The sequence below is a fragment of the Camellia sinensis genome, chromosome 2, assembly GCF_055761805.1.
Source record: "Camellia sinensis isolate YWXY chromosome 2, ASM5576180v1, whole genome shotgun sequence".
NCBI lineage: Eukaryota > Viridiplantae > Streptophyta > Magnoliopsida > Ericales > Theaceae > Camellia > Camellia sinensis.
Genome location: NC_138962.1, coordinates 228221979 through 228294067, shown reverse-complemented (window position 1 = coordinate 228294067; position 72089 = coordinate 228221979). Strand labels below are relative to the sequence as shown.

The 72089-nt window shown below is 35.1% G+C and overlaps 4 protein-coding genes and 1 pseudogene across 4 annotated transcripts; 2 read left to right on the top strand and 3 right to left on the bottom strand.

Annotated features, from left to right (window-relative positions):
• Positions 1-14989: 14989 nt before the first annotated feature.
• Positions 14990-15902, bottom strand: LOC145819469 (pentatricopeptide repeat-containing protein At1g26460, mitochondrial pseudogene; annotated as a pseudogene).
• A 376-nt stretch (positions 15903-16278) lies between these two features.
• On the bottom strand, positions 16279-18318 carry LOC145820702 (putative transcriptional regulator tpeD). The gene is made up of 2 exons (XM_082917243.1): positions 17204-18318; positions 16279-17112 (listed from the first exon to the last, which is right to left on the bottom strand). The coding sequence occupies exons 1-2, from the start codon at positions 18301-18303 to the stop codon at positions 16473-16475; spliced, it is 1740 nt and encodes a 579-aa protein (XP_082773369.1). The 5' UTR covers positions 18304-18318; the 3' UTR covers positions 16279-16472.
• Positions 18319-29285: 10967 nt separating this feature from the next.
• On the bottom strand, positions 29286-31699 carry KCS1 (3-ketoacyl-CoA synthase 1). The gene has a single exon (XM_028207355.2). It carries the CDS (start codon positions 31308-31310, stop codon positions 29718-29720), a length of 1593 nt encoding a protein of 530 aa, XP_028063156.2. The 5' UTR covers positions 31311-31699; the 3' UTR covers positions 29286-29717.
• Positions 31700-38850: 7151 nt separating this feature from the next.
• LOC114261293 (glutamate--glyoxylate aminotransferase 2-like) lies at positions 38851-56557 on the top strand. Its single transcript, XM_082913469.1, has 12 exons — positions 38851-39084; positions 39283-39354; positions 39436-39626; positions 49814-49897; positions 50953-51083; positions 51298-51512; positions 53542-53673; positions 54562-54627; positions 54807-54871; positions 55218-55309; positions 55385-55541; positions 56132-56557. Exons 1-12 carry the CDS (start codon positions 38851-38853, stop codon positions 56259-56261), a joined length of 1569 nt encoding a protein of 522 aa, XP_082769595.1. The 3' UTR covers positions 56262-56557.
• Positions 56558-57110: 553 nt separating this feature from the next.
• LOC145820701 (uncharacterized) lies at positions 57111-59273 on the top strand. The gene is made up of 5 exons (XM_082917242.1): positions 57111-57222; positions 57293-57379; positions 57454-57810; positions 57924-58016; positions 59085-59273. The coding sequence occupies exons 2-5, from the start codon at positions 57293-57295 to the stop codon at positions 59100-59102; spliced, it is 555 nt and encodes a 184-aa protein (XP_082773368.1). The 5' UTR covers positions 57111-57222; the 3' UTR covers positions 59103-59273.
• The last annotated feature ends 12816 nt before the right edge of the window (positions 59274-72089 follow it).

Genomic DNA, 72089 nt, shown 5'->3' with positions numbered 1-72089 from the left:
GTGTTAGAAGATATTTTGTGTGAAATCTATTGTCTTGGCTTACACAAACGGCTAAACAATTCAAGGCATCGCGGTCATTAGTTAGCCAGTAAGTCTGATAGGTTTTCACTAGGGAAGGTTCAAGGCCGAAAGCTACTTATCCTGATGCAAGATATTTTTGACTCATACTCTTTCAATAAAATCTGCATATTGTTGCATTTCTGTTGTAATCAAATTCCATTCATGTGGGGGATTATTGGAAATGATTATAAAATTCTAGGTAAAACCAAAATTTTTTCCTAAGTTTGGTTTATTTTTTAGGTGGGCCCCGTGCGTCAATTTTCACGAGTCAAAGTGGTAACGCGTTCTATGCCGCGTTGTGATTCACATGATATATTTGGTTGCTCAAAACCATTACCGAGTGAATGGAAAATTGAAGCCAAAGTGTGCTCCATGGAAATGGAGTTTTGGTGAAAATTCCTTAAGGTTGTAAAATGAATTACCCCACATTGATTTGGTGGGAAATTTTGAATGGGTTTATAAGGCTTGGGTTTGGTACTTGGGGTGTACCCCAAAGGGTACCCAAGTGTTTTAGAGGGAGAGGTTATGGGCAAAATGAGCTAGACCCATTGGACCCAAAAATCACCACACATGCGCGCGCGCCACCGCCGCCGTCTTTCCAGTCGGGCGGGCTGAGCTGGGCGCGGGTGCGTGGTGTGAGGTTGGGTTGGGCTTGTTCGGCCCAATACTAATCTTTTTGGGCCAAAAACATTTGAATTTAATTTTATTTTGTATAAAATAAAATCCAGTATTCAAATTAAACCGGAAATAAACTGGTTTGGTTTCACTATACATCCAAACAGGGTCCTTCCCGAAATAAACTAGTCTGATTTTTAACGTACATCCAAACAAGGCCCTTCCCGTTTTTGTATCTGTTTAAATTATGAACCCAACAGATTCAAATCTGTTTGAATTCAAAACCAACAGGTTTCATACATGTTCAATTCAAAACCAGCAGCCACCTTTACATCTATAAATAAATCAGCCTCCTATTTGGATTTTACTCCAATTTTTCGTACTCCATCATCTGCTATAAATCTCTGCATTTTTCTGCAATTAATTTCTGAAAGAAAGAATGTAAACACTTAGTGTGTTCGTAAGGCAAACAATTTGTAGTGCTGCTATTTTTTGTAGTAGATCATTTCATCTTGGGAGATAGACGTCCAAATTTTGAAAGCACCGTGGAGAGGACGAATCTGTCTTAAGGACACTGTGTCAAACACTGGACTTGATCAGATTATAATTCGAAGAAATTAAATCAAGTAAGTTATTTAATTTATTTTCAGTGTTATTATTATTTATTTAAATCAGATTTTTATTTTGTTTTTGTAACAAAATAAAATCTGTTTTTATTTATTTATTTTTATTTCGAGTTTGATTTTTGTAATCAAATATATTCTCTCATTTCTTTTATTTCTTTATATTCTGGTTGTTGTTTAGTACACAACAGAATTTAATTTATTTAAATACAGTGAAGATTGTCCAACAGGGTACACAGCCAACGTGGAAGATAATTACTCTCTATGGAGGGATGGTAGGGGTGGGCCGAATTTGTAGAGTTCCATCCTTGCTCCTAATCATATTGAGGGTAGAGCAAATCAAGGTGGTGGAGAGGGGAGGCACAAGGATTAGTTAATTTTAGGGAAATTACCAAACTCCCCTCGAAGTTTGACTAAAATACAGATTTTTTCTTGAGGTTTGAGAAATTACAAATTGTTTCCTAAGGTTTATATTTGCATAACAAATGATGGGGTAATTTGTTATGCAAATATAGACTTCATGGGGCAATTTGTTATGCAAATATAAATCTCAGAGAACATGATGTAATTTCTCAAATCTCAGGAAGAAATCTGTATTTTAGTCAAACCACGAGGGAAGTGTTGATAATTTGCCCTTAATTTTATGATATTAAGAATGACGATACTAATAAAATAAAAAATGATATGATTACTATGGATAACAATTTATAAGTAGTAAGACTTAAATTATCTAAAATCAGAAATTAAAAAAAAAAAAAGAAAAAAGAAAAAAGAAGAAGTTACAGTAAGTGTGAAGTGCACTATTTCAAGTGTAGGATTGACCTCTTAGCCTCTCATGTAGAAGTGTATTGGGGTAGGATTGATCTCCTAACCTCTCATATAAAAGAAGTGTATTGAAATAATCAACAGAACTAACTCAATTAATTTAATTATATATTTTGTTACACACTTTCAAAGAGAGTGTGAACAAATTTAAATTGATCTTTTTGTATTTCTATAATAAATTAAAATCGTCTTTTGTGTCTTTTTATCTTTTGTTTTCCAATTTATGCATGCATGTATAAATATATTACCTTTATTGTCAAAGCAATAGTAGGTGTTTTTACATCAATTTAATGATATTTTTCTACTTGGTTTTCTTTCTAGATGGAATAGATAAATTAAAGTTGTAGTAGTAGCAAAAAATTAAGGTTTAGTCTGTCTAGTAATGTTATAATCATCTTATTATTTTTGACACTATAATTTACCATCTCAGTTATTATTATATTAATTTAATAAATTTCATCATTTATCTACTATGTTTCCAATGTATCAGTGACTACTCATAGAATGGACTAAATATATTTTATAAAAGTACGAAAAATATAGAATTATTATTAATTAGTAGTGTTACATTCACACAAGCTCATTTTCCATAAATTCCCCTGAATTGCAGCAAGATTGGTTGGAAAATTTTGAAAAAAGAAGAGAAGTATAGGAGCGTGGATCATTAATTTATCCTTTTCTTGTTATACTATTAGAGAGATTTGTGAAAAAAAAATTATATAGATGAAACAATTTTTCTAAGGTAAATTACAAATAAATCCCTTGAAGTTTACTTAAAGTACTGATTGACCCCCGTGGTTTGAAAAATTACAAATATCCTATTGTTAAAAAAATTTATCTAATAGAATTAATTAAAAATAATAATTCATAATTGCTCGCCTATACGATAAAAAAACTACTTAAATTGTTCATTGAAACGTATTTCTAACATTATTAAAAATTATTAATTAAAGGGTGATTTGTTATAAAATTAAAAATCTCAAAGGTGAAATATAATTTTTAAAATTACATGCGATAATTTATATTTTAATCAAATTTTACTAAGTATATTTGTAATTTATCTTTTTTTATAGCGGCATAATGTAATAATCAAAATAATGGATGACAAGACAGTCGGCAAGTTTTGAGGGATGCATAGTACATTGTTTGTGTAAGCTTTCATCAATCAGTCTCCTCCTAATTATTTTTCAGTTGGAGGTTAGGTAACGTTGTGCATTTGCTCTTGCTTTTGCGTGTACGAAAGTTCTCAAATTTTTTTTTTGGGTCAAAACTTAAAAAAATAATCGCTATATTTGGTTTTAATTTTTAAAATGTTGAGTTTTTTTATTTTTCTTATTTTTTTATTTTTAATAAATATTTTTAAAATTTTAAATAATTTTTTTATTTTTTTACTTAGATATATCTAAAAAAAAATATTTGTAAAAAATATATTTTAAAAAATTAATAAATGCACAAAAATACAAAAAATGTACTGATTTTTTATTTTTTTTATATTTTTGGTATTTAGTGAATTTTTTTTTATAAATATTATACTTTTTAGGTGTAATTATGTTAGATGTATCTAAAAAATTTAAAAACAAATTGCTTAAAATGTTAAAAAAATTCAGCAAAACAAAAAAACGTGAAAAATAAAAAGTTTCAATTTTCTGAAAAGTGAATTCAGAAAATTCAAACCAAACAAGCTAAATAGTTCAGAAGTTTAGAAACTTTAATCCTTCAATGGAAAATTTATCCATGAATTCTATATGGGAGAATGTTCATCCATTTAGTCTTAAGAATTTTTTACTTAGTTATATCTAAAAATAAAATATTTGTAAAAAACATATTTTAAAAAATTAACAAATACACAAGAATACAAAAAATGTACCGATTTTTCATATATATATATTTTATATTTTTGGTATTTATTGAATTTTTTAAAGATTTTTTTTATAAATATTATAATTTTTAGGTGTATTTATATTAGATGCATCTAAAAATTAAAAAAAAAATTGCTTAAAATGTTAAAAAAAATTCAGTGAAACAAAAAAACGCGAAAAATAAAAAGTTTCAATTTTCTGAAAAGTGAATTAAGAAAATTCAAACTAAACAAGCTGAAATAATTTAGAAGTTTAGAAACTTTAATCCTTTAATGGAAAATTTATCCATGAATTCTATATGGGAGAATGTTCATCCATTTAGTCTTAAGAATTTTTTTTTATGAATCAATTAGTCTTTTTTATTTTGGAATGTTATATTTATTTGGTCACATTTGAGTTAAAGTGAATATCTTTTTGTTATTTATTTTTTCAATTTTTTGATTTGTTTTTTAGATGGAAATGGAAAGATGAGATGTGGAAGACTCTTTTTGGGAGGATTGGTGGCTGAAGTGATAGTTATCGAACGTGAAAATCTACATTTTTCTTAGTGTGATTTTATGGTTTTACATTTAAGTGATATATTAGAGTGTTACGTTTGGAAAAAAAAGAAGAGAAAGTACACTAAGAAGTTTTTGTGTGTTACATTAATTGGAATGTCACGTTTAAGAAACATACACTAAGAAGTTTTTTGGGAATGTTACATTAGAGTGTAATGTTTGAGAAAAGTACACTAATGAGTTTTTTAGTATGTTATATTAGAGTGTTATTTTTGAAAAAATTATACTAAAGAGTTTTTTAATGAGTTATATTGGAGTATTAGGTTTTTGAAGTGTTATATTGAAGTGTTACTATCACGACTCGAACCCGCCTCTCTAGGTTTAGGTCATGATCAGCTAGTAATCTTAGATTATCTACGATAGTAAACGGGGCTTGTGGAAGTAATATCAAATACAGAAGATAGTTCATTAAGTAGTGCATATATGAAAGACCTCTTAGGATAAATAAACCCTCATTCTTCTTACATAGATACATCACAACAAATTTAAACATCTATTACACAACATCCATCCAAAACAAGTTCCAAAGTAACAAGAACACAGTTAAACCACTACAACAAATTACATTTTTGGCGACTAAAAAATATTTAGTCGCCAAAAGTTGTGAAATTGGCGATCAAAAATTAAATTAGTCGGCAAAAATACAATATTTAGTTACTAATTTTTTTTAGTTAGTTGTGTATTGATTATTGGTGACTAAAAAAAATTTAGAAGGCTAAAAATGCCACAATTGGCGACTAAAAAATACTTTAGTTTCCAAACAGTTAGTTTTGGTTACTAAAATTATTTAGTCGCTGAATGAAAAATAAAAATTTACTTTTTATCTTTGGCGACCAAAAGTTTGATCACCAAATATTTATTTTCAGCGACAAAAAAATAATTTAGTCGCTGTATAGTTAGTTTTGGCTACTAAAATTATTTAGTTGTCAAAAATACATACAGGCTATAAACAAATTAGAATTTGCAGAGAAAGCATAACTTTTTGTTTTTGACGACTAAATAGTTAATTAGTAGTTAAAAAAAAAAATTGAAAATATTTTTGGCAACTAAAAATTTAGTAGCCAAAAAAACAAATCACACTTTCGACGACTAAAATATTTAGTAGCTACAAAATTGCAAAAAAACTACAAAAATGTTTTGTCGACTAAAGGTTTAGTAGGTTAAAACAATTCAGATTTTAGGCTACTAAAAGTTTAGTAGCAAAAAAAAATCAGACATTAGGCGACTAAATTATTTAGTAGCTAAACAAAAATAACCTGAACAACAAGTCGTTTTTGGTGACTAAAGGGTTAGTGGCCAAAAACAAATCAAACTTTTGGCGACTAAAAGTTTAGTAGCCCAAAAAAAATTCAAACTTTAGGCAACAAAAATATTTAGTAGCTATAAAACAATAACATGACATAAAAAAAATTATTTGGCAACTACTATTTTAGTCATAAAAAATAATTCTCAACTTTTGGCGACAACAAATTTTAGTCACTAAAACTGATGTAGATAATTTTCTTTTAATGCTTTTGGCGACTAAAAAAATGATCGGCAATTTATTACTTTTGGCGACTAAAATTTTTTTAATTGCCAAAAGCCTTTCCCAACAATTGGTCACCGACTAACGTGGCGACCAAAACTTTTACTCGCTAAAAACTTCGCCGACTAAAACATGACTTTCGGAGATCAAAAATTTAGTCGCCAAAAGTGCTATTTCTTGTAGTGAACAAAAGAAAGGTTTGACAAACCTTGACTCCACTTGAGACCAAGCGCGCCCCATCACGGAGGCACCTCAAAAATCGCTTCACAAGGATAGACTCCGAGGTTTTCTTGGTGAGTTGGAGTCCAGTGAGTAATATCAATATAAAGGATTTATAAGAATGAAGTTCAATTGGATTCAAAACATATCTTTCATTTTCCCAAAACAATTCATTTCAATAATCAAAACATTTGATTGACAATCATACGTCCAATTATAACAATACCATACGATAACAATAATCATTCAATCATTATACATGGTATATCCAATAGAGTAGCAATGTAACAATATGCCAAAGCCAATAGGACCGCAAGGGTCAATCCAATAGCAGCACAACTAGTCAATCAATAATCCATAATTCAACATGGACCATTAAGGTCTAATGTCAGAGATCTCTGTGTTTCAATTAATCCAATGGGTCATGGTATTGTTTCCCCTAAGCGAGGGCCTATGGTATTATTTCCCCAGGCAAGAGCCTCACTAAAAGATGTCATGATTACAATTTCAAAAAGGACATTCATTCACAGATAACAAAATAAGATTCAAAATATTAATCTTGACCATCAAACATAACTTTATAAAGGCATTGCTCATAGTGGATTGTACCGATATTAAGTCTCGGGCGTCCACCTACACAATACATATAACAAAGCACACATTGAAACACATGTTCCAAGCAAATGTTCTACTTAATCCAATCCTTTTTTAATGTGTTTCTAATACATTTTTTTTTATTAAGAATGCCTAAACAATATTCAAGGATATCTAAAAGAGCATGAGGATGAAAGCATGCATATGGAAGTGTATTTCAAGAATGCCTGAACATTGTCAAGGTCTACTCGAGCAGTGTTGTCTGTTTGCAAAAGTACTAGTTGGTGTCAAAGTGGGCTCGAGCCATCACTTGGTCGCTCGAGCCAAGTATAATACAAAATTAGGTTCGCTCGAGTGCACACTTGGTCGCTCAAGCCAACTGAAAAGCTCTGCAAAAAATATTGGCAGTATACAAAGTGCGCTCGAGTGACATATACATCACTCGAGCGAAGTGAATGAATTCTGGGTTTTTCAAAATTACATTGGAGTTCAAAAGCATGCCTCTCATGTTCAAAGCTTGCATGACTTTTGTAGAAATATGTAGAAACTCTCTATAAAACATAAATACATGGAATTTATAAAACCATACTCTCAAAACTTCTTTCAATTTCCCAAAACTCAATGATTTTTCCATGCATGCAATAAATTGAACTTCTTTCCTTTCAAAACATGATTATATGAAATGAGGAGTGTAAAAATATGACAAATCTTTCAAGTTAATAGACATAAGCTCCATGCATGTATGAATTTTTATAAATTCAAGCTTAAAGATGAAGAATTATGCATGCATGTCCAATTTCAACTCAATCCTACAAGAATTCAAGTGATTCTAACATCTTCCTCTCAATTTCATGCAAATGATCTTATAAGCCTCATGAATTCAACTTTTACATGGATTATTTACAAGGATTATCGGTATTAATCTTACTTAGAGCATGAATTTATATGTAGGTGGCATAATCTCTTCAATTCCCCTTCAAATCTTCTTTAAATCCTCACAATTCTACACACACACACACACACACACACACACACTCTCTCTCTCTCTCTCTCTCTCTCTCTCTCTCTCTCTCTCTCTCTCTCTCTCTCATTTCAACCAAATGAGTTGAAGAAAAAATGAGCTCAAACATGTTTACAACATATATATAAGGTGAATTAACTTAGGCTAATTAAGTGGGATTAAGGCTAATTAAGCGGGATTAAGGCTAATTAAGCTAGCTTAAGTCTAATTAATTATAATCAAGTCTAATTGATTTATTCTAATTATTTTGATCTTGCCACATGATTCCAAATATTCTAATTAGCTTATTAAACCAGTCAATTTTGGTTTCTGAAGCCGTTTAGGCTTTCAATTCCAAATTCAAAGTTGGTATTCTAACACATGCCATAAACAAATAGATAAACACAATTTAAACACATAATTATGCAAACATGCTCAATAGAATAATATGTACATCGGGGTTGTCATAGTTACATTTGAAAAAAGTACATTAAAGAGTTTTTTTTGAAATGTTACGTTTAGTAATTTCAATATTATGAGAAAATTCACATTTCTCTCTCTCTCTCTCGATTTCAAAGATCTCTCTGTTGATTTGATTGTTGATTTTCGTTTGTGCAGATCAAGGCATAGCATATGGGGAGATCAAGGCATTAAAAAAAGACAGAAAGGTTCGGATCTATAACCCCCTTCTCTCTTTCTATATATATATGATTATCAATTCTGCAATGCGACAATATTGCTCTGTTTCAGTGATTGATGTTTTGTTTATGTGAAATGTTTTGTTTGATTATGAATTGATGTTTTAAATTGCTGTAATGTTACGAATCTATCTCATGTTGTAGCCATGCTTTCAATGGACAATAACTTCTTGGTCCTCACTTAGAAGTGAGGTTTTGAAAATTTAACGTCTCACAGTTTTATCACTAAAATCAGTTTGTAGATGCATAATTAAATTTGAGATAGTTTACTATTTGAATAGCAAACTAACAACTTATTTTAAGGTAAACAGTTAATATCTTCATGTTCTTGATACTGCTAGTTGACTTGGTTTATCATGAATTTGCTAATATTCAATGATCCACTAATCTAGTTATAGTTGGTAGTCAATAGTGTTGAATCAGTTTTGAAATTTAGGTTATTCAAACTTGAAATCATGATTTCCAGCTTAATTATGAGTTACATGTGAACATATGGGTGATTTTGAAATAATTTTTAAAAGCTTTTAAGAAATCGTACATAAGAATAAAGCTCATAATACATTTTAAAAGCTTTTAAGAAATCCTCAATCACTACAACAAGTTGGGCCTTCAATGACGAAATTTTTTTGTCTCCAAAGAGCTAATTTCGTCACTATAGATATTTGTGAGGAAATATTTTCGTCACCGGTTTCGTCATTGAATGTTTGTCACTAAAAACCACCGTGACGAAAAATAATTTCGTCACCAATGAGATTACTTCAGTGACGAAATTTTTTGTCACCAATAAAACAACATTTTGTCGCTAAAAATTCTCATTTTCGTCACTAAATAGTTATTCAGTACCATATTTATAACTTTAGTTGACGAATAAATTTGTCACACATGTTGATCATTGATGAGGAAATAATTTCGTCACAGTAAGATGTAAAGGTGACGAAATTTTTTGTCTCCAAAAGTCATTCATGGGTGATAAAATATATTTCGTCACAAATATATATATACGTGACGAAATTTTTAGTCACCAAACAACAAAATAAACCAAATATTTCATATATAAGCTATAATAAATTTTGTCACAAAAAATATTTATTAGCGACAAATAATCACTTTGTCATAATAACAAGTACAAATGACAAAAAAAATTCGTCACTAAACTTGTTCCATATTTTATATTCCAATTTAAATTATTATTTCACAAATATCCCTGCTCATATCTCAATAGTCTTTTCAATGTATTAATAAATCCACTAGCTATTATACACCATTCCACAAAAAAATTCACTAAACAATTTATATTATAAATGAAAATATATCCATCAAACAAATGAATTTAATAATCCATTAAGTATAATAAACAAAAACCATCATAGCAAATTCCAAAATGAACTAACTTGAGTCCAAAAATAAAAATAACACTCGATCTTGATTTGCAACTAGAACTAAGTATCAGTTTAAGAAAAAAAAAATTCAACAGTTGATCTTCATTTACGAGTATGCTTCCAAATGTCATCAAAAACCAATCTGCAAAGAAAATAAATAAGGAAAACATTAATATATAATCAATTACATCTAAACTAATATATAAATAATTTTATTTTATAAACCAATTTAGTAGAAATGCATATAACAATTCAAAATTTTAAAGAGTTAAGGTGATCTTTGATGATAAAACAACACGGATAACATACGATGCCAAAAAATTGCAAGAATACCATATATTACTATCACTAATGGCAGAATATATATAATGGCTCCAAAATATAAAGTAACATTGAGGTACATTTGATTCATGACAATGGGCCAATGACTTCTTCAATGAGGTAAATTTGATAAGTGGAATTCAACACAAGAAGGGAGGCTCTATTTACACACCACTTTTCCTCTCAAGACAAATCATTAATTAGTTTATTTTCTACTACAATTTTAACCTTAGGTAAAATGACTATAAAGACAAGTTATGATACACATCATTTATATAATTAGCATAAAGGACAATAATGAATATAATACTCATCAACAAGCAAGTCAAGACCTCTCTCTCTCTCTCTCTCTCTCTCTCTAGATTCAGGAAGCGAGGGAAATCAAAGGACAGATGCAACTTCATAGAAGCAATCTCAGAGAATTGTTAAAATCGAGATTTATGTTGAATCCTATCCTTACAGGTACTCGAGAAATGTTGTTAAGACTCTGGTTTTCTACTTTAAACGTCATTGTATCTATCTATGCATATTGCATATGTATGTATTTCTATTTCTATTATAAAAATGAGTGCAAAATCTTTACTTTCATATGGGTTTCATATCTGTATGTTGATTTCACAGTTTTTGGTAGGTAAACTTTATTCTTTAATGTTCTGTCAAGTCCAAAAAAAATGTGTATGAATTTCCATTTTGAGTAGGGGAAACAACTCGTAATCTGTTTGGATTGTGGGTGATAAAAAGAAAAGAAATGATTGCAAGTGATTGTGTTTTTCACTATATGTTTGGATGGGTAAGCAAGCAAAACATGTGGGAAAGTGGGAAAGGGTTATGGGTGACATTTTTTCTGTTTGAATTTTGGGGGGCAATTACTTTTGGTGAGAAATGAAATAACCAAAATAAGAGAGTTTTTTTTTTTTTTTTGGGTCCTCACAATTTCTCATGATTTCTGACCAAACCATCCCATTCAAACAGAGTGTTATGTCTAATATCTGGTAGTTGGGTTTGATTTTTTATTTTTATTTTTTGAAATAATTGGTAATTGGAGATGTTTCATTTTGATTATTGTGTAGGTGTTGATTCTTTTGGCACTGGTTAATATTCTGAAAATCTAGACAAAGTAAAACTACCCAAAAGGGCTTTCAACAAGTGTAAATGTGCGAAGCAAAATCATTGGGTTTTTCAGGGGATTAGGTTTTCTCATTTTTGTCGAAGAAATGTGGAGCTGCAATGGAAGAACCTAGGGTTGAGAGGCGGGTTGATTGTGAAACATGTAACAAAGCCCTTTTCTGCGGACAAAGCTCTGGTTAGGTCTTTGGTTCTGTTGTGGGAAGAAGGGTTACTTTTAATCAGGTACTCTATTTTTTTTGCCGTGATATCTTGGGTGTGCTTATTGGTTTGGTATGGGAAGGCAAGAGCTAAGACTTTTGTTGAAGCGAAGCTTTTACCTTCTGTTTGTTTGGTTTTGGGCAAGTATATTCAGCGCGAGCTTGATTTTGGTAAGGTTCGGCGAATTTCACCTTTGAGCATTACCTTGGAGTCTTGTTCAATTGGGCCTCATAATGAAGAGTTCTCTTGCTGTGAGGTCCCTACTATAAAACTACAAGTTCTTCCATTTGCAAGTCCGAGGAGAGAGAAGATTGTGATTGATGCAGTTTTGTCTAATCCAAGTTTTGTTGGTTGTGCAAAAGAAGAATTATACCTGGTTAGGAATACCTTCTACTGACGGTAGTCTACAGAGGCACTTGTCAAGTGAAGAAGGAATTGATCATCGTACGAAAATTAGGAGGATTGCTAGAGAGGAAGCAGCTGCTCAGTTTGATAAAGAGAGAGATGACGCAGCTAAGGAAGCTGCAGACATGGGTTACATTCTTTCTGAGAAAGGATCTCATACATTTGAGATTGATGTGCCGAAGGACCATGCTAGTCGTCCATCAGGATTAGCAAGCTCTGAATCATTCTTCTCTATGGTTGAGCGACTGCACTGGCGAGATGATCACTGCATGGATACAGGTATTGAGTATGATTTGAAGCATGCAGATTTAGAGAAAGCATTTGGTGTAAAAATTCCTGGTTCGGCGGATAAATTTTGGTCTAGATTTATACCAGGGCCTATAAGATATAAATTCAATAGGAAAGCTAATGGGCAAGATAGATCTGTCATTGGTGTCGCAGCGAAAAGAAGAATTATTGAGCGCAGTGCATCAGCGACACGTTCTTACTTCCTGGGTCTATCACATGGGAGGTTTGACGATTCTAATCAGTCATCTGGAGATTATGATGTTTTGAATATTGAGACTCCTGTGGTGAAAAGTGAGGGTGATACTAGTGCCCGACCTTTATCAGGATGGGGCAGTTAACTTTGGAGGAGTGAAGAATCCTGAGCACGGAAAAGTTGAAGCTGCTAATGATTATTTGACTATTGGGGGAAAGTCAAGATTGGAGTACAAAACAAAAATTGGTCCTAAATATGAAGAAAAACCTGGAATCTAGCCTTTTCCAGGCGAATATCATATTAATAGTCTCAGTGTTTTACGCGATCCGTTTCTTATGACTGTAGGTAGACTGCTACAAATTAGAAATTCCAATGACGAATTTTCATCTATTCCTGGTGTCATGGGATTGGCAAAAAATGATGGTTCAGATGTACATGACAGAGATTTAGGAGCTGATGAGAAAAGAAAGTGTATTCCTTCACCGGTTTAAACAAAGAATGGAGGGGGAGATGAAATATCGTGGGTGGGTGGGGTGTGTGAGTGAGTGAGGGTAAACATGGAAGTAGATTATGGGTGGGGTGTGTGAGTAAGGGTAAACAAGATAAATCAAGTCAATGTGGGTTATTCATGATAATGGTAAGCCATGACGAAAGGGGTAAGAAAAATTGGGCATTGTATTATCGCAAGTATGCAGTACCAAAGAGGCAAGAATTGCATAAAATGAGTCTTCGTATAAAAAAAAAAAAATGGAAGTCATTTTTTATTTCACAAATCAAGTCCAATTTCTGGAGGGGTAGATGAGCATGTATGTACTCATACTGTCAATTATTTTAATCAATGATATAAAGAATACATATTAAAGCTCCCACATCAGTGTGTTATGCTCCTGTTTGCTGCTTAATCTAACAGAAGTACAGTAGTAGTTCCAATCCCCAAATCAGTTATTAAAGAGACTAATCTTTTCTTTTTTATTCCTCCCATGTTCTTGGGGTGTAAATGTAATTAAATGATGATTGATAATCAAATTCCTTTGCTATGTTTCCAGACAGACACCAAAATCAAGCTAAACAAATGGAGCGTAAATGAAAGTAAATGATGGTTGATAATAAAATTCCTTCGCTATGGTTTCCAAACAGACCAAAATAAAGCTTGAATTTGAAACCATTTTAAATGACGCATGTATTTCCTTTTGTGTATCAGAAGTTACCTATCATGCGTAAGCAGTGCTGTACTAGAGATTAAACAGCAAGTCCCGGCAATTCTCCATACCCATTTGGATTTTGTACTTTCTAGCCAGGGACTCGACCTGGTCATCACTCTTGTAGTCCATCTCTCGTATACATCACCTTCTGACCTTTTTTAGCATTTCCCTTGATGGTTCAAATCCTGAATTTACCTGCCCATGAGGTTGTCATACAATATATTAGTTTGGTTGCATGAACCAGTTGACTATGTAGAAACTAAAGCCAGCTCTCTAAAAACACGGGAAGAACACAGTTACCGTCTCATTGATAACAGAGAGAGCTGCTTTTTGGTCTCGCTTAATGAGATGAGTGTTAACAAACAGAGAGTATGTCGTCGAGTTTGGTTTCACGCCCTTACTTATTAAGTGGTCAAACACACTTGAAGCTTCAGATGTCTGCCACAGAAAAAAGACCATCACTAGTGCTAAAAAAGGTCATCATATCAAACACCTAGTTTATAAGGCATGTTTGGAAGGAGGTTTTCTTCCATTGTTTGTTGTGTGAGTGCGTGTGTGCATGTGTGTGGGCAGGGGGGAATAGGTGTCCACCATGTTGAGCTTTACAAACGCACACTTCAGAGCATTGTATGAATGGATGTTGGGGATCAACCCAAATGCGCCATCAATTGCTTCAAAAGTCTGGTAGGCCGATCAACATCCCATGTATTTGCACAACCTAAAATTATACAATTTAGTGCAGCAACAGATTTGTAAGGAGGATAAGCTTGGCTCAAATTCCCCAATTGATAGTAGACTTGAGTCACATTTCAACAGAACAAATCAATGACAAGCTAAAAAAAATTAAAATAATAGTAAAGTTGCATAACCAAGCAACACCATAAGAAAACAACAGAAACACTATCATTCCCAAGGTCTGAACCAGTCATCTCATCTTGTGAATAACACAATACAAAATGTGCGCACACAAAAAGAAAAGAAAAGAAATTAAAATTAAAATGATATATGATATATACATACCAGCGCTCATGTATACGGTAGGCAATTTTTCAACTATTTCTTATCAACATGTGTGGTATCCATTCTTCACAAAACTAGTAAATATTGTTTGATTCTTGTTTTCCACATGCAAAAGAAAAATAAAAAGAAGCAGGAAAGGGCAGAGAGAGGCTTTGTGTATTTCAAAATCTCTTTAGACTAATCAAATGAACAACAAAAGAACAAATAAAATGAACACCAATCAATTTACTTTTACCATCACTTTGAAACAAATTCAAGAGGTAATACGAGAAATGCTGACTCAACAAAACAGGACATTGCAACAATATAGAAAGTCAAAAGATGAGCCAGTATACACTAAAGTTATATGGTGTGTGAGGAATAAAAGACGTATTGAATCTAAAGTCACAAAGCCATCCTTGGAGCATGCCATAACCAGTGGACACAAAGAGGTAAATGGAGAGAGTAGATCCTCTTCAGCTTCCTTAGTAGAATTTCTGTAAGTAGTCTCAAACTCATGCAGAGTACTAAAGGCCTTCTGTAGATTCCCCAAGGAAGCATGGGCATATATCATAGCAGGGTAAGATTCTGGGTTTGGAACCTTCTTTTGGCGCAACGCACGCTTAAGGATTACCCATGATCCATCAAGGAGTTTAGCATTGTTCGTCCTGCTAGTAGTTCCTACTGCAGACACAACTAGTCCTTCATCTACAGAGAGCAGAACCGGTAGCTTTGCATTCTCACCTCATGCAATCGATTTGGCCATGAATTCCAGGGCATAATAAGCTAACTCGCTACTATCCTCTTCCATTGCAACATCTGCAATATAGTTGCACAGGTTCCTGGGTGGACAGAGGGCTTTGTTCTGATCCATTTTCTGATAATGCCCCAGAATGTCACATATTTAGAAAATGCACCAACTATGATAGAAAATTTAACAATTAACTAAAAGAAGATGTATATACCTTGCACCTCTCAATAATTGACACCAATGTATCCAACCTCCCCTTGTTAACACAATTTCGCACACATTCGGTAAACACGTTCACTGATAGGATATACCTAGATTTTAAAGTCAAATCTATATATTTTAGGGTAGCATCAATCTGGTCTGTCAATAACAGCATGCCAATGACCAAGTCATATGACTCATCATCAGGCAGAGATTCTTTATCAGTCTACAGCATCCTGATGACAACAAAGTAAACATCCATCCATCAGATAGTAAATGCATGAACGGAAAAGGATATTGGTTCCCAGCATAAGAGTAGGAGAAAACCTTCAGTACTAATATAGACTGGCATCGGAGGTTTATACAAATCAAGAAAATGCCAAATGGGGAACAAACTGCCTCTTCCATACTCACTCTCCTAAGAGGAAATATGTAACATAGCGCATAGGCTATGAAGCACAGACACTGACACGGACACGGACACGGACACGGATACGGACACGGGACACGGCAATTTCCAAAAAATGGGGACACGGACACGGCAGGGGACACGGCGATTTTTTTATATATATATATATATATATATATTTATGTGTTATGTAGATTTGTATTACATTCATTCTAAATCAAAATTAACAAACACTAATATAGTACCATTAATTCAATAAATATAAGAGAGGCAAAAGATTCAACATCCAACATCCAACATTAAATATAAGGGGAAAACATCCAACATCTAACATCCAACAATATTCTTCACAAAAACACTAAATAAGAGACAAAGAAGAAGAAAAAAAAGAAAAAGAAAAAAAGAAGTAGGCCTTTCAAAACTTCAAGTAGATCCAATTTCTTGCACGTCTTCATCATCATTAGCATCACCACCTTTTTCTTCGTTTGCACCTCCATCATCTGTAAACAACACAACCTCCATCTCAGGTTCATCAAGTGACAGATTTGCAACCTCAAGCATTCCAACATCATCAAATGAATCAAATGTGTCGCCCGCAATATCCCATAACTTGGTCTCTCCTTCATGGTATTGTGGGGTTCTCCTTGATAAAAGACGGAGGTTGCTATGAACAAAAACCAAGTCCTCTGCACGTTGGGGTGTCATCTTGTTTCTTCTCATTGAATGGATAAAAGAGTATATACTCCAATTCCTCTCAGCACATGATGAAGAAGAAGGTTGCACAAGTAGCCTTAAAGCCAAAGATTGAAGAGTGGGCGCAGATGCACCATGAACAACCCACCAACTATGAGGATCCATATCACATCTATCTCCAATGGAATCAATGTCAGCAAATGGCCCCTCTTTTGTTGAGAACTTAGCATACTCCAAATTTGCTTTAGTGCGCTCCATTGGATCATCAAAGAACCTTTTCAAGCACTTTTTTCTCTCAAGACAAACCTCCTCATCCCTATGTGGGGGAACTCGGCTTGGATCCTCATGAAGCCACACATCACTATAATATCTAAAATGACAAAAAAGTACTACTCATTATAAATGTGAAAGAATAATATTAAACTTAAATTAATAAAAATAGTAAATTATGTTGTAATCACCTTGGATTCAATGAGTGTGCCAAGCAATGAAGTGGTGTGTTGTTCTTGTTCCACCGGTCTACAAGAATCTGATGTACTACATTATAGAATGTAGACTCATCTTCTAGTCGCTTTCCTTCATGCTTATATATCACCATCTTCACTTTTTCTATCATTGTATCCCACATGTCATATACTAAGTGAAGAGAAGGTCTATCGGTGTCACAAACTCTAATCATGTCATAAATAGGAGCAGTAAAGGAAAGTATGTAGTCAACTTGATCCCACCAAAAGTCATCCAATAACTTATCCTTCACAAACTTGGCCTTGCCAATATCATCATCCCTATAACAACTCCATTTGTCACTGATTACCATTGTTTGGAGACCTTGCTTTATCAACTTGACCCTCTTAAGCATGACAATAGAAGAAGCAAAGCGTGTCTCGGCAACTGAAAGAAGTTTCAAACTCACAAACTCATTGTACATTGCCAACCTCATGGAATGATTACAAATAAAATTCTTGATCATCATCACATCACCCACAACCTCACTAATCCAATTACACTCTTCAAATGCAACTGAATTATTTTCCACATTCTTGGCAGCACAAATATTCTTCAAGGCAAGATTGAGGGTGTGCACAACACAAGGAGTCCAAAAGATGTGAGGAAATTGTGCTTCAACTAGGTGCCCGGCTGCCTTGCAATTTGCGGCATTATCTGTAATGACTTGAACCACATTTTTAGGCCCAACCTCCATAATTACTTCCTTCATCAAGTTGGAAATAAAATATTTGTCCTTTGTTTCTCCTGAACAATCAACCGCTTTAAGAAACATAGGCCCACCTCCGGTAACAGCCATAAAATTTATTAATGGCCTTCGTTGGGAATCACTCCATCCATCACTGACTATACTCACCCCCTTCTCTCTCCATGAGCCTCGAATAGGATCTAACAACCTATCAATGTTTATCCTTTCTTTTTGAAGCAATGTAGTTCTCAACATGTTATACCCAGGTGGTACATATCCTTGTATGTTATTATTTGCAGCAAAAGTAAATGCACTAACATAGTAAGGATTTCTTGCCAAATGAAATGGCAAGCCTGCTGAATAAAACATTCTAGCTATCTCACTATTTAGTCGTTCTCGAGCCCCAATGTTAAATGCTTTCATAACAGGGTCACTACTACTTCCACTCCCTAAAGCAGTTGACCTCTTCCTTTTTGATCCATATATCTCCTCTGGTTCATTAAAACATAAACCTAATGATGCACTTGAACTGGGAGGAGGCAATGGGACTTTCTTCAACCTAGAGTTTTTCAATTTCAACTCTGCTTCTGCAATTGCTCTCTCAAAATCTGCTTTATCCTTACTTGTTACTTTTGGACACACTTCTATTCCCTGATTTTTAATTTGCATCAAATGGGCTTTTACCCTAGTGTATGAACCTTTACGTGTAACCCGACAAAAGTTACATTGAAAAGTATAATTTCCCCCCTTTGCACCAGATTTTTCTAATCTAGTCACATATTTCCACAGTGGCTTATCATCTTCAGTATCAAAGGCAGATGTTGTGTTATTGGCAGAATTTGAACTAGACATTTTTCCTATAAATTAACATTAACAGTAGAAGGATAAATAAAAAAATAAAAAAAAAAAACAAAAAAAAGAGCTTAAATAAAATTTAAATAAAACAGAATTTAAACATATAATTAAAAAAAACATTCTCATCTAAATAAAGAGTTTAAATAAAAAAAACAAAATTTAAATACAATTTTATATATATACATATATATAAACATATAATTAAAAAAAAAAATTTCTTACATATATATATAAACATATAAACAAATAAAAATAAAAATAAAAAAAGAAAAGAAACTTACATATAATATATATAAAAAATAAATAAATAAAAGAGTCTTATTCATATATATCAAACTAAAAAATAAATAAAAAAAAAAGTTTACGTTTAACATATATAAACATAAAAAAAAAAAAATAAATAAAAATCAATCTTCTCAGTCGAAACCTGAGAGAGAGAGCGAAAGAGGAGACAGAGGCGAAAGAGAGAGAGCGAGAGACGCAGAGAGGAGATTACCTTCGAAGACGACTGGAGCGACTGAAGCGACTGAAGCCGCGACTGAGACGACTGGATCAGTGGTCTTCGATCGACGTCGGAGGGCTTAGATCGACGTCAGAGGTCTGCGATCGACGTCGGAGGGCTGCGAGTGAGAGACAGAGCTTCGATCAACTTCAGAGGCTTCGACTGAGAGAGAGGGCTTCGACTGAGAGAGAGAGAGTCTTTTCAGGTTTGATTTCACTCCTTCTTTACTCTCACTTGTTCGATTAGGGTTCCCCTTTTTTTTTTTTTTTTTTTTACTTTATAAATATTATACTTTGACCCCAAATAAATATAAAAAATTCAAAAACGAGCCCCGCCGTGTCCCATGGCGTGTCCAGAAATGGACACGCGTGTCCCCGCCGTGTCCCCGCCGTGTCCCCTTCCAAAAAAATCATTAAATTAAAGGGACACGCCATCTGGCGTGTCCCGTACGTGTCCACGGCGTGTCCCCGTGTCCCCGGCGTGTCCGCGTGTCGGACACTGCTACGGCATCAATTTTGGAGTGTCCATGCTTCATAGCGCATAGGTGTTCAAAGAAAAATTAAATGCATTGATAGCTCAACTACAATCACAACTTCTAAAATTTAAGGATGAGGAAAGGCAAATTTAACAAGTAGACAAATCGTGTGCCCAAAACTTATATCTAAGTTCACAACATACATGATAGTTACCTACTTTCGTGGCTGTAACATTGCTGTAATACTCCAAACAATGCGAGAACTCCCCATTAGCTCTCTGCCCCTCGCCCCCCAAAAGCGTAGGGCAAAGAGCCTATTAGGGAGTGAGTGATGGAAGCAATTTTTCATCACACTAATATATCAGCGTACTACATATTGTATTTCAACGATAGTATTACATAACAATATCAGTGATTTTCTGAAACCAATCAAAATTTTCCAACATAACAAGGAAATTTCTCAGGATGGAAAAAATAGGGAAACAAAACAGATTGCAGAATTACTTGATATTAGTAAACATAATTAAATAGATAACAAATTTATGGAGTTGAAGTAGCATAATCAAGCCGCGTCAGCTAATAAACCTTTGCTAGAAATCTATTGACAATCCTTTTTTTCCCTTCTATCTACCACAGATAATTAGTTACCTTCCTTGAGGGTTAACCCCCCCTTCCTCGAGTCATTATTTCATCAATATGTTATTCAGAAACCTGTTCAATAAGGGAAAACTGTGAAGGCAGCGGAAGTTAATCAATGTTGTGAAAACAACCAAGCAAATAAGTAATTATCTACATGCCTACCACGGATAAACATTAACAATCAAATGAACCATGTCTCCACCATTCAATCCAAAGAAATCACAACCTTTAAATGCAAAATACAGTCCCAACAAATCACATATGGGACATTGCGTGTCTCATTAGTTTCGAAAATTAGGGAAAACATTAATTCTGAAAATTAAGGAAAACAGAGATAGAAAAGTAGAGAAATTGAGTGAGAGAGAGAGAGAGAGGGAGAGAGAGAGGACCCATACCTGAATATACAAAACAGAGAAATCGAATAATAAGAGGCGCTGATGGAAGAGAACACGCGACACTAAAGAAGACGGGCGGACGGGCTCGGAGATATGACGTCAGTGGCGCCACTGAAGGAGAAGAACAGGCGACGTTGGCAGCGGTGCTGGAGAAGAACACGCTGAAGGAGGAGGACAAAGGGCTAACTCATGTTTTGTTTTGAGAGGGAGAGAGACAAAGATAAGAGAAAAACTCATAAACACAAAAATAAAAAGGGGGGAAAGTTGTAGTCTATTTTTTTTCATTACCCACACTATGGCGAAATTTTCCTCAACTACTTTCAAAAGCTAAGTGAATCAGAAAAGAATCCAAATGTGGCAGTTTTCTGTTATATCTCTATTAATTTGACTACAAATCATTAAAAGGTTGAAGATTTTGTTTTATTTTTGATAGGAATATTGTATCATCAGAATTTGGCAATTAATTGAATGAATCTAGATTGATTAACTGAACTCTCTCAACTAGCTTTTTGCAAATTACAACATATAAATATGTAATATCATTTGTTTTTTAGAGAAAGAGCTGTATAAATCATCCTTGACAAATAAATAAACAAATAAAAAAACTAACAACTAGAAAGATTTTTGCAAGGTCAAAACCATCAGTGTTCAAATGGTTACTATTGCAACCACCACAGGAGAAAACTGTTGTTAACTTTATTGTAAAATAACTAAAAGATTAGTTTATTATTTATTTATTTATTTATTATTAAGAGGGGTTACTAGTCTTCATGATATCTCTCATTCAAAATGGTTGAAAAAGGCGAATTGTGGTGGCTTGTCTTTTTAAAATTTTATCAGTACATTTTTTTAAAAATTTTTTTTTTGGGTGTTATGCACATGACTATACAGCACATTTCCACATTGTTTCCTCATCACTTTGTAATTTCTCATTTATTTATATTTTGATTTCTCAGCAGTTATTTGAAATATAAGAGTTTTTTTTAAGAGTTAGTTAAAAAGTTAATTTATTAGCTAAATTTATAATCCTACAATTTTCTCAACAATTATAGATCTAAATAATCACAGTAAACAAACAAAGAAACATCTAATCTTGTTGAATCCACAAGCTCAGATGCAATGCATACATATAATAGCTTTGGAAACTCCTTTGCAAAGGCTTAGCCGATGGTGACATCAACAAATCCCAGAGGCGATTCCTAGTCAATTTTGTCAGGTGGTGTGGTGAGGGGCTTAATGTATTTTTTCGCACAAAAAATTCTAATCAATTCACTGAGAGAATCTTATCTGTTCCTAAGCTTGTTTAAGTCTATAAAATGCTTCATTTCACAAAAACCAATTATCTTAACCAATTTTGTCCTAAATTTGTTTGTATTTTTACTAGTTTGCTGATATTGTAAAGATTGTTGGCAAGACCGGATATCATCATTTAATATGGTTTCCAAAACCTAGATAGAATATTTTGAAAGTAAATCACAAATAACTTTAATCTAACAACATTTTCTTTATGCAAATATCGAGCCACTTTAAGCATCTATAGTTTCCTTGTCCATAGAATATTTTGAAAGCAAATCACAAATGCTTCCAATATATACTCTCAACACACAAATTCACATTTATTTCTTACACGGTTCCATTTATTTGGTTTTGCTATTATAAGTGTGTGTATATAACACATGTAGCTACAAAACTAAACAAAGGCAAATTAGGTGGAGAAACACCTTTTTTTTCCATAACATTCGAGATTGAATGAAAGATTTCTGCATACTTGAATTGGAAATTAACGAAATCCCTAGCATCAAAATTCAAAAGTCTTGCAATCATTTTCTCATACTTCCTCAGCAATCAAACAGTTGTAAAAACAAAAATTGGGTTTCCAGAAAGAGATAGATACCTTCTAACACAGTCACTGAGAATCTGCTCGATTTTCTCACACTTTCTGATGAATTTGCCAGGCTCGACTTCTTCGGTTGTGCAGTGCCATTTGACGATCTTTGTGGTGGAGCATCGATCGTCAGATCTAGGGTTTGAATTATCCTCCTCGGCTTCGTCATTCTTCCACACCCAACCCATTCCAGATTCAAGATTGCAAATCGCAGTTGCACTTGCAGTATTGAATTCAGATGCTGGCATCTATGGAGGAGGTAATTAAATATCGGCCAATTAGGGAAAGCAAAGACAGAAAAACAGAGAAATTGAGTGTGAAAGAGAGGACTCATACCTGAAAAGAGAAAAAATAGATAAATAATCGAATAAGCGACGCTGGCGGCGCTGACGATTGCTCAGAGGAGAACGCGGTGATGTCGGTGGCGGCACTGAAGGAGGAGAATGGGTGATGTCAATGACGGCACTGAAGGAGGAGAACAAGCTGAGGGGGGGGTGAAGTCAATGTTTTACAAGAGAGAAATGAAAGGAAACAGAAGCACCCAAAAACAAAAAAAGGGGGATATAGTGGGTTCTTTTTTTCATTCCGTCAATATCTTTAAGTTTTGCTCCAAAATTAATTTTTTCACCAAAAATTTTAAAATATTAAATTTATTGACAACGAAAATATATTTCTCATTAAATAGTTTCAAAATATTTAAAATTAATTTTTTTAAAATATTTTAAATTATTTGTGACGAAAATATATTTTTCACTAATAATTTTAAGATAAATTAAAAACACAACCCTTGAGGTTTGTTTGAAATATAAATTGTCCCCTGTGATTCTAAAAATTACATCCCGCTCCTTAAGGTTTTTAATTTCATAATGAATAACTCCTTTTATTAATAAAACATCAAATTAATTAATAGTTTTTAATGATGTTAAAATTTTATTTTAATTAATAATTCAGGTAATTTTATTATTATATAGGGCAGTGGTTAAGAATTTTATTTTTTCAGTTAATTCTAATAAATAAAAAAATTTGACAAGGGGGTATTTGTAATTTTTCAAACCACAAGAGACCATCCGTATTTTAAGTAAATTTCAGGGAGTGCATTTGTAATTTACTCATAATTTTATAATTGGTGACAAAATTTTTTCTCACCAAAAATCACAAAATTTTGGCACCACCCAAAAAAATTAGAGGAAAACCTTTAGTGACGAAATTTAATTTTTCCTCACTTAAAAAGAAGTATTTATTGACGAAAATAAATTTTGACACCTAATATTTTTACTTTTTTATTATATGTGACAAAATTTTATAATTCGTCACGGATTATTCTTATTTAGTGATTAAATTTATTTTCTTCACTACTTTTCATCACCATAGGTTACTTAAAGAGCTAATTAACTTGTGCTTTGTTCAAAGAGAGAGAGAGAGAGAGAGAGAGAGAGAGTGTGGAGAACTAACAAAAAAAAAAGGAAAAAAGGTTAGTAGTCTATTTTTTTTCATTACCGCCCAATATGTCAAAAAATTTCCTCCAAAATTAGTGACAAAATAATTTCCTCACTAAAAAGTCTCAAAATATTAAAAATTATTAGTGACAAAAATATATTTCTCACCAAATGATCTTAAAATATTCAAAATCAAGTTTCTCAAAAAATATATATATAAAATTATTAGTGACGAAAATATATTCCTCACTAATAATTTTATAATTGGTGACAAATTTTTTTCTCACCAAAAGTCTCAAAATTTTGGGGCCAGCCAAAAAAAATTAGTGGGAAAACTTTCGGTGACAAAACTTAATTTTTCCTCACCTAAAAAAAATATTTGTTGACGAAAATAAATTTCGTCACCTATTATTTTTATTTTTTTTATTATATGTGACAAAATTTTATAATTCGTCACGAATTATTCTTATTTAGTGAGAAAATTTATTTTCTTCACTACTTTTCGTCACCATAGGTTACTTTTGTTGTAGTGAATTGTGGCACCTCATTCCACTATTCGGCCAATGCCACATCACAACAATCTCATACATTTTTATCCCAAGATATGAGTAATCATTTAATCAAAGCCTTTTTGACAATATAAGACCTTATTAATTAAAATACTTGTTCTTATTAAATGTAGGTTCACCCTTCAAAGAAAGAGAAGAAGAAGAAGAAGAAGAAGAAGAACTACCAAGATAAAAGTTCGATGTCCCTTTCTTTGAATGTAAAGTTTTCCTTTCTTTGATTTAACGAGGTAACAAGGTAAACCATTTTTCTGTGATTAAAACATTAATGAAAACTAATCTAGTTTAGAGATTTTGAAACCAACAACTTAAGCAACCGTTATGACATTCGTTAGTTTTATCTTTACTTTGTTTCTGTTGGAAAGGATGAAGAAAAGAATATGTCAATTGAAGTATACTACAAATACCCCTGTTAATTAATACCACAATTTCCTTTGATTGCATGGTTTGGGTAGTGGGTTTGAACTTCCCACATCCATTAGTTCTTGCCAAAATTATTCTTTTATTTCATGAATATTAAGACCTTTTCATTTCAATGTTAGGCACATGAGAAATCTTTTCATCTCATGATGATTTGCTACAAACCTGAAAGGTTGTCGCAATTATCACATTTGTTAACAGTTTGGATGCTTATCCAGTTAGATATGTTATTAAGGCCATAAATTCCAACTTTGAATAATAGAAGAAGATAATAGAACAATTTGTCTATTTATATGGTTTTGGTGTAATAAACTATCAGATTTATATTGAGTGATTAAAGAGTTTATATTGAAGAAAGAAAAAAAAAAAACAGCAGCTGGGAAAAAAATCATGGGATTGCAAATTTCAGAGAGCTTGGAATTCAACTTTGGGACCTATTTTACATATCTTAGAGCATTAAATGGCTACTTGAACTAGAAAAATATGCCATACTTCCATTAAATTTTTTTTTTTTTTTTTTTTTTTTTGAGACCGTTGTCATTTTTGTTGTACTACACGATTACATCTCCTGTAATTTGTAATGAAGGCTATGTTCCTCTTTGATTTGTTACTAATCGATTATCCATCGTCTACATGTGGATGATGAATAACAGGATACTGCAATCTAATATGTGGCTTATCTAGCTAAAAAAACTAATGAAGTTACAATGTGAATTTTGTTCTTTTCAGTCACTTTTATCTGTTGGCAACTTGGCATTGATTTATTTTTTCTTGACATTATAAATTGTTGGGCCTAAGAATTGTTCATATTTTATATTCCTCGGCAACTAAGAAGCATGGACATAATACGGACAAAAAAATTTTCAAAAATATAGGGCACAATACATCGGGACACGTGCAAAACATATAATTTTATATAATTGTTATGTCATATTTTTTAATATTATATGTTTATTCTATATCAAATACTTATTCTCATCAAATTTCATCAACCTTGGTATGCTTTTTTGGTGAGAAAAAAAAAAATTTAAATGGGTCCCCAACATATCCTTAGTGTGTCCCAGCATGTCCCTAGCATGTCCGACACATCTGGAGCATGTCCGAGCGTGTCCGACACATGTCAGACACCTGGAGAGGTGTCAGTGCGTCATATCTCAGCAAGTTTCATTTTAAGTGTTAATGTGTTACTTTGATCTGAGCATTTTTGTTTGTTTTATTGGGCAAATTGCAAATAAGTGGAAGAACGAAAAAGTAAATGCAATTTCATGGGAATCTTTTTGATGCAAGTATAATTTGTGAAATTGCACAAATATGACTTGCACCAAAAACATTCGATTAAAAGTGCAAGTATTATAAGTCCCATGTTTTTGCAATTCCCCTTATTTTATTTTGTTGTATAGGGGCGGTTTGGGGTTGTTGGTCTTGCCTTCTAAAGTTGAAATGTTACATGTACATAAAAGTGATTCAAATATGGATTCCTCTTGTATTTTGAACATAATTTCTTACTTCTCCCCATTGACTGATCTGAAAAATCATCATCGAATCTAATGCCTTGATTGACACTTTCAGGTGCGTGATCTTGTAGAAACATCAAAGAAATATAGCTGTTTAAATTAAGTTACTCGATGTTGATGTCAAAAATGATACAGTGAGAACACCAGGAAGTCTTTCACGTAATCTGCGTAGAGTTAGGCAGGGTCTTGACCTCATTAGAGCTTTATTTGAAATTTGTTGCCTGAAGGGTATGTTTCACTCTTTTCTAGAATCTTTCTTTTCTCACATCTAATAAAATGATTACTGGCACTTGTAAGTTTGAACTTTGTATGACCTGTTCATGCTTCTTTACATACCACGTGCTTTGGTGATACATCTTATTTCTCCATCATATATTGTGAAGAATTTTTTTGGTCTCGATTAATATTCTTTTATTCCTTTGTGCTGTGTTTCTTAACCTTATGCCTTGGCTGCCATATTTGCAATAGTGTTTTAACTTAACAATCTAAAAAACAGTGATTTTGAATCTCTAGTAGGGCTCGAAAATTTGCAATATAAGTTCATTTTTTTCCCATCCAAAACCTTCGAACCCAAATTGCTATCCCTTGATTACTTTTTTTTTTTTTTTTTTTTGCTTACAAACTCAGTTGATCTTTATCCCCGTTGCCAATACTATTTTATTTTGGTAAATTTGATTGCAGTTTATATTCTGATGCAGGCATGTAGACTAGTGAGAACTACAGCTTCTATGCTAAAACATGATTTTTGGATATGTTATTTTGTGGTTAATGTTAAAACATGATTTGTGAATATGCTATTTTGTGGTTAATATTAAAACATGATTTGTGGATATACTATTTTGTGGTTAATGGTGATTGGATATTACATTGAATGGAAAAGTGAATTACTATTGCATTTACTATTTGAATGAGAGTTATTGTTTCATATTAATGCTATTTTTCAGTTTTATTACAGGTATTTTTTTAGTTCAATAACATAAAATTAGCACAATTTAAAATATATATATATATAAAAAAATATCACGGCATTTCTAAAAATGCCGCTATAATGGTTAGATTTTTAAAATAAAAAAATATATATGATGGCATATTAAAAACATCACTAAATATTATTGTAACGTCACGCTACCGTTAAGTACAACATTTGGCGGCATTTTAAAAAACGCCGTCTATACTAATCTAAAGATGTTTTTAAAGCATCATAACACTATAACGACGGCCACATCTTCGGCATTTAGTATTAAACGTCACAAAGAGAATTAGCGACATTTTTCACACCTATAGCGGTGTTTTTCAAACACAGCTATCTTCTATCTTCATTTATTTTGTCTCCCTTTTGTTTATGATAAATCTATGGGCATAGAATCAATCGCATACAACAATTGTAGCCATATATATATATATATATATATATGTATCTATCAAATGGTAGAGCTTGTTGATAGTTACATTTATGTTCATAATACTGATATTACGAAATGATATATTGGATGGATATATATCATGTATATGCATGGATCTTAAAAGAAAAAATTTGGCATATGTTTATGAATTTTATAACAATGAGGGAATGAGGGACCAGCGGCAAACAAATGCTCTTCTAATTGAGGTTATCTAATAGATTTAACTTATTATATAATCGTGTACCACTCTAATAGTAAATAAACATATAACCATTTTACTTAAAATATATATAGTAAAAAAAATGTGCTTACATATACCTCCTTGTGTAAATAATCATTAATTATTACACTTATTTTTTATGTGACTGATTATTTTTTTTTATTATTATTATTACTACTATGTTTTTGATATATATTTAATGGGATTCGAAGGTTAATTTGAACCATAATATGGCAAAAAAAAGGGTTTGTACCATAACTATCCAAAATAGAATTCTAAAGTTAAACCTTTTACATGAATTAGCTTTATACAATTTTAACTAAAAATTTCTGAAAATGCTATATATATGAGTAATGTTAAAAACCCTAATTAATATGTCAAGTAACACATCAATTAAACTACAAGATATATATGTGAATTTTCACAACTTAACATTTTTTTTGAACTGACAATTTTCACAACTTAACATGAGTGTACATAATATTATATCTAATTAGTCTGTTAATTAATATACTAATTAATATTTATATCATTATTCTATCTATCTATCTATATATATATATATAGCATATCACGATACTAAAATTTGAATACAACATTTTTGTTCCGATTTACCTTTAAAAGGGTGATGATGACTTCTTTCATTTCTCCATCAATTCATGTTTATTGTTTTACCTTTTACACGGTCAATGTCAAATTTGAATAAGATGGATGGAGAGTTGTATGCGGCTACATATACTCTCGGGTTGGAAATAGTTCAATTCGATCAACGTTGGAAGTAATTTTAGTATCAAATCGATTTTTTTAATTTTGATGATTGATGAACCAACACAGCGATTTGATTTTATTATGTAGGAGAGAGATTTGCTTAAAAATTTATAAAATTTTACATTAAAAATAAATGAATAAAATATATAAAAATTACTCTATAAATATTTTCTCTTTAATTTTTATCACAAAACTATATTATATTAGTCACTCATCATATAATATTTAAAAAATTAAAATATATAAGTTTTTAAATATAATTGTGTTGGATAATTGTTAACCATCAAATAATAATAATAATATATATATTTTTTCACTTTCCACAAACACTTACAAATTCTTGTAAAGAATTGTGGCACTACAAAATAAAAGTACAATTGAGTCCTCTAATTGGTTTTGTTCTTTTTTTTTTTTTTGGCAAGGACAGGTGCTAATTAAAAAGTTAAAAAATGATACATCAATTTCATTTTGTCAATTCTTCTTTCTCATTGCTAAAAAAAACAAAAACAAATACTACATACATAAAGGACCACCATAAACAATTTGAAACAGATGAGGTAACCATCTCTGTGAGTGGCCATCGTGACTTCTCTTCTTCTCTCATCTTTGAACCAATTAATAATAATAATAATAATAATAATAATAATAATAATAATAATAATAATAAAGGCACTGATCTGAGATATTCCATTCCATATGGAGTATCTATGATAGAGGAAGTTTGACCGGGTACCTATGAATGCAGTCACCCCATGGGCTAGCTTTCAACTGAGTAGCAGTAGCAGGAGCAGGAATCTCCCTCAAGGCTTTCCAAACAGCGCTGTTACACTTGAAGCCGGAGCCAAAAGCAATCTGCCAAACCCGGTCCCCTCTGGAAACCCGGCCTTTGGCTTCGGTATAAGCCAATTCATACCATAAAGAGCTGCTGGAGGTGTTCCCGAAGCGGTGCAAAGTCATCCTGGAGGGCTCCATGTGCCACTCAGTCAAGTGCAAGTTCTTTTGCAACTCATCAAGCACCGCTCGACCGCCTGCGTGAATGCAGAAATGCTCAAAAGCCAATTTAAAATCAGGTATATAAGGTTTCACCTTCACTTTGAACAACTTTTTCTTCACCAAAGTAAGGAAAAACATCAATTGTTCCGAGAACGGGAGCACCAGAGGCCCCAATGTCGTTATGTTGGTCTTCAAAGCGTCTCCCGCCACCGCCATTAGCTCGCGAGCTAGCGAAACTCCCACTGTGCCCTTATCATCTTCTCTCTGGTACACGCAGTTGTAGCTGTTGTCGTCAGCACCTTTATGGGTTCGAACCGTGTGGACAAGCTCGTACTTGGACCGGACCCTGTCCTTAGCCTTGTTGGACAGAAGCATGGCTGCTCCGCCCATGCGGAAGATGCAGTTGCACAGAAGCATGGACCGGTCATTTCCGAAGTACCAATTCAGCGTTATGTTTTCGGTGCTCACTACCACTGCGTATGTGTTTGGGTTTGCTTTTAGGAGCTGTTTCGCAAGGTCGATTGATATTAGACCCGCACTGCAACCCATTCCCCCCAAATTAAAGCTGTTTATGTCCGGCCTAAGCTTGTAATGGTTCACGATCATGGTCGACAGAGACGGGGTTGGACAGAACAAGCTGCAATTCACGATCAGAATCCCAATGTCCTCCGGTTTCACTCCCGTTTTGCTGAACAGCGAGTCCACTGCTCCGAACATCACCGCCTCCGCCTCCGCCCGGGCCTCCTTCATGCACAGATTGGGCGGTCTGGAAGTAATCCCTCTAGGTAGATAAGTCTCGTCTCCCAGACCGGACCGGGTAGATATTCGCCTCTGGAACTGAACCATTTCTTCCTCGAACGAACCGCTCTCCTCAGTCATGCTCAAGAAGGATTCCACGGACATTTTGCGTTGGTCTTCGGGTTTGTAACAAGCGAAGTCCACGAGATAGACGGGTCTGGGCCGAGTAGCCCAGTAAAGGGCGAAGAGGAAGAGCAAGACGATTGAACCGATAAGGGCGGTCACGGTGTCCAGAAGAGCGGTCTGGTTAGTCCATAATTCAGAAATCCGGTCCAATCTTAGACCGCAAAGCTGAACCAGAGTGGCAATGAACAATGGTAAGACAACAACAAACATGACAACTGTCGCGAAGTTGCATGAGTAGCCATACCCCAACTTCACGTATTTCAGCTTCACCGACTGTAAAAAGTCCGGCAATCGTTGATGGATTTTGATGACAACGGACGATGAGTCCTTAAATGCCATCTCCGCCGTCAATCTCTCCTTATCCATATCGATGCTACCCATCTTCTCTCTCTCTCTCTCTCTCTCAATCTTTCTCTTTCTAAATCTTTTTATAGTTGTGATGTGAGTTGAAATTGTGTGTTTTGCTTGGGTTCCTAAACAAAGGAGAGTCTATGGGAAGCTAAACAAAGGACAGTCTATGAGAAGCGGATGAGCTAATTAACCTTCCAAGAAAAAACAATTGAAGAAATTGAAAGCAAGCACAACACGCTTGTTGGAGCAGCTTAGCTTGGTTAGCGGTGGAGAAGAGAGCATTTTAAAGAGAGGGAGTTAGGAGAGAGAAACAAACGCTACTTGAATAAATTAATTAGGATATTGTTATTCATATAAATTTTTTGGCCGCAATGATATAACACCAAAGATCTTTTAGTGTATTTTTTTCTAAAATTTTCTAAAATGGTATATTGTGTGATTGAGATTTAATGTTAAAAAATTGATGTAACTTGTTCTTAAATCTCAACCACATAATGCATTACTCTAGAAAAGTTTAAGAAAAAAAAACTCTAAAGGATCCTTACTCATGATATAGGGCTATTTTGAAATGTGGTTGAGAGTAATCTTTTAGTTTTTAACATATTTTGTATTATATTATTTTTCATATTTTTTATATATATTTTTTTAAAAAGTTAAAAAAAGTATTAAAAAAAATTCATTTTTAACCATTTTTTCAAAACAATTCGTACTTGTGGTATTTTTATACGTAAGAACATTACTATTTAAATAAAAAATTAGATTTAATTTTCAAGTTTAATGATGTGACAATTAATTAGATATTAAAGATAACACTATATTTCATATCTTCTCCATTTATCAACTAATCTTATTATTTATAAATCATTAAATCTAGAAAATGAGTCTAGATTGTAAACTTGTATATCATTTTCCTTATGTGTAATATAATCCACGGATAAAAAATGTACACATAATTTTATCACAAAATCTAGCAATAACAATTTTTAAAGAGTACTACTAGACAAATAGAAAATTAATACATAATGATGTGTCAAATTTTAATTTTATTAGACAGCTTGTATTTGAAAATATTACTGTCACATTATTGCATTTAAAATTTCAATATAAAAAGTCTGTAAATATAAGTCACAGATTTTACTTTTAAAGTTACAAAACTCAACACTGCCAATAAAACTCTATTATTCTGAAAATAATTTTTGTAATATATATATATATATATATCTGTTTATATACAAAACTATTGGAATAAATAGGGGACACTCCGGCTTACAAGAAAGCTACTAGGAGTTACTTGATGGTCATCATTTAATTTGGTGAGCAGTTCCGAGAAAGGATAGATAGCTCAACAACCAAAAGCTACAAAAGAGTGGAAAAAGAAAATAAATAAAAAAGGAAAACCAAATATATAGGTTGTTTGACAGAGGTGGTGTTGTTGAATGTTGGAGGAAGGTGGTCACTAATGGTGAGGGTGGAGGAGGACAATTGACCAAGTGGCCATGTGAGAATGTGAGATTTCGTTCAAGCAAGCAAATCTTATAAGAAGTGTAAGAGGACCTTTCATTTTCTAATTCCATGTTAGTTTCCAACTTTTCACATGCATGCACCAAAGCATATTAAACATATAATTAATGTAAAAAAGGACCCTACGTAAATTTAAAATTTCACCTTTTTTTTTAATTATTAATTTTCTTTGTTGCTTTTTTTTTTTAAATACTTTATTAGTTTTAAGAATTACTTCTTTTTTTTTCGGTAATACTCGAAAAGTTGCGAGTGACTAAGTGGTTGAAAGATGGATAGATAGATAACACTGGACAAATAAGTGAATAAGTAAGTAATACGTGTATAAATATATGACATTAAAATTGATAAACAATGATAGGGTTTGGACAAATTTGTGTCATTTTGAATAAATAGATTTTTTTTACCTTAAAAGAATAAATTTTATATTACAAATAAATACTCCAATTAGTTCAAAAAATTTTGTATTAATTTGTTAAGTTCTAGTAGTAGAGAATTTCTTTCCATGTGGTTTTGTTTTTTATTTTGGTAGTGTTTTGGTAGACGACTATACCATTTTATTAATATGGCAAGTATGATATAACATTGTAGGTATTAATGTGATACTTCAACGTAACGGAAATGATATAACACTTTAAAAAAACTAAAACTTCCTTAATGTATTTTTTTTAAATGTAACATGTAATACTCTAACGTGGTGGGTATGATGTGATACTCTAAAAAAATAAAAAATTTCTTAATGTACTTTTTCCAAATGTAACATGTAACACTCTAACGTGATGAGTATGATGTGACACTAACAAACTATTTAATGTATTTTTTTTAAATGTGACATTCCAATATAACAGACAAATAAGTCATTTTACAATCAAAATAACTAAATAGATCATAAGAAAAAATATGACACTATATACATTACAATCCCCCTTAAATTTAAGTCTATTAACCAATTTATTTTATTTATTTATTTATTTTTAAATTCAAACAATTTTTTATTTGGTTCGACACAGATATGCCGGGAGTTATTTATTGGAAATTTTAAAAAGCCGGTGGGTGTAGGTGACTGGCCATCAAGAAACATTAAATGTTGGGGGGAGAGGGGGTCAAAGTTGGCAGACGGGAACTCAACTCTCTCCAAAGACCCCAAATCAACCCATTATTGGATAATGGTAAATTAAATTAACGGTTCCTCTAGTTTAAGGCTTGTATTATTTTATTTTTTAATTTTTTAATTATAATATATTTAATTTTAAATTTAAATCTTATTTTAAATAAAAATAATTAGAGATATTATTAAATTTTTCAAAAATAAAATCATTAATTTCATAAAATATAAATTAATTTGACAAAAATAAATGTTAAAAAAATATTTTTAAATTTTTTAAAATTATTTCTACCCACTAAAGATAAAATTATGTAAAATTGATAAATCTTTTAAACATTTATTTATTTATTTTTACTAAGGCGTCGTTTGGGAACATGTTAATTTAGTAACTTTTTGGCTATTTGGCTAAAAAGGTAGGTAAAAAAAACTTGTATGTTTGGGATGACTTTTTGGCTAATTACGAAAAGATGTGCAAAAAGTAGAGAGAAAAGAGAATATTTGACTTTTTGGTATGGGTTGTTGGCTTTTTGGCTAATTTAGTAACTTTTTGGCTAATTGGCTAAAATAGCCTCTTGCCAAACGAGGCCTAAATTAATTTTTATTATATATCTGGATGATAATAATGTAATGAGTGATTGTTTTTGCTTTTATTAAATTAGTTTTTATTTTTTCAAAAGTCAAATATGACGGCAATTTTTATATCATTATTAAACCAATCCATTAAATCAAAAAAATCTAAAACTAAAAACATTTAATATATTAAATATACCAATTACACATTAAAAATTTAACAATTACCCATTTCATAATCATCATCTAAACATATAATAAAAATTAATTTGATAAGATAAATAAATAAAAAAATGTCTAAGAGATTTATCAATTTTATATAATTTTATCTTTGATAGATATAAATAATTTTTAAAAATTTAAAAATATTTTTTTGATATTTATTTTTGTCAAATTGGTTTATATTTTATCAGATTAACGATTTTGCCCTTGAAATTAGGTAATGATATATTTAATTGTCCTTATTTGGAATAAGATTCAAAATTCAGGATAAAATATATCACAATTGAAAAATTAAGAATCAAAATGATACGAGATCCAAACTATAGGGACTGTTAGTGTAATTCATCCTAATATTACACTATACAAATTTAAAAAATAAAAATAAAAATACACATTTTTTGTGGCGGATGGTGCAACTGAATTGATGTCTTTTATTTTAGAAAAATGTTAGGACCACATAGAAAGAATTTCTTTTTTCTTTCCTATAACTTTTTATGTGAAATTAAAATTTTCTTAATATATATAATAATGTGCAATATCGATATAAGATAAGTTGAGAGATAATAGATTAATATGGTTTGATCATATTCAACGAATACTAACATAGACAATAATAAAAAGATGCGATATAATAACGGTAGATAGAAGTATTAGGGGACGTAGTAGATCTAAATTGACGCTGTCTAGCGTAGTAAATAAATATATAAATTTATTTAATTTAACTAATGAAACGACTTTGACAGAATCGTATAAAAAAAATGAATCATGCAACCAATCCGATTTAATAAGACTTAAGATTTGATTTGATTTGAATTTGGATTATATAATAATGTGTGTAAGTTGGTCAATATGACACGTTTGACACATTGCACGTTGTCAAGTTTGTTAAACAAAAAAGTAAAGCACAAAAAAAGTCCAAGCCCAACACCCCAGCAATGACAACCCTGTGTGGGTTGTCTTAATGGTTTTAAATTTCTTTCTATACTCTAATTCTGTACTATGATTGTGAAAAAGTTTTGGATTGTGCAAACTTGAGGCTGATCTAGCCGAAAGCAGATGCTGTGTGAGTGAAAATCTGACCACACTGCTTATTTAGTGATCAACTGGAGAACACAGGCAGAATAGATGGCTTCAGCAACCTGTAACAGAAGGAAAAGGTTCCGGCGGTGGTTCTTCCACCCGGGGGCACTCCGACGATCAAGTCAGTATATCTCTCAAAGATAATCAAGTGCTAAACTTAATACTCAAAACATAAATTGCATACTTTAGACCCACGGGGGTGCCTCTCTTTTATAATATATTCAATCCAAATCCTACTAGAAGTATGACTCCTATGAGCTCCAATTCAGTGCTTACTTTGGACTCCTTAAGAGATAAAGATAAACTCCCTAAGAGCTTTATCCTTATCTTGGTTAAGTCCCCTCTTCGTCTTAGGACTCTTGTCCCTTATTCGCTTATCTCGGATTCCGATATCTCCGGAGATAACCTCGGCAACTCCGAGATCATCTCGGCTTAACTACCACGACACGTGGCACCTCGGCTGACACGTCGGCGTCACCATGCCACGTGTTGGTATTCAGAAAATATATCCCCACAACTTCCCCCTAGGTTATATTACCTCGGCATTCTGAGGTGATGAAACCTATATCGATATTTCGACATTTCTTTTCTGAGTAATGGCTCAAAAACTGTTTAGCCGAGAAAATCCACTTCCAGCCGATGTGTTCTCTTCGGAGAACAAGGTTTCGAACGTACTCTCCCACGCGCATGAGCTGTCATGCACTTCTAACCGTTCCCTTCAAATGCTTTATTTTTATTGGCCCGTTCCTGCGACGCGCCTTAAGGCTGTCTTTTCATCCGTCTGCGCTGTCTGACGTATCCGGCGCTCCAGGCGTAATAAATGCCCTATTTTTGCCGCCGTTTCAAGTTTTTGACAAAACTTTTCTTTGCCTCTTTCTTTCTTCACTTTTTCATTCTGATTTCTTGCTCTTTCTCTCTCCGAAAGCTCTTTTTTCTTCGAATCTGCCATTGCTTCAATCTCTCTTCTGAAACTGTCTTTAATCTTCTATTCTTGCGAAGCTTTCTTTGCTGTCACAACCGATATCTGATCTCGGCGAATATTGCCCCGGCTTCATTTGTTCTGGTAAGATTCTGTTCCCTTCTCTCTTAGTTCTCTTTATGTGCTTTCGTCTGCCTGTTGTCATTATTGCTTTTGTTCAAAGTCTTGGATTTGTTTGTATCTTGAATCGTGGCTACATCTTGAACACTTGCACTATTTCACCACTTTTCTTGCCACTGTTCTTGATTTTTTCACTTCTGTATTTTTTTCGTTTCTGAGAACCATACCTCTGTTCTTTGATTCTGAAGCATCATCGTTTTCTGTTTTTCGTATCTGTCCCAGATCTGTGCCTTCGATCTTGATCTTTATAGTTCTTAGGCTTGGGATTTGTGTGTAGAACCTTTAAGTTTTAGGGAAAACTGAAACAAGCCTTATCAGTCCTTTCCTAGGCCTTTGTCGAGGTTTTTGCAATCCTTCTAAAATGCCCATCTCCTGAAACACATTCCTCTTTGTTTAGGCCGACGTAATGGGTATGTGGAGGCATAGGGTAAATACCCCAACAAAACTCGAATACTTTCGGCAGGAGTTTTCCATCCCATCCGATGTTCACCTCAGAATAGCTGGGGATGACGATTCCATTATGCCCACAGATCATACGATGCCCTTTCCTATAGTAGCTTTCACTGAATGTGGACTTCGGCTTCCACTTAATCCCCTGTTTCGTGAAGTTCTTTATTTTTACAAGCTGAACCCCATGCAACTTACCATCAACTCCTATAGGGTGATTAACAGTATTATAGCTTTAGCTAGGCAGGAGAATCTTAGAATCACCCTGGCCGACCTTCAGTACTGTTATACAATGTGCCCCCTCAACCTGAAGGAAAGGGGCTTTGTTTATTACCTTAAGCCGAGGTCTACCGAGTTCAAAATTGTAGCCAACCTCCCAGACTCCAACAAGGAAGCTGGGGATGACTTTGTTATCGCTTCGGGAAATTGGAAATTTGGCCCAGACGAAGATGTCCATCTTTACCCTCTTCCTCGATCAGTTAAAGAGGGCAAGGGTAAGAGCCCAGTGCCAACACTTATTTGTTTTTATTTAAGTCTTTAAAATTTTGTCTGTTCCTAAAGTCTGTTTGCTTGTCCTGCAGATCTTCATCAACCACCAAAAAATTTCCGTCAATCCTTTTTCTCTGGAAAAGACTTGAAGAAGCTTCTTGGTCTTCCAATCCATAAGCGCAAGGCTCCCCTGTTGCTGAACTTCATTCTAACATATAAATCCATTTTACCTGACGTCCCAAAAAGGAAGAAAAAGAGTCTTTCTCCACCTACTGCCACAACTGTAACCGTGTCTTCATCCCGAACAGATCAAGGATCCACCTCTGACCCAGCCGATCTTCCATCTACTTCGGCCCCCTACTTAATACCAATTCCAGAACGTAAATGTCGACGAAGACTTGTAAAGACTGCCGAGATGGTTCGTCCAAGGCCTATCGTTCAAGATCTTCTTGCCGACCTTCCAACCGACGCTGATGCTGTACCAACGCATGTGATGCCCCCACCAAAGCCGAAGAGAGTAAAAAAGGCGCAGGCCAAGGCCAAGGCTACTGACGCCGAGGTTGAGGATGCTTTGCCTATTTCTCAGCTGGCAGAAAGCAAAAAATCAACCTCTGCTTCCACCAAGAGGTCTGCTGAGGCCCAACCCTCAGGGTCTACACAATCAAAAAAGCCGAGGTCATCTTCTGCGACGACCTCGGCGTCCAAGAAGCCCGACGTTCCATGGGCCCCTCAACTAACTCTGGAGGATAGGCCTATTATGGCCAGTGAAAGTGCCGACGATATCAACGTTGGTGTCGCCCTCAGCACTGCTCTTCTCCTTCCGAAGGATTTGAACCGAAATGCTGAGCTCAGTGAGTATGAGAATTACGCTCTTATGCTCCAACACTCCGTTCAAGTAAGTGTTTCCTGTTTGCACTTGTGATTTTTCCTTCTGTTTCTTACTGAGAATATTTTCTAACACTTCTGTTTTTCTTCAGGCCATTCAGCACGCCCATTCATTTTCAATGCAATCTTTTGAAAATCGGCAAAGATTGGTTGATATGAAGAGGGAAGCGTCTTCCCTGAAGAAGGAGATCAAATCTCTTGAATCAAAGATGAGAAAACTGGAGGACCAGGCCGAGGCTGCGACTAAGGCCCAGCAGGTGGCTGAAGAGAAAGCGGAGTCTGCTGAGGCTATCCGAAAAGTAGCTGAAGCTGAGAAGAAGGAGGCCGAAGTGAAAAAAGCCCAGGCTGAGAAGGAGCTCCAGCAGGCTTTGGCCACCAAGGAGGCCGAAGTCAAAGAGGCTGATGAAAAGGCCTATGCCCAGGGTATGGCCGACGTCACAGAGGATTATAAACTTCAAGTCAGACAGGCATGCAACAGGGGATTTTCCCTTGGTTGGATGTCCCTGATAAAAAAACTTGATCTCCCTGTTGACTCGCCCTTTCGTAATGCCGATTGCATTCCTTTACCATTTCCTCCTCCAAGTCAGGTTGAAGACGAATCAGAGACTGAGGCTGATGCCGAGGACGAGGATGAAGGGAAAAATGATGATGAGGCTATGGTGAGAAAACCCAAGGATGCTGCTGAAGCTAAGTCCCCTCCTCCTGCTGAACAAGTGATGGATTTAACTTTGGATGAGGAGGGTGATGAGGTTGGGGAGGCACCCAAGGAAATTGCCATCGGGCAACTATCATTCGACCTTCTTTTGGCTGAAAGAAATCTGGACAATACGCTGGCTGAGATTGATGCTGAGATTGAGGCAGAAAAGATTGCCGAGGAGGTTCCACCAGAATCGTCCGAGGTCCCAGTCCCTGCAGCTGCTAATACTGAAGAGTCTTGATTTAAAATGTCTTTTGTACTTTTTCCTTCTTTTTCTGCACTTTGCACTTTGTACTCTCTTTTAATTTCTGGACAATGCAAAACTCCTTCTTATGGCCGACGTAGCTTTTTCAATATGTAACTGTAACTGTTCTTTCTATGGATGTTTTTAGTTTTGTGATGTTCTGTTGATTGCTTCTGCATAGTTCTATACTTAGAAATTTTTGCATGCTTTTTCATTTTGCTTCCTTTGTGCAATCTTCTCGGGGTTACATACCTTGGGTATAACTACAAAACTTTTACTTTGGCAAGATGCTGACCTGCAAACCTTTCATAAATTTTAACAAGTATAAAACATGTACTACTTAATGTAAACTTTGCAAGCTTCTTCTTCAAGTTTCAACAAGTATTAAACAGTGATCTCGGTCTAACCTACTTGTAAATTGCTACAAATTTCAACAAGTGTTTAAACAATGTACTTAGCCTTTACTTCAACCTGTAAATTTCTGTATACCTCAGCGGGTGATCATAAACTTGTAAATTGCTACAAATTTCAACAAGTGTTAAGCATCTTCCTTAGGGTTGAGCAACCCATATATTGCTATGAGAACTTCGGCAATAACCTCGGCTTAACTTCAACTTGTAAATTGCTACAAATTTTAACAAGTGAAGATAAGGAATCAGCTTAATTCCAGCTTGTAAATTGCTACAAATTTCAACAAGTGAATTAAGGAATAATCTCGGCTTAACTTCAACTTGTAAATTGCTACAAATTTCAACAAGTGAAGATAAGGAATCAGCTTAATTCCAACTTGTAAATTGCTACAAATTTCAACAAGTGAATTAAGGAATAATCTCGGCTTAACTTCAACTTGTAAATTGCTACAAATTTCAACAAGTGAAGATAAGGAATCAGCTTAATTCCAACTTGTAAATTGCTACAAATTTCAACAAGTGAATTAAGGAATAATCTCGGCTTAACTTCAACTTGTAAATTGCTACAGATTTCAACAAGTGAAGATAAGGAATCAGCTTAATTCCAACTTGTAAATTGCTACAGATTTCAACAAGTGAAGATAAGGAATCAGCTTAATTCCAACTTGTAAATTGCTACAAATTTTAACAAGTGAGTTAAAGAATAATCTCGGCTTAACTTCAACTTGTAAATTGTTACAGATTTCAACAATTGAAGATAAGGAATCAGCTTAACTACAAATTTCAACAAGTGAATTAAGGAATAATCTCGGCTTAACTTCAACTTGTAAATTGCTACAGATTTCAACAAGTGAAGATAAGGAATCAGCTTAATTCCAACTTGTAAATTGCTACAAATTTCAACAAATGAATTAAGGAATAATCTCGGCTTAACTTCAACTTGTAAATTGCTACAAATTTCAACAAGTGAAGATAAAGAATCAGCTTAATTCCAACTTGTAAATTATTACAAATTTCAACAAGTGAATTAAGGAATAATCTCTGCCTTTTCTTTGCCCCCAATGTGAACCTGAGTTTGACTTGGGTTCACATTAATTATGTCTTCAATAAACATCAATGCATAACTTTATCAATCATATGTGTTGAAAGAATTCTGAAAAGACTTTATTGATGATATCGGCCAAAAAATGATGCACATCTAATGATAGAAAAATTTCAAATTACAAGTATTCCAAGGTCTGGGCAATGCTTTGCCCTCATTGTCCTCAAGCCGATAAGCTCCATTACCTAATACTGAAGTAATTCTGTAGGGTCCTTCCCAGTTTGGGCCAAGCTTGCCTTCCCTGGGATCCTTCTTGTTCCCGACGACTTTTCTTAGGACTAGGTCGCCGACTTGAAAATCTCTTGGATTGACCTTCTTGTTGTAAGCTCTGGCAAGCTGTTGCTGGTATATTGCAAGCTGAATTACAGCTTTCTCTCTTCGTTCTTCCAATAAATCCAGATCTCGGGCTAAGAGTACGTCATTGGTGCCATTCTCTACTCCCTGGGTTCTGATCCCTGGGATGCCGATCTCCAATGGGATGACTGCTTCTGTGCCATAAGCCATGGCAAAGGGGGATTCTCCTGTTGATCTTCTCGGCGCAGTCCGATATGCCCAAAGTACGTTGGGCAACTCATCTACCCACTTTCCTTTTGCTGCCTGCAGCCTCTTCTTTATTCCATCCAGGATTACCTTGTTGGATGCCTCTGCTTGCCCATTACTTTGAGGAAAACTTGGTGTTGAGAAATAATTCTTGATTTTGAATTTTGCACAAAAGTTCTTGATGAGTTTGCTGTCAAACTGTGTTCCGTTGTCGGCAACTATTGCTCTTGGAATCCCAAATCTGGTGATAATGTTTCTCCATATAAAATTCTTGACGTCCACATCTCGGATTTTGGCAAGAGGTTCTGCCTCTATCCATTTTGTAAAGTAGTCTGTTGCTACCAACAAGTATTTTCTCTACCCAGTTGCCTGGGGAAGTTGTCCAACCAGATTCATGCCCCATTGGGCAAACCGCCAAGGGCTGGATACTGGGTTCAGGTCAGCAGCTGGCTGATGTATCAAAGATGCAAACCTTTGGCACTGTTCGCACTTCTTCACATAGGCTTCGGCATCCTTTTGCATGTAGGGCCACCAATACCCCTGGGTAATGGCCCTGTGGGCTAATGATCTGCCCCCAGCATGGCTTCCACAAATTCCTTCATGAATTTCATAAAGAAAATCTTCAACCTGCAAAGGGTGTATGCACCTTAAAAGTGGCCCAGTGAAGGACCTCCTGTAAAGATGGCCTTCTGCTGTTAGACTGAATCTGGCCGACTTCAGTCTGATTTTATGTGCTTCCTTATGGTCTTCTGGCAGCTTCCCCTCTTTTAGGAATGCAATGATTGCATCCATCCAGCTTAGTCCCAAGTCCACGCACATTGCTTCTTGTTCGATGCTCTGTTTATCTATGCTCGGGGCCGACATGTAGTCGATCATAATTGTCCTTGTTTTTCCAGTTTGAATTGAACTGGCCAGGTTAGCCAATGCGTCGGCGTGGGTGTTGTCATCTCGGCTAACTTGGAGTAATCTGCAGTTCTGAAATAGGGCTGCCAATCTGATGACTTCCTTTGCATATGCCGACATTCTTTCGTCCCTGGCTGCAAATTCTCCTGTTGACTGGTTAACAATGAGTTGTGAATCACAAAAAATAATTACCTCATCTGCTTCTGCTGCTGCTGCCAGCTTTAGCCCTGCAATTAATGCTTCATATTCTGCCTCATTGTTTGAGGCTTTGAACCCCAAACGGATGGACTGTTCTACTATTTCTCCATCTGGAGATATCAGCAGTACTCCTGCCCCTGCTCCCTGGCGGTTTGAACTTCCATCAATGAATAGTCTGAATGAATCGCCGATGTAGATGCTGCAGGGTCTGAGCTTCTCCTTCTCTTGCTTTTTTGTCTTTGGCTGGGATTCTTTTTGCTTGTTGGGACAATGCTCATCTTGGCTCGATGGAGCCCGATGTGTAATGGTTTCAAGTGTGAGTTCTACGACGAAGTCGGCCAAAACTTGACCCTTTATTGCTGTTCTCGGCCTGAACTCCAGGTCAAACTGGCCTAGGGTTACAGCCCATCTTGTTATCCTTCCTGTTAAGTCTCCTTGTTGCAACAAGGATTTCAGTGGGTGCTCTGTTAGGACCACAATCTTGTGTGCCTGAAAGTAATGGTTCAACTTCTTTAAAGCCATTACTAAGGCCAACATTAATTTTTCCAGTGGTAGGTATCTTGTTTCTGCGTCGGCCAAAGTTTTACTTATATAATAAACAGCCTTTTGCTCCCCTTTTTCCTCTCGGATTAGCACTGCACTGATTGCGTGTTCTGAGACTGCTAAGTACAAAAACAGTTCCTCCCCTGGTACTGGGTTGGAAAGAACCGGAGTTGTGGTCAAGTACTTTTTTAGGTCGGTTAAGGCGGCTTCACATTCTTCTGTCCATAGGAAGTTTGTGGCTTTTTTCACCAGGTTGAAGAAGGGTTTGCACTTATCTGAGCTTCTGCTGATGAATCTGTTTAGGGCTGCGGCCCTTCCAGTAAGCATTTGAACTTGCTTTGCCGATGTTGGGCTCTGTAGTTCCAGGATGGCCTTGATTTGGTCTGGGCTGGCCTCAATGCCCTTTCTTGTTACCAGATATCCCAAAAATTTACCTGATCCAACTCCAAAGGCGCACTTCGAGGCGTTGAGTCGGAGCCGATATCTTTTGAGTATGTCGAAGACCTCTTTTAGGTCGGCAAGATGACCCTTTGATTCCTTGGTCTTCACGACCATGTTGTCGATGTAGACTTCTACTGTTTTGCCAATCAGGTGCTTAAATATCTTTGTCACTAACCTCTGATAGGTTGCTCCTGCGTTTTTCAACCCAAAAGGCATTACCTTGTAACAGTACAGGCCTTTAGGGGTGATGAACGCGGTCTTCTCCTCGTCTGGAGGGTACATGGCAATCTGGTGGTACCCTCCGTATGCATCTAAAAAACTCATCCTTTCATGTCCTGAAGTAGCATCTACCAGTTGGTTGATCTTGGGCAGAGGAAAGCTGTCTTTGGGGCAGGCTTTGTTGAGGCTGGTAAAGTCTACACAAACCCTCCATTTGCCATTCTTCTTTTTTACTACTACTGTGTTGGACAGCCATGTTGGGTACTGAATTTCTCGGATGGCCTTGGCCTCTAGGAGTCTGTCTATCTCTTCTTCTACTGCTTCGACGTGCATCAACGTCGGTCTTCTGGCTCGTTGAATCACAGGTTTTGCCGACCTGTCGACATTTAGTCTGTGGCAAGTGACCTCGGGGTCAATGCCAGGCATTTCGTAAGGTGTCCAGACGAACACCTCTATGTTTGCCCTCAAAAAATCTTCCAGTTCTCTTTCTTCTTCTCTAGCTAAGCCTGAGCCGAGAAGAAAGAAGCGCTCTTCGTCGCCCTCTTGGACGAAAACCTTTTTTAGTGCCTCTTCGCTCTTTTCGGCTGGTTCTTTCCCGACGTCTTCTAGGACCTCCATGTCCTCATCTTCAACTTCTGCTTTCCTTGGCTCCCGTATACTACAGGTGGACTTCATTACTATCATGGAGCAATTTTTTGCTTGCAGTTGATCTCCTCTGACTTCTTCAATCCCATGCTCTGTTGGGAACCGTAGTAGTTGATGCAACGTTGAGGGAACTGCCCCCATTGCATGTAACCACGGCCTTCCCAAGATGATGTTGTATGGTGAGGGCGTGTCAATTACAAGAAATTTCGTCTTGATCTTCTTAGTGCCAGCTTGTACTTCCAAGCTTGTTGCGTCCAGTGGCCATGTCGGCGTTCCATTAAAGCCGACCATCGGGCCGCTGGATTGTTCTAAGTCATCAGGGTGAAGGCCCAGCTCCTTGTAACATCTGACATACATGATGTCACAAGAGCTGCCTTGATCTATTAGGATGCGTTTCACTTGGCACTCCCCAACCTGGAGGGATACTACCAAGGCGTCATTATGCGGATGTTGGACCAATTCCAAGTCGGCTTCAGTAAAGGCTATCATCGGCCCTTGGCATTCTTCTGGCCGATGTCTCTTCTCCCCAACTTGGTAGATATGCTGTAAATGTCTTACCCTCTGGGTCTCCCCTCTGACTTCGTTTTCGTTGACCCTTGAGTGGATCACATTAACCACCCTCGGTCCTCCTGCTTGTGGTAGCTGTGCTGGGGGAGGCGACGTTGCTGGTGCTTGAGGCAACCTTGCCTGTTCTTCCCTTGTCCTGGCTTCATCAACCAGGTCCCTCAGAAGGCCTTGTCTCACCAGGTCCTCCAAGTGTGCTTTCAAGGCTCTACAACCTTGAGTTGGGTGCCCTTCTTCATTGTGGTAGTCACATCGTCTACCAACGTTCCTTCCCATGAATTCCCCTGATGCTCTTGCCGGAGCCCTGAAATAAGGTTGGTTTCGAATTTGATCTAGGACTTTATGGATTGGGATTCGGAATTCCGTCGTTACCGCCTGTTTACTTCTCAACTCTGTTTCTTGTTTGGTCGGCCCATTGTTGCCTCGGCTTCGCTTCGGCGAGCCGTTTCCCTTTTCTTGCTTTACCTCTTTGTTTCCCGATGTATCTTTTTCGGCTCTGGCGTACTTCTCAATTCTTGCCATGAGTTCTTCCATACTTTTTGGCAATGTTTTTGCCAAAGACTTCCGTAGTGGGCAGTCATCTTTCAGGCCGTTCTTGAAAGACACGACCGCTACCTCTTGGTTGCATTCGGGTATTCGGTTGAACTCCTCGTAATACCTCTTCGCATAGGCCCTAAGGCCTTCTTCCTTGGTGATTCTTAGAGCCATCAAAGCATCAACCCTCAGGGGTTGCAGCTTGTTGGTCACGAACCTGGCCACAAACATCTCGGCCAGGCCTTCCCATGTCTTTACGCTTCCCTTTGGTAATTTATGGAACCAATCAGATGCAATTTCCCCAAAGGATGAGGGGAATACTTTGCAGAGCAACGGCTCATTCCCGCTATATAACGCCATTGAATTCAGGTATAGTCCAACATGAAAGTTTGGATCTGACTTACCATCATAAATTTGAAACCTCAGCATACTGAATCTCTTTGGTGGTTCGAATTTGTCCAGTTCCACCGAGAAGGCTGTCTTCGGCTTTACTGGGAAGTTTACCTCGGCTTCAACATTCTGCTGCCTCCTTCTGAGGTAGTCCCTCAGGTCTTCTTTGCTCCTCCCTGGAGCTCGGCTGTCTTTGGATTTTAGTCTTTTTGGTACACTGCTTTCGGCCTCGTGGTGGGCCCGCTTGGATCTTTCTCCACGGGTTGTGTCAAAGCAGAGTACTTACCCTTGAACATGCCGATGTTCTTTGGGCTCTGGATTCTTCATGTGGTGCGTCCTTCGGGACTCTTCTTGCCTCGGCTCTTCTCGTCCGACTTCCCTGGAAGACCGGTGAGAATGCCTTCCGCTCCTGGTATGCTGAGGGACCTCGGGGATTGTTTTTCTTCCGCCCTTCTGGGTGTTGGTTGCTGGCATCGGCGTATCTTGCAGCGGGTATGGTGGCTGCATAACATTATTCTGCATCATGAAGTTGACGACTGACTGAAGGTCTGCCAACTTGTTCGCCAATTCTTTCACTTCCTCATCCCTCCGTAGGCACCTGTCCCTCCATACCTGGAGGTTATCTTCATTGTAGTACTTTCCTTGGTCTGTCCTTTTTGACGTGTCGCCCTCCTAGATGACGTCTTTCTCTCTGTGACCCTGGTCACGGGCTTCTGTATTGTGGTTGTCTCCTTCAATGTCAAGGTCAATTGGTCTGCCACTCCCGGCGGGACCGTCATCCCCAATTTTTTCCTACTGTCCGTTATTGGCCATCTATTCTTCCTTCGTTCCCACAGACGGCGCCAAATTGTGTGAGTGAAAATCTGACCACACTGCCTGCTTAGTAATCAACTGGAGAGCACAGGCAGAATAGATTGCTTCAGCAACCTGTAACAGAAGGAAAAGGCTCCGGCGGTGGTTCTTCCACCCGGGGGCACTCCGACGATCAAGTCAGTATATCTCTCAAAGATAATCAAGTGCTAAACTTAATACTCAAAACATAAATTGCATACCTTAGACCCACGGGGGTGCCTCTCTTTTATAATATATTCAATCCAAATCCTACTAGAAGTATGACTCTTATGAGCTCCAATTCAGTGCTTACTTTGGACTCCTTAAGAGATAAAGATAAACTCCCTAAGAGCTTTATCCTTATCTTGGTTAAGTCCCCTCTTCGTCTTAGGACTCTTGTCCCTTATTCGCTTATCTCGGATTCCGATATCTCCGGAGATAACCTCGGCAACTCCGAGATCATCTCGGCTTAACTACCATGACACGTGGCACGTCGGCTGACACGTCGGCGTCACCATGCCACGTGTTGGTATTCAGAAAATATATCCCCACAGATGCTATCAAGCAATATGAACCCATTGGATCATTTTTTTAATTGGAGATGTTAAATTACGTGTGTTGGTGTGGATTAATTGATAAAATTAATAAAAGTGAGACTTGATTTTATATGTTGAAATTTGTTAATTTAATAAGTGTGGCGGTTATAATAAAGATGTTAAAGTATATGTTAAAGGACACTTTAATATATTTGTGATAAAAATGTTTAAAAAAATCTCCACTGGTACAGCAGGCTCTCTTTCTCCCTCCATGAGCGTGCTAAACCCCTCTCTCTCATCTCCTCATTATTTCAATATGCACACAACTAACAAAAATTTTAATTAGCAAGGTTGCAAGTCACCTCTAGCTGATGTATGGGTTCTTTGTTTAATGAATGTTGTTATAGATAACAAGGCTGCTAACAGCTCCATTGGAGCTTCAAACGCACACCATCACACTTGTCAGTCTAATGCCAATACTCTTAGCTAGTTAGCTCACCACTGTTATGCTGTGTTTGGTTGGGAGATTTGAGGAGAAATTTGAAAAAGGAAAGAAAAAATATGTGTAAAACTATGTGAAATATAGGCATGATTTATTCACATTTCACCTACATTTTTTATTTTCCTTTTCAAATTCCTTCCTAAATCTCCCAACTAAACACAATAGTGTCCTATAATATTACTATGTGCACGCAAACTATCAAATGTCAAACACGTAACCACAATAAATGAATCAAAGAAAAAACAAAATAAAACAAAACAAAATTTGTATAAAAAGGAAACATTAGGCAATTGGATTGGGACTCTCTAATTTCAAAATAGCCCTATCCCCCTACTTCATATCCTTGCTTTCACAGTAAATTATTTAATAATCTTGGATTTGGGTGACTCTAAAATTAGATTGAGCACCCCATTATTTCGAAACATCAAAATTTGAAATTTAAATATTTATTTATTTATTTAAAATACCTATTATAACTCTAAAAATAAAAATAATCTTAGAAATTCTACTTTCTACACTCCCAAGTCTTATTCGGATACTCGGTGCCGAACAAATGAAATATGTTTATATACTCAATTCTGAACAATAGAAATTCGGTTGCAACATATGAAATATGTTTGAACACTCAGTTTTGAACAATAGAAATATGGTTGTAGCATTTTTATCTGAATATTCAATGCCGAACAAATTATGTCCAGATAGTTAATTCCGAACTTATGAAATTTCTTTGGATACTCACTGCCAAACAAATGTTCAGAAAAACAAAGTCGAACATAAACAATTTATTCGGATATTAAATACTGAACAATGACCATTATTTAAAAAACACATTGCTGAATATATGAATTTTGTTTGGAAATAAGTTTTCAAATAAACATAATTTGTTCAGTACTGAATTTCCGAATCAATTCCATAATCAAACAACGAAAAATAATAAATATCAAATGGAACTTATTTTATCTATAAAAAATTACTTGAAAACATCTTTTTTTTTTATTGTCTATTGTTGATTTAAATAAGAAATAAAATGAAAGAATATAATAGATTCAAACAAATAGGATTGGATATGAAGATACAAAGTGAAGATATTGAAAAGAAATATTGTAGTTGATAATAAATGGGTGTTCAAAACGCTTTGATGGATAAATTATACTAATAGTCCTTATGCTTTACTCTCAATATCATTTTGATCCCTGTGTTTTTAATTTACTTGATTTTAACCTTAAATTTTACATTTTGTACAATTTAGTTCAATCATTATCTTCGGTTAACAAATTGAATGGAAATTTCACAGGTGAGTCTCATGTTAATTTAAGGAGCAAAATGGTAAATTTACCAGTGTTTCTATGAAACTTAAACGAGTTAATTAATTCATGGTGAGTTAACTCACTTGAGTCAATTAGCAAGTTAGAGCTGAGAGAGGGGGATGGGGTGTTACGGCTGGGCTAGAGGGGGGGTGGCGTCACAGTTGAGGGAGAGGAAGGGGTTACGGTTGGGCTAAAGCATAGCGGGTTATGGGTAGCGTCGGGGCTGAGGAATGAGAGGGGTGTGGTGTCATGGCCGGTGATATCAATTAGAGATTTTCAAATCGCAATTGTGAAGATGGAGATAGAGATCTACATATTAAGATAAGATGGAGATTTGCAAATGGAGTTAGAGATAATCAAGATTTGGGGATTGCGATTGCAATCATCCTTACTTTTTTTCTTCTTTTTTTTTTTTTTTTTTTGACTTAGATTTTCATTTTGATTCTTATTTTTTATTTCGATTTTGGCATTAGATTTTTGATTTAGTTTTGATTGTGGTTTGGTGGTAACAGAGTGTTTGGTGGTGGTGTTAAGGTAGAGTGGTGGGTGGAGGATGAGGTGGTGCACATGGATGGTGCAAGTGTATGGAAGCTCTGGTATTATTTGATGGTGGCAATAGGGTGACCAGTCACTTGAAGGAGAACGAGCTGTGCGGTGCTGGTTGCTTCTGAATGTTGCAGTGATGGAAGGGAGATGACAGGTTTAAAATATCTATTTTGCCCTTAGAAAAATGTCACATGCTGCTGTGCATAGGACTTTTTTCTGTTAAAATTCTTAACTGAAATTAATAATTGGATTAAATTAATACAAAATGTAAAAGTTAACGTTACAATCGAACAAATTAAAAGTATAAGAATTAAAATGACACGGAGTGTAAAATACAGGAACTATTGGTGTAATTTACTACCACTTCAATTTACACTTTTTTGAATGTTAAGTATAGTTTAATAATTTTAAATAGGCACTTAATAGTAATAAAAAAAATCATTAAATTAAGATGTTTAACCTAATTTTTAAGGTGCAAATAGAACTAGCCCTTAGGCCTAGATACACAAGTGGTGCCTTCTTTTATTATTATTATTTTAACACAATAGAAAAATACGTAATTACTTTGCCTCTTATATTTTAAGCAAAATGATCATGTCTCTTTAGACAATATTTGTTTGGTTGGATTGAACAATTTGAAATTATTAATTAGCCTTGAGTCTTATTATCAATCCCTTAAAATTGTGTCATTTCCCACTACAAGAAAATGAGCTATTTGAGTCCCATTATTTGTGACAGAAATATTTGCTGACTCAAAAATGTGTTATTAGCATCGGCAAAGTAGGACCGTCTCAAAAAAAATTTACTTAGTGTTATTATTTGAGTCGGCAGACTATGTCGTCACAAAAAAAATTTATTTGCGTTGGCCAAATTTTTACCGTCGCAAACAAAAATTATTTAATTTTTTTTCCACTTTTTTGGCTCCAAAAACTACATCGCGCGCCTTTTTTTCGCGCCATTTCAGGTCACTTTTGCGTCGGTATTCTGTGCCGTCACAAAAAGTAATTGAAAAAAATTAAAACGACATAGTTTTAGAACCTAATATATATACCCTTCCTCTTTATTTTTTTTTTCTTTTCTCTTTTTGCCCTAAATTCAATCTTAGTTCATCACTACAAACAAACTCTTCATTGACACCACTGATTCTCCTCTCCACCGGCACCGCCGATTCTCCATCTCCACCGGCACCACCGACTCTCCTCCCCTCCACCAACACCACCAACTATCCTCTTGCGGGTAAGTGCTCTCTCTCTCTCTATATATGTATATATGTATATATATATATATATATATCAGTCTCTGTAAGAATTGAAATACTAGATGATTTGAGTGTTTGATTTGTGTTCTTTCACCCCTCGTTAATTCTGAGCTTTCTCTGGAATCAAATTGGGGGAAAATGGTGTATGCATTTGTAATCTTCATTGGCTGAAGTCCTGACAACTATTTTCAGTTCCATGTTCTAATCTTCATATCCTTGTTGTATATAATCAAGTAAGAGCAATGGTAATTATAAATCTCGGAAATCCTACTGGACAGTGTCTTAGTGAAGCTAATTTGAAAGAAATTTTACGGTTCTGTTACCAAGAAAACTTAGTCTTGCTCGGGGATGAAGTTTATCAGCAGAACATTTACCAGGATGAGCGCCCCTTCATAAGCGCAAGAAAGGTATATATTCTTATGCTGTTAGATCAATGATGTCCCCAAGTTATGTTTCCTCTGAGAGACTGTAACGCCCTCAAAATTAACCCATTATATATCATTGACATGCATTATTTAAAGAAGACGATTTATTAATTCATTCATCAGAGTATTACTAAATAAAGCATTACATATAACATCGAATAAAATGCCCTACAGGCTTACATCTTTCCAAGCCAACACTTGGATTCAAAAATATGAGTTCTAATCTCAATACAAGAAAAGCCCTAGGCTTGAATGTTTATATGTACTAATAAATAAAAACTATTAACTAAAGGTAGTCTTCTTCAATCCAGAAGCCAAACCCTCCCAAGCTAAGTCCTTGGAGGTAGTTTATCACCTGAACCTGAAAATGATGTTCCCATAAAGGGTGAGCCACAGCCCAGTAGAAATATACTAAACCACATATAAGCAATGAATAAAGCAATAGCATTCAACAGATGGTTAACCAAAATAATCAATTACTTTATTTTACAGTCTCATGACACTATTGCCAAAGATACGTTTTACTTTCCAATTTAATCAACATGGTTCAGAACCTGGCCAAACTTATAACAGTGAATCACATATATCATATTCACATCCTTCCAATATCAACAAACAAATGAGACTCAAGCTCAAATCAAACACTTCATACTTCCAGATTGATACACATTTTAGTGCTGTATCAATAAAACACTTCTATATAAATAAGCACACATAAAAGTGATGCTAATGGAGTCCATCCCCTATCTCCTCCCAAACAAAATCCGGTTTAGAGGTCCATCCCCTATCTTCCCCTAAACCGTGGAGTACATCCCCTATCTCCTCCTACACACAAAACAATGTATGCAAATGCAATGCTCAATCAATACACGTATTTTCTGTATCAATGCCATAGTCAAAATTAATGACTTAACCAATGTGATTAGTTTCAGTTATTCCTAATCCACATGCAATGTCTACAACAATCACGACTATCCTCCACCGATAGCCCAAAACAGTTATTTCTAAACTGAAAATAACTATGTCAACAATTCAATAGACAAATGATTCCAATTACCCAATTACGCTATTTAACCAATGAATTCCCCAATTCCATGGATTTAACCATCTTTTCCCACTTCCATGAATTACTTATACAAATTAATTCAATAATACAACTAGGGTTTTTTCCAAAATTTACCAAAGTATCCCCAACATATCAAATTACCAAAGCTTAGAACAAAACCTATAAAATGGAGTAGGAAATCCCTACATCGAAGAAAATAACCCGTATGGAGAAGATGGAGATGAAGACCAAAGACCAACGTGCTCCAAATCCCAAGTTTCTCAGATTAAAACGAAGCCCTCAACTTACTCTAACTTTTTAATAAAGGATCTAAGGTAGAAATACACTCTAAGTAGATCAAACCTAAGAGAGAAAGTGTGTAGGGAGAGGGAGAAGACGGTTCTAGGGTTTTAAAATCAAAAAGGAGATGAAAAATGATCCTGAAAGTCGGATCTCGAATTTTTATACCAGTCGCCCCGCTCGAGCGTGGAAACCCCCGCTCGAGCGCCACTCACAGACTCCCGCTCGAGCGGCCAAACTCCCGCTCGAGCGGCGAATGCACTCTCCCAGAAGTTTTTGCAGACAGGTCCCCGCTCGAGCGCCCAACTCCCCGCTCGAGCGTCACTCACGACTTCCCACTCGAGCGTCCAATCCCCCGCTCGAGCGGCCAACACTACACAGGACATACTGGATGGGTGTATTCCCCGCTCGAGCGTCCAATTCCCCGCTCGAGCGGACAAGCCAAAATCTGGGCAACTAGACTTGGTTCCTAAGCTCAACCAACCTGCTCCAAACTTCCCAACACAACCCAAGACTCAAAATAAGAAAATAATGAATGACAACAACAATTATACAATGACGGAATCTACGGAACCTAAGTCCGGATACAATAATCAAATGGGAAAAGACCGGGGTCGCTATAACTGACATTATAAATTATGCTTTAATTTTTTCGTATACGGGAAGGTTCTGTTGGACATGGGCCCACCCATAAGCAAGGCGGTCCAGCTTGTTTCTTTTCATACTGTGTCCAAAGGATATTGGGGTGAATGTGGACAGCGCGGTGGATACTTTGAGATGACTAACATTCCTCCACAGGTTTGCCTTGCTGTGATTTGCTAATGTCTTCCATATGATTTTTCAATTGCAAGCTAGTCTCTCTTCTTTCTCTCTCTCTCTCTCTCAGAGAAAGATTTTTTTCTTTTAGAAAGCAAAGATTGTTTAGGAAAGGCATCGAAAGGAGATGCCATCTGTATACAAAGGGAAAAAAAGAAGACAGAAAATACAAAAACAAGATGTCCACCTTCTCAAGTATCAAAACACTTAAAAGTTAAAAATTGTTTGTGTAGGATTTACAACCCCTGTCCCAGCTATACAAAATATTCAAAAATCTACTCTTCAACCTATATAAAGGCTCTCTTTGCTCTCAATAGCCCACTTTAGACAAAGGAATCAAACACCAAGCCTTCTTCTCCCCATTCTTGACTCTCCCCTCATTCCAACTATAAAGATCTATCACAGTATCACTACATAAAGGAACATTCACTGAATCCTGAACATGAATAAAGCCAATGGCCTGAGCTCTTTAGCGCATATCAATGAATGAGAAGATCTAGGAATTAAATATTTTTGCAAAGTATTCTCTCATATATCGAGATTTTGGGCATCAAAATAGAACCATGTGGGAAGCATAGAATTGGCTTGAGTTTGGAATTTATGGAAAAAGTTGTGAATATATGTTACGATGTAATTTAATAAAAGCTCCCAACATTTAGTTTTTTATTTTCTTTTCTCTAGTCACTTCCTCATGGGATACTACTATTTCAACCCACACACGAACAAATACTTTTTCTTTTTTAAGAATGACAGTCTTCTTCCCCTTGGAGGATGGACCCAAGCTTAATATAACAATTGATAAGAGTATGTATGTGACACATGTATATATGTACTGAGGCACTTTTTCATCTTTATCATCCAATTTTGCAGACAGTAGATGAAATCTATAAGGTGGCATCAATATCACTCAGTCCAAATGTCCCTGGGCAGATATTTGTAAGTTGAAATCCAATCATTTGGTTGAGTGTCATTGAGGAAGCAAAATTTGTTTGCTTAAAACATTATTAGTTCATGTTCATATGTCAAGAATTTTTATACTTCCACAGAATTAGGTAGCCCCGGTTTCTTCTATGTAAACTATTATGTCTGCTGAGAAAAATACTTTTCTTTTGCAGTTAGCACTAATGGTCAACCCACCTAAACCAGGAGATATCTCTTACGATCGGTTTGTTAGAGAGAGGTAAACTGATTTTCAATTCCATTTAAGTTGGTTTCTCTATTATTAATGAAAATGAAGAGAGTAAACCTTAATTCTTTTTTCAAGCATTTTCTTGATGATTAATCCTCACCACGGTTATTTGAGTGTCAATGTATTCTATTGCCACCATTTTATATAGTTTTATAACTGAATATTAGTGTTTTAAAGATCATTATTTTTGTTTTTGTTTTTTCTTTTGGTGCGGGTGGGGCATGACAAACTTCTTGAAAAGCACGGTCTTAGCACAAATATTACTTCAATGCTAAATTCTAGTGTGATATGGCTCTTTCTAGCAGTGAACAATTGTATTTCTCTTAAACAAATGCAGCAAAGGTATCCTCGAGTCTCTGAAGAAGAGAGCACGAATAATGACCAATGGATTCAACAGCTGCAGAAACGTGGTTTGTAATTTCACAGAAGGTGAAAATTTTTCATTCAAATTTCAGTTTTTTTTATTTTTATAAATTTATTCTCATTCATGGGTAAATGGTTCAGGCGCCATGTATTCTTTCTCACAAATACGCTTGCCACCAAAAGTGATAGAGGCTGCCAAAAAGGCCGGAAAAGTTCCTGATGTCTTCTATTGTCTCAAGCTCTTGGAAGCCACGGGCATCTCCACTGTCCCAGGTTCAGGATTTGGGCAAAAAGAAGGGTAACTACTTATCTTTTTTGGTTCATCATTTCGGAGGCCGCTTTCCTATAGAACTTCTCACACAAAACTAGCTTTTTGAAGCATTTTCTTTTATAGCCTTGTTTTGTTCATTGTTCTATTAGAATACTTGGAATTCATACATTTTCTTGGTTGTCTCATTCATATGCACTAGTAACAATTTTTCCTGTGTAACAACTAAGCTGTATTTGTTCCGGGTCTAGTGTTTGGTTCAATAAAAAACGAAAGCCACAGCAAAAAAAGCTTATTTGGGTGAAAATATTTTACACTTTTGAAAAGTGGAAAATGTTTTTGGGACTTTAGGTTTTACTAATTTTACCACCGGCCGCTACTGCCTTCACCCGCCCCTCCCCTCTAATATAACAGCTATAACATTAGTTTCAAGGTCATAACCAGATACAAGAAACACATTTTCTGGAACAAGTTTTCAGTTATTTTATTTTTTTCTAGATTCAGCCGAAACAAAAAGAGCGTAAACTACCAATTTACTATTTATTTATGGAAGATACTTGTGTCGTGTGCTTAACCTCTTGCTTCGATTATCTGATGGATTGTCATTCATTCCTGTATAGGGTCTTCCACTTGAGAACAACCATCTTGCCGGCTGAGGAAGACATGCCTGCGATCATGGCCAGTTTCAAGAAGTTCAACGACGAGTTCATGGACCAATATGAAGACTACAGAGGCTATTCGAGGATGTAAGTGATGTCTCTGAACTGTCTAATTTGTACAATTCTCTTCTGTTGGTGGGAAGCTATTTGATGTACACCTCTCAAACACTCGTCCTTTTCTCTCCCAATTTCTTTCTGTTGAAAATTTGGTTCTTGTATCCAACTGATCACTTTAATAGGTATTACAGAGATGACTTTTTACTTTTAATGATGGATGTGAATGGAATGCTAGATGAAAAAAGTGATTTAAGCATGTACAAAGTTTAAAGAGGGATTTCTCATATGGGTTTCTCTTTAAAATTGTTGTTTGACCTCTTATTGTCAGTCTCTGTTTGGATAGTGATATCTCTCAATGTTTCAATCGTTTCAGCGAAAAATATTTTTTTGTGAAATTAAAATAAAATAAAATTGTATGAAACTTTTTCTTGAAAATGTTTTCGGAAGAGCTTTTTTCTATGTTTGGTTGCTTTCTTAATACTAATGCACTTAATAGTTGTATTATTAGTGGCGGGGTGGTGGTGATGGAGGTGTGATGGTGGGTCGGCGGTGACATTGTGGTGGTGGCGGTGGTAGTGTGGTGGCATTGGTATCACTTTAGTTAGGAAAATGTTTTTCACTTTTTAGAAGTGAAACATTTTTTACCCAATTTTGCCCAATTAAACTTATTTTTCGTTGATCGCAAAAAATGTTTTTCTTTGTACCAAACGTTAGAGAATGTTGAATTTTTTTTTTTCATGTATCTCTTGTTGAAAAAGTGCCTTTGGACATTTTTCCAGAACAATGGAGGGTGATGGTGGAGTATTGGAGTAGTAAAGATGCAATGGTATACAAATATATTCATGTATCTCTTTTATGACATTTAATCAATAGTTTCGTAAAATGTGAATGCTTTACTTTTACAGAAGATTTCTAGTCGTAATTCTAAAAATCGAGAGCTGCGTGGTCCAGTGCATAGGACCGGGAGAACACCCTTTGCCGATGTACGACATAAGGTAATGATTTGTATTAACAATTATATAAAAATTAACTAAATGCTAACTCTTATCTGTTTGGCAATTTTAGATGATGACTGATGGAGAGAGCACTAACAAAATGAGTGTCTTCATGAAGACAAGCATGATAACCGATCCAGATGTGAAATTATTTTTGGTATGGGCCTTTGCATATTGGTTTAATATTTTTTTTAACTGTGCTATTTGTATACTAATATCTTTAAATATTAGGATGAGTATAATGAGCAACTCTCAATGATAGACGAGCCCCTCAGGACAGAAGAGGTACAAGATAAGATTTTCCATAACCTAGTAGGAAAGGATGGACACGGATATTGCAAGACTTATGGGATAGGTGTGCCTCGAAGTGCAGTGTACAAAAAAGATGTCAGTCCATCACAAGCATCCTCATCATCGACTGTTGAGGAGATCACTCAACAAGTACGCCAAACAGTTACTGAAGAGATCGAGCAAAGGCTGACGGTTGAGATTGAGCAAAGGGTCACTGAGAAGTTGAAGGCAGAGTTCGAGCAAGTTAGAGCTTGGATGGACTTCATAAGGTCCCAAGGTGGCCTAAGTGGTATACAGGTGGAGTAAAAATGACTAACTGAATAACTTGGGCAATTTGTTTGTTTTTCTTTTCTTTTCTTTTATTTCTATGTATCATATTTAATAAAATGGTATTGGTGTTGGTTATATAGCTTCCAAATGCCTCTAGTGGACGTCAACAAGTCAGGAAGTCTATAGGAGATCATGATAGTCAAGATGATGAGTTGTTGGGTTCTCCTGTGCAGGTATCTCTATTACATAATGTAATATTCACAATCACACGCAATTGAGGTTAAGGGTTAGCCTACAGAAAACCCGATTTAGTGTTATTGTTGCTGTTGAACCTATTTTCCTGATGTTGAACCTAAAGTAAGACTGATTAGTGTTGAACCTATTTTGCATTTCTTAATAGTGTTGAACCTGTTTTGCATTCGTTTTGAGCAGCCATCAACATTTAATTTCAGCTTTCCTACAGGTGGACAAAACCATTTGATTAGTCTAGGATGAGAGGGATTCGAGTAGAGGATAGATTGGAAGGCCTCATCAATCTCATGGACATAAATTTTCATGTTCTTAAGACTGATTTGAATAGGGGTAATTTGGCTTTCAAAAACAAATTTGTTTTAATCTTTTCATAACTGCCAATGGATAACAATGAAAATAGTGTATCATTTTTTACCAAAAAACTCAGTTTTATTTTTCAAATTCTCAGCAACCCATTCACAAAGTGGCTGACCACATCCATCCTCCCATCATTTAGTGTCCTTTATTTGAACCCAAATGTATTTAGAGGAGTTGCACTCTCTGAGGAGATGATTCATGTCATTACTAGCTAATCCACATCTGGTGCACAAGTCAATTGAGGCCATATTCCTTATGAGTCTGATATGAGCAACCTTCCCTTAAGAATAAGCCAGATGAAATTCTAGATCCAATTCCAATCCCCACTGCTCATGTCCTGATTAGCAATTTATAGTTAGCAGCAGTAAACTTACCACTAGTGGAACCAACCTAAAAAGGAGCATTTGTAAAGGTCACAAATCTGGGCCTATTTTATTTTGAGAATTTCTAGTATGGTTCAAGAGCACACCTAGTTTTCCAGCACTTCAATGTCCCAATTGCCTTCACTGTCCAGCACTGAGCTAGACAATTTGATTATAATCTAGACAATTTGATTATATTCAGTGAGGCCTAATAGTATAGCTAGGGAGTGTTTTGCTAAAATTGAGTTTATGACTTGGTGAAGCTATATATATATATTATATAACCTAATATTTGATTTAATTTGTTTTGGTTTTGGTTTTTGTTTTCAGGTTTTGCATGAAGACTGATAGATGAATTAATGGTGGCATGGAAGCTAATTTTATTTTTGGACATATTATATTATGGCTTGAGATGTCAAGCTTTTTGTACTTAATATTTATAACATATTGCTACCATACTATTTGTATTGATGTAACAAATTTTTTGTTAATATTTTGATGTCAATGAAGCTAAGATGATGACTGGATTTGTATAAATATTTTTGGTTTTTGAATGAAAGAATGAATGTCTATTGATTGAATGCATTTTTTTTTATTAGATTTCAATGAACATAATACAGGTATTAATTACAAAAAAGAAATAACTTTTTTATGAAAATATTTTTTTTTTTTTCTGGTGACGGCAACTAACAGTCTCAAAAAACCTATGCAATGTACAGGTGAATTTTTTTAGAGTCGGCACATTGCAGACACAAAAAACTCTATAGCGACGGTAATGTACCGACATAAATAATAGTAGTGATTTTTTGGTCTTTTTTGTGACGGCAGGATACCGTCTCAATTAATACATTTTGCCGTCGCAAATATTCTGTGACGGCACAGTTGCCGACTCAAAAAGTTTTAGCGACCCCCGTACTCTCGTCCCTCACCATGCCGTCGAAAGGCCGTCGCAAAAAGCTTTTGCGACGGCAATTATGTTTTTTGCGACAGTAACCTGCCGACTCAAAAAGTATGTTCTCTTGTAGTGTCCTATGTTTAAATTGCTACTAAATTATGAAGGGGATTAATATACTCCTATATGATCTTATGTACAATATTTGTTTGGTTGGATTGAATAATTTGGAATTATTAATTAGCCTTGAGTCCTATCATCAATCCCTTAAAATTATGTGTCATTTCCTATGTTCAAATTGCTACTAGATTATGAAGGGGATTAATATAATTCTATATAATCTTATGTTTGTTTGGAATCACTAAACATAAACTACATGGTGTAATGACCACAGCGATCAAATATTGAATGATATTTTGGTCTTTTAACCCCTTAATTTGGTTTAGTAAAAAAAAAAAAATCTTAGTTTGGACCCTCTTAATTCTCACATGTACATCTCATACTATCAATTCAAAAAACCCACATTTATATTCAAACAATGAATTTATGATTAACTAAGATACATAATCCAATCATATAACCTTGTCTCTTCCAAGAAATAAATCTTATTGTTGGTTGGACATACCATCATATGATATGATATGCTGGACAAATAATTTCTTTACATTCACACACTTTTTAATTTAAAAAAATATAAATAAAAATCATGTAATTGTTAATGAATGTGAGAGAGGTACAAAGACTTTTGAAAAGATAGGATCTCATCCCAAGTGAATTGAGTTGTGGCTTTAAGAAGATGATAAAATCTTTTGGTACACATGTCCATTTATTACGGATATTATCTAGGATCACCACACCACTAATATGACTAGCGTAGTAAATAATTAATTCATTCAAATCTAGCACAACTAAAAAGCTCTCAAATTATATTTTGGCTTATTTTAGGAAGTGGGTCAAAAATCACTTCCCATCTTTTAACTCACTTCCTATCTTTTAACTCACTTTCCTCTCTAAAAAAAAGTCAAAAAAAAATTTTAAAAAAAAAATCAACTTTTAATCATTTTTCCAAAACATTTATGTTGTATTTGATTTTTATAAATTTATAAATTAAAAAAAAAAACTGTAGAGAAATATTGAATGGAATAGAAAATGGGTGCTAAAGATGATACAATTAGAAAGATATATATATATATATATATATATATATTATTGTGGTTAAAAGCACTTATCTTTCATTTTCAACTTATTTAATTTTTTTTTATCATATAAATTATAAACAAAAACTACAATAAACATTCTAACACATATTTTTAAAATAAAATAAAAAAAAATTATAAACAATTCTAATAAATGAAACGAAACAAAGCCAACAAAAATAATTCTATACAAATAGAAGTTTCACATAAAATAGTAAAACTTTTTAAAGTGTTTTATTTTGATCCAAAACATCCATCATTATAACTTATAATCAGATGAAAGTTTTGTATAAAAAAATCTAATGGGATGCATTTTCCGTACAAATTACAATATACAGAACACCTTTTAAACTTGTGAAAAATGCTTGATAGCTCAAATTTGTGTGGTCTGAATGGTTTGCATGTATCAAAATGACGTCGTTTTGAGACATTCAAGCCATTCAAGTCATGAAAATTCAGACTACCAAGCATTGTTGTAAACTTGTAGAGTAAAAGCAAGTGCATATCCGATGTACCTAAAAAAGAAAGCAAATGCATATCCTAGCTGAGCTCATTGTGATTGCACCGAGCTTTTTCGGCATTTAAGAATAATAACACTATTTTAAAGAGATTTTTTTTTAAAATTTTGATATTAAAATTTGATAAGATAAATAATATATAATACTTTCATAGTAGTTGAGATCTTTCAACATTTTCACATAGAAAATTCGACTTAGAGAAATTTGTGCTCGACTTAGAGAAATTTTGGCTCGAGTTAGAAAATTTTCGACCCTGACACAGAGAAATTTCAATTTTCACAAAGAAATTTTAAAATTTCTCTAATATAATTACAGAGAAATTTCATCAAGGGGGTTTAGCTAACAATAAAAAAAATCTTTAACCTCTCATACTATACAAAGTTAGAAAGGATTGTTTTACTAATTTTTCTTATTTTAAATCTAAAAAATAAGTAAATCAATGGGTGTGAGCTTCTTTAGGTTTAAATAGTGTTTAAAAGGTTGTATTCTTTTAAATTTTTTATACAAAATGCTAATTTAAAATGATGTAATATTGACATTTTTTAAATAAAACTTGGACACGTCTTTTGAATTAAAACCATACGATCAAATATGACATATGATGATGACTCAAAAGAACTAAAAATAAATAAATAAATAAAATTGTTATATGATCTATTGTATTTTTTGTTTTTGTATTATTATTATGGTATAGTCCCTGTTTGGTAGGGCTTATTTCCAACTTATTTCAGCTTTTAGTTTAGTTTAAACTATTTTAATGTGTTTGGTTCAGTTTAATAATACAGTTTATAGCTTTTTGTAAGTAAAAAATCAACTTATTCTTTGAGTGGGGGAGGAGAACCTTAATTTATAAGTTAAAAATCAGTTTATTTTCATAATTATAAGTTATAAACTATTAAGTTATAAGGTATAAGGTATAATCACTTTCACATAACTCTTCCAAATGGGGCATACTCATAATATATAATATATGAGAATAATAACGAAAAGACCAACTCCTCAACCCATCCATCAAATGGGACAGCTTTCCAACTGTCATGAGAATTAATGCTGTGGACCTTTGGTTATACTTGTCCAGCCAATTCCATACCAACTGTTAGTACATGCTCTCTCTATTTTTTTACAAAGCATTAATGGTATTTATGAATAGTAAATATGATTTGATTTTGCATCTGTCTCACAATAACTCCCATCTTGTTTGAGGATAGAAGTTTGATGAAGAATAATCTGAAGGCACATAAAAAGGAGGAAAATGAATTGTTAAAGTATTGATAAGCTTTAAGCTTTCTATGGAATGAATATATATAGCTTAGTGATATTTTACAGCCTGGCCAGGCCTGGAGAAGTGATGCACCGAACTTGAATCAATTAAATAGCAAATCTTAGGAGCTATCTACTCCCTTCCAAACTATACCATTCTTAATTTTCTGGACTACTATCTTTAGAACACCACGTGTATATGTCAAAAACTTTACTCATGCTTTTTCTTCATCGCTTCCTTTTTCTGGTTAATTACCATGGCATGGGTTTAATTTGATACTTAATTTGATGGTTCACCTCCCTAAGTGGCAAAGTTTTTTTTTCTTGTAGTGTAAGTTGTGAAGAATGTGATTATTGAGTGATTATTTGTGAGAGGGAGATTTATGACTTAATAATGGGCTGAACTAGTTTGGGCCGGAGTCCGGAGTCTCTACTTGTTCAAGCATTAGGTGCCCGCTAGATGGAGGATTCAATCTAGTCAGGTTGGGACAACTTTGAACCACTAGCCTGGTGGAGTTGTACGGTCTACTAAGTTGGACAGGATTTGTCCTCAGAAGACTAGACTGGACCGAGCAGAAGCTCGGTCGTGATTGTGCAGCTTAGTTGAGCCTACAATTAGGAACTATCGACGAGACCAGACAAGTAGCACAGTCCTAAGGTGATTGAATGGCACTGCACTAAGCATAACTCGGTGAAAAGTGCTACGCGGCGCACTGGGGCCGCGGGAAGAAGAGTCTGTCATCCGCACGTGTCAATACCATTTGATGGTTTCGTCATTTGGTGTTTAGCTGTATTAGCACTGATATGTGGGAGAACGTAAGAGGAGAGCAAGTCCACACGTCCAAAAGGGAATGGATGCAGAGGCGCGCACAGAAACTATATAAATAGTGCTACGCTTCCATACATAGGTGTGGGAAATCTGGTGATCAGAGTTCACCTACCACTTTGTCTCCTCTCTCTCTCTCTCCCTTCCTCTTGAAGAGCGCTAACTTAATCGTCGGAAGGGTTTTCCAACTGCACACTCGCCAGGTAGCTCACCGTCATTATGTTCTCAGATTATTTGGAGCGAAGCGAAACTTGGACACAAGAAATACGAACAGTGACAAATATTTGCTCCCCGTACAATTTGGAAACATAAAGATTGTAAAGAGAGTTGGAGAAGAGAGTGCTTGTGTGGGTTGTGCAAAAAAAGAGATTGTATGAATTTTTATTTTTTAAGAGAGAGAGATGGTAATTGAGAAGAGGGTAAGGAAAAAGATAGTGTGTATATGTGTTTACGAATGTAATGTTTTGAATTGTTGGATATTTATAAATGTATTGTGTGTGTTTAGTTTGAGTTTTTTGGATTAAATTTTTTGAAAATTGAATTTTTTATTTTTTGTTTTTAGTAAATATTTTTAAAATTTTAAGTATTTTTTTTATTTTTTTATATGCACTTTACTTAAATGTATCTAAAAAGTAAAAAAAATGGGAAAAAATATTTTTAAAAATTAATAAATACATAAAAATATAAAAAATATACTGAATTCTCGTATTTTTTTTTTTTTTTATTTTTGGTATTTAGTAAATTTTTAAAAGATTTTTTTTCACAAAAATTATAAATTTTATGTTTATTTATGTTAGGTGTGTCAAAAAATTAAAAAAAAAATCAGTAAAAACAAAAAAATACTAAAAACAAGAAAGTCAAATTTTTTGATTCCAAAAACAAGCAAAGTGTAGTTATTTCAGTCGAAAAATTATACTTATTTTTCAATCTAATGATGTCGTAATCAATTAGAATATTTAAGACAATTCTTTTTCTATTATCTTCTCCAATCATCAACTAATTATTTCATTTACATTTTATTAAATCTAAAAAATAGATTTAAAAAGTAAACTTCTACATCATTTTTCTATTTATAAATACATTTGGCTTTCTGAGAATTGTGCTATAGAAAACTAAGGATAGTATGGGCCTCGACAAAATGGGCTTGTAAATTTGGCCCGAAATTATGACCTCCATGTACTAAGAAAAAAGAACCTGCTAACAAGCGTGCATGACCAAAAAAAAGGGGAAAATTGTGAGTCAATAATAAGATATATATATATATATATATATAATTAAGAAACAAAAATTTAATTTTAATTATTAAAGTTGATAAGTTTACCATTGACTTGAAATTTGTTTGGTAAACACTCACTTGAGTGTAATTCCCCCCCCCCCCCCCCCAAAAAAAAAAAAAAAAAAAGTGAACTGTACAACATGTTTTTCATTATTTTCAAAACAATTTTTTCTAAGTTCAAAATTGTAACGCCCCGAACTTTCAGAGTTCGAACCACGTGAAAATACCCCAAATCCGATAAGTAAAAAAAAACAACCAGATAGAAATAAATAAAATCTCCCATGCAGTTGATACAATAGTATCACACAATACATGTGCTGTTCCGGTTTCATACACCCTACATATTCACATCTACATGAAATAGATGTTCATTGACTACAACATACAATAGATGATATATATATATATATATAGATGATATATATATATATATATATATGTATATATCAAATTGAAATGTCCAGACTTACATCATTTATAAAGAAAACAAATGGCCCAGGGCCTACAAATCATAGAACCTCCCTACTCGGCTCCAAATACAACTTCAACAGTTGACATCCAGATCCACAACATCATACACCTGAAAAACATTTTTAGCCACGTAAGGTGAGTATAAAACCTAGTAGAAAAAATATTTCAAAAACTAAACATGATCCACTAGCATACATGATCATGATGTAATACATATATACAATATGTCCAAATGCATTTTCAAATCTATATGTTTTCTCAACAAAACAAAAAAAATTCTTTCCAATTACCAAAATATTTCGTTTATTCAAAACGTTTTCTGAAATCAAAACATCTGTTTGATAAAAGTCGATTTCCAAAACAAGTCCAGATATCTCAATATTAACTAGCAAATACATTGTTGAATCAAATGTGAATACATTGCTAAACAATAACAAATACCTTACTAAAACCATTTCAAAACCAAAACGACAATAAATAAAATGGGTAAATCTCCAGAGCTAGTGTTCACAATAATGCACTATACAAGCCACTATGCCATTTTACCAGGATTATCCGGATGGATCAGCACCTATTGCACAGGTTTTAGGACTTGCACCATGGACAGATAGACTAAGTTAATTCTGCTCTAACACCCCCTTACAACTTTACCACTTTATTTACCATTTTCTAATAGCACAATACATGTGATCTAAAATATTATTTTCAAAATGTTATAAATATTCTTAAAACAAAATACGAGAATTTCCAAAACGTTCTTTGCAACGCATATAGTTTTGAATGCCAAAATCTATGATATGCCTCATGATATGAATGATTTCAGTTGGCCTAATCCACATGCAATTTCTAACACATGGCAATGCTATCCTCTACCGATAATATCACAAAAGTATATAATTAGATGTTTCCATTCATCATATATAATTACAAAATATTATCAAAATACAATTTGATATGCTCTAGTATATCCATATTAATTTTCAAAAAAGCAATTATTTGCTCTGCATATCTACTTAGGCATCTAAAGTTGTGCTCGATAGTTGACAATAGAAATGTAATACAAAAGTATAAATAGTTGACTAAGAATTACACAAATGGTTCCATTACCAGCATTACCAAGTTCATAGTCCAAGAAGATTTTTTCCCCTAATAATAAACCCTAACTTTTCGAGAGAGAGTATACCGGAGTACTACCAGAGGAATCACTATCTTGAACGCTGGAAGACTCACGACGCATGAGAGAGAGATTGCGTTTTGGGTCACTGGTTCTAATGATTTGGGTTCACTGGTTGTGAAATAAGAGAGAGAAGAGAAGCTTCTTTGTTTTGAATATATAATGACTGCTCTAGGTCGGCTACTGCTACCTACATATGATTGAAACTTATATCTTCTTGAGTAATCATTTTTTTTTTATTTAGTTATAAGCAAACAACTAAAAATTTTGGGCCCTAATCAGACAAAAAAGACTTTAACATATTAACAAATAAATTCTCAATTATTTTAACATTACTAAATTTAAAATAAAAAGTAATCATACCTAAAAAATAAATTATTATTATTATTATTTTTAGCATTTGTCAAAAAAATAAATAAATTTTTAAATTTTAAAGTACAAAATTTAGGGGGTGGTGGTTCTTAAATTTTGTGCAAAAACTTTGGGGCAACGAACCTGTATAATTTTAAAATATTTGTAATTTTATTACTATATCTAGGGGGGTTTTCAAAACTTTGGGAGGCGGTCACCTCTGCCAGCCCCTCCTCAGTCCATCCCTGGATCCATTAGGGGATAAGTTCCCGGATCCTGGTCCAACATGTCGGGGCCCCAAAGACACCTGAACAGCCAGAGTACTAAGAAAAATCTCACAAATGTAGCCTCGACCCACATAACTCGCTATGGTCGATGAGATAAAAAACAACAACCACCACAACAATAACTCCTCGGATCCAAAGACGTCAACCACGTCCCAACCACCTATAATACCCAAATCACCACCGAGTGCTTAACACTCGAACACAGAGAAGAAAAACAAAATACTCGTACCTAAGGCTCTCGATCAACTCTTGTAAAATCAGAATGCAAAATAAAACACTGTTAAAATGTTACAGCACATTAACGCCCGACCAAAATCTAACTCCTTGCAAAATAACTATATAACACATAACTAGCAACTCAGGCTAGACTACCACACCACTCCACAATACAAGATAAAACACAACCCATTCAAGTTTAAGAAAACTTTCTCTTTTCTTTATTTTCCTTAAAATACTTCATTTCTCAAAAGGTACTCAATCTTGCACCACCCATAACCAAAATACTTTTTCAACCTTTCACAACACAATCCAAAGATTTCAAAACCCTTTTTCAAAAATCTTAAGTTTTGTTCATAATACATACTCCCTTTATTATTAATTTTTTTTTCATGATTTGTTAGATTCAACTTTTTATTAAACTGGAAACTTACATTTCTTATTGTAGACACCCCATTTTTAACCGACCTTAAGACTCATATGTCATCGTCTGTGCACTCGGTGGTTGTGCATGTTTGTGCTCGTTTTGAGTTTCCGGAGCCTTCGACTGAGCGCCTTGTCTCAAGACCTTTTAACTTTCTCCCCTTAGCCTGGTTTTTGGACAATGCCTTGCTGCTTTTTCCTAGAGGGAAACAGAGACTTGTAGGCCACTTTTTGCAGCCGTAGACTACCTTTTCCTCTCTTAGGCCACTTTTTGTACTCGTAGACTAGTTTTTGGGGCTTCCAGCTACGTGCATCACCTTGCAAACTCTTGTCTTGCTTTCTTTTTGGTTTGTTTTTTAACCAAATCTTGTTATCCTTTGCCTGGAGAGTGGAACAGGGGTGTAGACTAGTTTTTCCCCCTGTACACCACTTTTTGTCCCTGTAGACCACTTTTGGTGGTCAGCCAGCTAGGGTGGGTGGTCTGTGGACCACCTAAAGTGGTCGACAGCCTGCCACCACCTTCCACTCTCCCTGGAGACCAGCTTTCTCCCTTACCAACTACTTTTCTTCTCTGTAGACCACCTTAACTGGTCAGCGGCCTTCCTGCATTTTCTGTAGATATTTTTCTTGCCAGCTGTGCTAGCTGTTGGGCACAGAAGGCATCCACCATACACGTATGGAGGGATTGCTTCAAACCTGTAGTTTGTCTAACAAGCTTGAGGCATGAATTCTATATAAGGGAGCCTCCTCCCACTTGCTTTAGGTTCAGAAAATTGCATTAGGGGTATACATATCTATCTTTATCTTGATTTCTCCCTGTCTCTCTATATTTGTGTTGTTTTGTGCTCAAAAGTGTCATTTCTTCATACGTTTGCATACAAACACCTAGTGAAACACCTTCACTCTTGAGCTGAGATTCTTGGAGGTTTGTTTGAAGCTCAAAAGCTTGGTTTTTGCCTCTGAAGTTGCTGCTTTGAAGTTGTTCTTCAAAGATGAGTCTCTAGCCTCTTTCAAGCTTTGTTTTTATTGCTTATTTGGCCCTATTTGCATGATGTTTTTGGCTTAACTTTAAACTGCAAAAAGCTTCATTTTCAAGTGCTTAAAGAGTTTGTTAGAGGCCTCTTTAGTGTTAGGGGTGGTCTACCCCCTTTTGTGCCTTATTTTGCCTTGTTTTGAGCTATCTCTTTAGGCCTTTGAGATCACCTCCTCTTGGCCTTTTAACTACTGAATTCCAGAGGAATTTCAATGGTGGAAAGCGTGTTTTGAAGCCTCAAATGGGTGGGGGTTATCCCCCCTCCTCTTCTCTTGTTTGCTTGTGTTGATGGCTCATCAAAGTAGCATGTCTTTCCAGCATGTTTTGGCTCCATCTTAGCATGTCTTAGGCATTATTTTAACATGGCATAACTCTGTTTTGGGTTGGTTTGATTGCCTCTTGCATGCTTCATACCCTTGTAGTGCAACCTTCCCTATAGCCTTAACATGCACCATGCTTTGGACCACCATTTTAGCATATTTTTGGCTTCACTCCAGCAAACTTTTACTCATGTTTTTCCATGCTTAAGCTCTGTTTCAAGTGGTTTTGGTCATGCATGCCTTGCTTTGTATAGCCATAGTACAAATCTTGCTCACTAGCTTTGAGTTTCAAAGTCTCTAGCATGCTTTACTTAAGTGTTTGCATGCATTAGCCTCTCTTCTCACATGATTTCAGTGTGTATAGTGTGGTCATACTCTCTCATGCTTCACTCTTTCAATGCTTTTGGAGAGTCATGTTTTATCCCTTGATCATGGCCTAACTTGTATGCATGCATGCCTAGGCTTTTGGGCTACCATCTCAGTGTGTTTTTGGTCTTATTTTTTCATAATACAACTCTATTTTTGGTTAGTTAGAGCATCCATCATTTGCTTCTTACATTTGTAGTGTAATCATGCTCATTGGCCTTGCATGCGTCATGTTTTATGCCTTCCATTCTAGCATGTGTTAGCTATGTTCAAGCATGTTTCTAGCATTGTTTTGACCTACCTTGAGACTATTTTGAGTCATCTTAGTCCTTCGGGGCTTGCTTGATATGACTATGGTACAAGTGTCTTTGTTGGCCTTAAGCTTTGAGCCTCTTAGCATGCCTCATTTGTATTGTTTGGATGATTTGGCATCATTTCTTACATGATTTCAGAGTATATTCCATTGCCACACTCTCACATTTTCCATTCTTTCAATATGTTTGAGAGTTGTGTCTTCATGCCTTATTTGTGAGCCAATGTGTATGCATGCTTGTACAAGCTTTTGGACTCCCTTTTCAGCATATTTTGGCTTTGGTTTTGGCATGGTGGAGCTTTGTCCATAGTTGGTTTAGCCATTTAAACTTTGCATTGCATGCCTCTTGTGAGATGCACTTTACTAGCTTTGATGCCTTAAGCTTCTAAACTTGCCATGCATGCATTGTTCACATGATGGAACCTTGTGCATGCCACATTAACATTGATAGATACGCATGTTGTTTGCATGTTTTTGCATTGCATTGTGTTTGCATGTTGTTGTATTGCATTGTGCTTGCATGTTGTTGCATTGCATTATGTTTGGATTGGATGTTAATCCAAACACGAGAAATGAGGGGCGTTTTATACTTGAAGTGATGAAGCGCACCTCATTTCTTTGTCGCTGACCCTCTTGATCAAGCATGATAGAGGTATAGGCTCATCGAGTCTATTTGTGCATTCATTGACATTGACTTATGCAAACTTGGCTTCTCGGCCATGGTGCATTGCGATGCTCGGTTGGTGGCCCGAGAGTCGAGCACCGCACTCCCTTAAGCTTGAGAAATGATAGGGAGGGTGGTTGTGCACACATATCTTGCAAATACATAGCTATGCCCCTTGTTGTTCTCTGTTGTAGCAAAACTGGAGTTTGGCAGATTTTCTGGTCGGCAAACCAGTAAAGGTGGTCGACCGACCACTTTTTCTGGTCTACAACCAGTTTTTCTGGTCTACAAGTGGTCTACAGCCTCCTTTTCTGGTCGGCAGCCCACCAGGAGGTCCCCATGTTGGAGTAGAAGCAATCTAGAAGTTTGTGCACTTCTCAGAGATCAAATCAAATGCAAATAGAGGCAATTTTGGGCATAGCAATGGATTTCCGAGTAAAGCCAATCGAGCATGCATGCATCCCTCCCCCCAAGGACCTCTTTTAACTATTTTCCTTAGTTGCTTTGCTTAGGTAAACTAGTTCATTAGCTTAGTTATTTTGTACTTAATTAGTTAATGCGCTTAATTAATTGATTTGTTTTGTAATAATTAGTTAACTAGGATAGTTAATTAGTTTTGGTTTGTAATAATTAGCTTAATTAGCATAGCTAGTTAGCTTATTATTTGCACCCTCCGTCGAGAGGGTGAAATGTTGTAATAAGGGTGCGTGCGTGTGTGCATGTCTTCCAACCCCCATTTCTTTCTCCCTTTTACTTATCAGCTTTTGATGGTTAATTTAGGGCATATTTCAATTAGCATACCTTATGCTTTGCATACGTGCATCATTCATCTATCTTACGTGCAGCGGACTCGGCGCATCAGTCAAACTGCATTGTATTTCAATACACTTTTTTGAATACATGTATCAAATGCCGCATTCATATGAAATCTTAGAATAGCTGAGCCTATCTTAGTTGCATTTTGCATGTGTTGCACTAAGCATTGTTGACATAGCTAGGATCATGCATTGATTACTAACTAGCTTCTATTTTGGCTCGGAGTACACTGTGAGTGTTTATGTTTTAGCATCCTTGCATGTGTGTAAGTGACTGCCATGATAGCATGCTTGTCATGGGGCTAATTGCTTAAGTATTTAATTGCATGAATGCATGTGGATGAAGGCTTCATTGCTTGAATTGGAACAATTCATTGAAATGTGAGTTTTAAGCTCACTTTGAAAGTGGCAAATCATGTTTTCTAAGCCCACCATGTTTGGTGGCAAAACCGCATTTCTAAGCCCACTTGAGGGTGGCAAATTCAAACAATTTTCGAAAAACAAACATGAGATGTTTTGTTCCAACTTGAGTAATCTAGTCTATACTTGTGTGCTGTGCGCATCACATAGTAAGGTTAGCTAATAAACCGGAATAAGAACACATGTGTTTTCAAAAACATCGTATCATGTTAGTAAAGGCCGATCTTTGATCGGGCGAGCGGGAGTGCTCATTTCAAGACCTTCCCCTCTCGTGCCCAAGTTTCCGAGCCGAGGCAACTTTGGTGATGACGGACACGCGGCCTTAGGCACGAGTCAGGGTTTCCTAAATTTTTCAAAACGAAATATTTAGGTGGCGACTCTGAAATCTGGCAAAGCAGTCCATGTTTGGCGCTTTTGATTAAAATCGTTTTTCCAAAATGAATTGCCAAATTTGGACTATTTGGTGATTTATCAGTCTTACATTGCACTTTGTGATATTAGATTCAGAACCGTG

Bases quoted from the DNA above. Each gene is read 5' to 3' on its own strand.
- LOC145820702 (XM_082917243.1), bottom strand. From the start codon at position 18,303: ATGTTTTATTCAGCAGGCTTGCCATTTCATTTGGCAAGAAATCCTTAC. The intron at 17,113-17,203 runs GTGATTACAACA...TTGTCATTTTAG, and splicing joins GCACACTCATTGAATCCAAG to ATATTATAGTGATGTGTGGC.
- KCS1 (XM_028207355.2), bottom strand. From the start codon at position 31,310: ATGGGTAGCATCGATATGGATAAGGAGAGATTGACGGCGGAGATGGCA.
- LOC114261293 (XM_082913469.1), top strand. From the start codon at position 38,851: ATGAAGAGGGAAGCGTCTTCCCTGAAGAAGGAGATCAAATCTCTTGAA. The intron at 39,355-39,435 runs GTGAGAAAACCC...TTGGATGAGGAG, and splicing joins AAAATGATGATGAGGCTATG to GGTGATGAGGTTGGGGAGGC. The intron at 51,513-53,541 runs GTATATATTCTT...GTATACGGGAAG, and splicing joins CCTTCATAAGCGCAAGAAAG to GTTCTGTTGGACATGGGCCC.
- LOC145820701 (XM_082917242.1), top strand. From the start codon at position 57,293: ATGATGACTGATGGAGAGAGCACTAACAAAATGAGTGTCTTCATGAAG. The intron at 57,380-57,453 runs GTATGGGCCTTT...TTTAAATATTAG, and splicing joins CAGATGTGAAATTATTTTTG to GATGAGTATAATGAGCAACT. The intron at 57,811-57,923 runs GTGGAGTAAAAA...TTGGTTATATAG, and splicing joins GTGGCCTAAGTGGTATACAG to CTTCCAAATGCCTCTAGTGG.